Source organism: Rhinoraja longicauda, chromosome 14, assembly GCF_053455715.1.
Source record: "Rhinoraja longicauda isolate Sanriku21f chromosome 14, sRhiLon1.1, whole genome shotgun sequence".
Classification (NCBI taxonomy): domain Eukaryota; kingdom Metazoa; phylum Chordata; class Chondrichthyes; order Rajiformes; family Arhynchobatidae; genus Rhinoraja; species Rhinoraja longicauda.
The window spans coordinates 9,863,236-9,924,183 of NC_135966.1; the positions used below are offsets into that span (position 1 = coordinate 9,863,236).

At 41.9% G+C, this 60,948-nt stretch overlaps 1 protein-coding gene across 2 annotated transcripts; it reads left to right on the forward strand.

Annotated features, from left to right (window-relative positions):
• The first annotated feature begins 15,538 nt into the window (after positions 1 to 15,538).
• Positions 15,539 to 60,536, forward strand: ddx46 (DEAD (Asp-Glu-Ala-Asp) box polypeptide 46). Of its 2 annotated transcripts, none has more exons than XM_078411394.1 (24): positions 15,539 to 15,673; positions 20,208 to 20,399; positions 22,749 to 22,787; positions 24,276 to 24,404; positions 27,347 to 27,434; positions 29,743 to 29,908; positions 30,941 to 31,083; positions 32,032 to 32,145; positions 32,272 to 32,437; positions 36,462 to 36,582; positions 36,674 to 36,849; positions 38,288 to 38,409; positions 40,241 to 40,319; positions 43,139 to 43,221; positions 45,489 to 45,653; positions 48,117 to 48,279; positions 48,746 to 48,939; positions 49,050 to 49,187; positions 49,613 to 49,762; positions 51,635 to 51,808; positions 56,105 to 56,323; positions 57,675 to 57,819; positions 58,995 to 59,068; positions 60,156 to 60,536. In XM_078411394.1, exons 1-24 carry the CDS (start codon positions 15,657 to 15,659, stop codon positions 60,201 to 60,203), a joined length of 3,105 nt encoding a protein of 1,034 aa, XP_078267520.1. In that variant the 5' UTR covers positions 15,539 to 15,656; the 3' UTR covers positions 60,204 to 60,536. The 2 variants fall into 2 exon arrangements, with proteins under 2 accessions (XP_078267520.1, XP_078267521.1); XM_078411395.1 differs by having other exon boundaries at positions 48,117 to 48,135.
• Positions 60,537 to 60,948: the final 412 nt, after the last annotated feature.

The following is a 60,948-nucleotide window of genomic DNA, read 5'->3' on the forward strand; positions in this document are numbered from 1 at the left end:
GGTACACGTGACAATAATAAGTTAAATTAAACTTAAATGAATTATCTGAAACAAAGTATAAGACTCCATTTGCAATGCGTAGAACATTACAGAAAACAAAATCATTATATTGATTTGTCTTTTAATGCGCAGGATTTGAAATGCAAGAAGAGATTATCCAATCATTTATTTCATTGTTGTTTGAATGATCCTGCCACAGAGAAATTGGTTTCCATGGTACCTATCAGACTCTTTGCTGTCGCTTCCCTCATTATAATCTCCAACGTTCTGTTTGCAGGCTCATCTCCCAATAACATGGAAAAGCAGGCAACTATGATCATAAAACATAGAACAGTATAGCATAGGGGTGGGCCCTTCATACGTTCATTAGTGATAGGTGCAGAATTAGGCCATTCAGCCCATCAGTCTACTCTGCCATTCATTCAAACAAGGGGCCACAGTTTAAGAATAAGGGGGTAGGCCATTTTGAACTGAGATGAGGAAAAACTTTTTCAGTCAGAGAGTTGTGAATCTGTGGAATTCTCTGGCTCAGAAGGCAGTGGAGGCCAATCCTCTGAATGCATTCAAGAGAGAGCTAGATAGAGCTCTTAAGGATAGCAGAGTCAGGGGGTATGGGGAGAAGGCAGGAACGGGGTACTGATTGAGAATGATCAGCCATGATCACATTGAATGGCGGTGCTGGCTCGAAGGGCCGAATGGCCTCCTCCTGCACCTATTGTCTATTGTCACCCCATTCTCTTGCCATCTCCCCGTAACCCCTGACACCCATACTCATCTATCTACTGCACTGTATCTCTGCCTTAAAAATATCCATTGACTTGACCTCCACAGCCTTCTGCAGCAATGAATTAAACAGATTCACCACCCTCTGACTAAAGAAATTCATCCTCATCTCCTTCCTAAAGAAACGTCCTTTAATTCTGAGGCTGTGCCCTCTAGTCCTAGACTCTCCCATGAGCGGAAACATCCTCTCCATCCAAACACTCTATCCAAGCCTTCCACTACAATACAATATATCTTTATTGTCATTGTACCCAGGGGTACAACGAGATTGGGAATGCGCCTCCCATACGATGCAATAATTTAAGTAATTAACAGCAACCCAACGAAACGAAACAATTGTAACAGTTTTTAGACAGGGTAAAGTGCAAGTTGATCTATGCGTTGTGGCCATCCGGCTCAGCAGGACCGGTTCATAGCAGCTATGGCCCTGGGGATGAAGCTGTTCCTGAGTCTGGAGCTTTATTTCGGTAAGTTTCAATGAGGTCCCCCCCTCATCCTTCTAAAGTCCAGCGAGTAGAGGCCCAGTGCCATCAAATGCTCATCATATGTTAACCCACTCATTCGCACAATGTTTCTGCCGAACATGATGCATAGCTGAATTGGTATCATCTGTCTCCATATGATCCATATCCTTCTATTACCTGCATATCCATGTGCCTATCCAAAAGCCTCTTAAACGCCACTGTCGTAGCAGCTCTACCGCTGTGCCACCGTGCCGCCCTTGTTGCCACCATGCTGACCGGTGTTGAAAGATGTGTGCGACTTGCGTCTCCATCCTGTGTACAGCGCCAGAGGCCCGGGTACAATCCTGACTACAGGGTGTTGTCTGCACAGAGTTTTGGGGCGGCACGGTAGCGCAGCGGTAGAGTTGCTGCTTTACAGCGAATGCAGCGCCGGAGACTCAGGTTCGATCCTGACTACGGGTGCTGCACTGTAAGGAATTTGTACGTTCTCCCCGTGACCTGCGTGGGTTTTCTCCGAGATCTTCGGTTTCCTCCCACACTCCAAAGACGTACAGGTATGTAGGTTAATTGGCTGGGTAAATGTAAAAATTGTCCCTAGTGGGTGTAGGATAGTGTTAATGTACGGGGATCACTGGGCGGCACGGACTTGGAGGGCCGAAAAAGGCCTGTTTCCGGCTGTATATATATGATATGATATGATATACGTTCTCCCCATGACCTGCATGAGTTTTCTCCGGGGTCTCCGGTTTCCTCACACACTCCCAAGACGTATAGGTTTGCAGGTTAATTGGGTAAAAAATAAATTATAAAGTGTGTGTAAGATAGTGTTAGTGTGTGGGGATTGCTGGCCGGCACAGACTCGGTGGGCTGAATGGCCTGTTTCTGCACTATATCTCTAAACTAATCTCTAAACTAAACCTCATTTTGGCGAAGTTCCAAAGGGAAAGAAGCTATGATGGTTGAGGGCCGACATTATGGCTTATCAAACATTCATGTATCATACTGAAAGCTGATTAAAAGTTCTTTGAAAGAACCAGTTGTCAAGTGTAGTGTTTCTATGGCCTTGCTATTATTGCTTAAAGGGAAATATTAGACATAGATCTATCAACATTCTTATCAGTGATGTAAACTCTCAACTAATGATATAACCTTATACAATAACGTGATAAAAGTCAACTCATATGATACCTTCAGGGCTTTGAACTTTTAAACAAAGGTATTATGCATAAGAATCAGTGAATTACATTGCAGATTAGTTTATTGTCATACAGTAAACTCCATGGAACAGTGAAACATGCAAGACTCTCAGAGTAAACGGTACGCAAACAGTACAGATAAATTCAATAATAAATACAATGATGAGGGAAAAACAGCAGAGTGGCTGGTGCAGAGACTGTAGCGCCAAAACTGGAGTAGAGAAAAAAAAATTAAAGTACAATAAAAAAGACACAAAGTGTTGGAGTAACTCAGCGGGTCAGGCAGCATCTCTGGAGAACATGGATAGATGACGTTTCAGGTCAGGACCCTTCTTCAGACCGAATTGTCTTGTTTTCTTCTGAAGAAGGGCCCTGACCCAAAACATCGCCTATCCATATTTTCCAGAGGTGCTGCCTGACCCACTGCGTTACTCCAGCATTTTTGCAAACCGATATCTGCAGTTCACAGAGGCGGCACCAGAGGTCAGGATCGAGCCCGGCTCTCTGACACCATGAGGCAGCACTCTACCAGCTGTGCCACTGCGCCGCCCTAGTTGTAGAATTTGTAACTGAGTCCAGACAGTTGCGAAATGAGGAACTGCTCCACATGCTTAGTGTTAGAACGGAGTGTTAAAGAAGGGAAAGATTCCCTCTTAGTGTTAGAGAGGGGAAGTATTTAATCGGAACCTAAGGGGTAACTTTTTTACACAAAGGGTGGTGAGCATATGGAACGAGCTGCCGGAGGGAGTAGTTGAGGCAGGTACAATCGCAACGTTTAAGAATACAATACAATACAATACAATATTTCTTTATTGTCATTGTACAGGGGTACAACGAGATTGGGAATGCGCCTCCTATACGATGCAATAAATTAATTAGCTAGTCAGTATTAATTTAAACAACCCAATGAAACAAATTAGAACAGTTTTTAAACAGAATAAAGTGCAAGTAGGTCTGTGCCGGTTCACTGTGCGATGTGACAATCCGGCTCAGCTGGACCGGTTCATAGCAGCTATGGCCCTGGGGATGAAGCTGTTCCTGAGTCTGGAGGTGCGGGCGTAGAAGGCCTTGTATCGTCTGCCCGATGGTAGAAGTTCGAACAGACTGTTGCAGGGGTGTGAAGAGTCATTGTGGATGCTGGTGGCTTTTCTGAGGCATCGTGTGTTGTAGATGCCCTCCAAGGCTGGTAGCTGTGCTCCGATAGACAGGTACATGGTTAGGACAGGTTTAGAGGGATAAAGGCCAAATGCAGGCAGGTGGCACAAGTGTAGATGGGACATGTTGGACGGTGTGGGCAAGTTGGGTCGAAGGGCTTGTTTCCACGCTATATCACTATAAAGGGCCTTAGGCGATTTTTTAGGCGACTGTCAAAGGCATAGCAGATCGCCGAAATTTTCTTTTACCCTACGACAATGACCACGACAATGCCGAGTCTAAGAGAATACACCCTCTTCGGAAACATCGCAAAGTTCCCACGCTTATCAATGCTTCTCCGACGTCCTAATTTTCGTTGAAATCACCGACGTCCTAATTTTCGTTGAAATCACTGGGTTACTTGAAAACCAAGCTTCACGATAACAAGGCATAAACTGGATTGACTTCCAGTTTACTAATAGCAGTATTAAGAAATTTAATTTTAAACGTGGTTAAATGGATTTTTGTGCGGAGTGTGGGCATTCTTTGAAAATGTACGGGAGACGCATATCTGGTTTCTGGGTTGCATATCTGGGTTGGGAGCCTACTTTAAAAGTAATCGCTGATGGCCATAAACATCGCGAAATTCCCACAATTACCTGACCGCCAAACTGTCGCCTCCAATCTACTTGTCAAATGTCCTGACGGTAAATAAATTGGTTAAACACAAGTATTTTATGATATCTTCAAATGACTTTACTTAATTTAATATTACGTGTTTCTAAAGGCATCTGTGACAAACCTGGGGACAGCATGCGACAGCGCCCGCAATAAGCTACCATACCTGGCGACAAGCCAGCTGTCGCCGAGAAATTTCTATCTGGAAAATTTTTCAGCGACACGCCAAGATCCGCTACGATTCTTTGAAGACTCCTCACGATCACGCCCGCGACACCCTGGCGAGCGTTTGGCGACAGCCGAGTCGTCGGCAGTCACCTTAAAATCGCCTAAGTGGGGCAGGCCCTTAACTCTACAACTCACAAGAGCCCACAAACAAAGGCAAGAATTGGGAGGAGAATGGAGAACTGAAGTGGAAGATAACAGGAAATTTAGGTTCACCCTGTGGTTGAATGGCAGGTGCTTAGAAGCGCAGTCATCCAAACATTACAGCTCTATTATTATTGTAATGCTGCACAAAGGCAAGTTCCATGGGTGAATGAGACGTGTAATAATTACTTTCCAATTCCTCCTTGCTGTTTAATAAAACATTTCCTTTTCAAGTACAGTAATGCAAATGCATCCAAATTAATGGCACTCGTGTAGCAACAATGGGTGTGAACATTTGCTATAATGTCAATGCATTTTTAATTCTCCCAGGTCAATAGTTTCAAATATCCATTTAAAATACAATACTTACCTGTAGATACTCAGGTCCCTTGAATTTAGCCACTTGACATCAAGCTGTAGTGTAAAACGCAGGAAAATGCTCTCTTGCCTACATCTCTTCAGTGGAGAGTAGATTAACATGTACAAAGACATGACGGAGTCTCTAACCTTCTTTCCAACATGAATAGACTCCAAAAAAATGAAATCATAACTTAGGCAAGCAGCTTGCATAATAAATAGGTAATCAAATTTTCATTGTTGTGAAAAGCCTTTGGAAAATAGAGTCTTACACTTTAGGATAGTCAAGTCAAGTCAAGTCAATTTTATTTGTATAGCACATTTAAAAACAACCCACGTTGACCAAAGTGCTGTACATTTGATTAGGTTCCAATAGAAAAAAAATGAAAACATACAGTAGCACGCAAACAGTTCACAGCGCCTCCTCAATGAGCCTCAAACGCTAGGGAGTAGAAATATGTTTTGGGCCTGGACTTAAAGGAGTCGATGGAGGGGGCAGTTCTGATGGGGAGAGGGATGCTGTTCCACAGTCTAGGAGCTGCAACCGCAAAAGCGCGGTCACCCCTGAGTTTAAGCCTAGACCGCGGGATAGTGAATAGCCCCAAGTCGGCCGATCTGAGGGACCTGGAGTTAGAGAGGGGGGTTAGAAGATTTTTGATGTAGGGGGGAGAGTGTCCATTTAGGGCTTTATACGTGAATAGGAGGAGCTTGAAGTTGATTCTGTACCGTACAGGGAGCCAGTGGAGAGAGGCCAGAATCGGGGTGATGTGGTCCCTTTTACGGGTACCCGTCAGGAGTCTCGCTGCGGCGTTTTGGACCAGTTGCAGGCGGGACAGGGAAGATTGGCTGATCCCAGTGTATAGGGAGTTGCAGTAGTCTAGGCGGGAGGAAATGAAAGCGTGAATGATTTTTTCTGTGTCGTCGAATTGGAGGAAAGGTTTGATTTTAGCTATGGTTCGAAGTTGGAAGAAGCTGGCTTTTACCACAGCGTTGACTTGCTTATCAAATTTTAATGCAGAGTCAAATATCATGCCGAGGTTTTTGACATGCGGTTTGACTAGGCAGGATAGGCTTCCAAGACTGCCTGTTATCAATTTGATGGAGTCGGGGGGGCCGAATAGGATGACCTCAGACTTGCTCTCATTTAATTGGAGGAAGTTCTGTGCCATCCAACATTTTATGTCCTCAAGGCAGTGTGAGAGGCTGTTTAAATTTGACTGGTTGTTGGGTTTCAGGGGGAGGTAAAGATAGGAACAGAGAACGATGGGTTGCTTTGAATAATTGACATTAATTCCGCCGACCGTATAAATAAAAGATCCCTGTCAGAATGAATCTAGCCATAAATATTAATTTCCTTAAAAAAATAATATTTCGTTCAATTAAACTGAAAGCAGAATAAATATTTCAACAATCCTTTCTCCATATCGGCATATAAAACATTTAATTTCAAATGAGCATATGAATAAAAGTCATTAAACAAATAAATATTTCTACGTTACATGAAAACCAGTAATAATAGGTAACACTGGTGTAATACGTTAACCCCAGCGTGTCTGGAAGATGTAGTGGAATGTTATAATAATAAAGCTAAATAAGCAACTAATTTGTAAAATACACACATTAAAGAGCAAAGATAAATAATTGATTCTACTTATAGCATTACTAAAAGAATTGTGTTTTCTTAGGAGTTAAAATGGAATTTAACATATATTTCTCAGTAAGAACTTTTAACCCTCCTCATTTAGATCGCCTCTCATTTTCCTAAATTAGAATAAGTCACAAGTTCACAAGTTAAAAGAGTAGAATTAGGAGGAGGGGAGTTCAACGAGATCTGGGTGTCCTAGTGCATCAGTCAATGAAAGGAAGCATGCAGGTACAGCAGGCAGTGAAGAAAGCCAATGGAATGTTGGCCTTCGTAACAAGAGGAGTTGAGTATAGGAGCAAAGAGGTCCTTCTACAGTTGTACCGGGCCCTGGTGAGACCGCACCTGGAGTACTGTGTGCAGTTTTGGTCTCCAAATTTGAGGAAGGATATTCTTGCTATGGAGGGCGTGCAGCGTAGGTTCACTAGGTTAATTCCCGGAATGGCGGGACTGTCGTATGTTGAAAGGCTGGAGCGATTAGGCTTGTATACACTGGAATTTAGAAGGATGAGGGGGGATCTTATTGAAACATATAAGATAATTGGGGGATTGGACACATTAGAGGCAGGAAACATGTTCCCAATGTTGGGGGAGTCCAGAACAAGGGGCCACAGTTTAAGAATTTGGGGGCGTGGCTGTGTTCTGCAGCTGCGGCTCACCGGCAGTCTCTCAGTTTTTTTGTTGTTTTTTTTGTCATTGTCGTTGTTAAATGTACGTTTTGTTTTATTTTTAATTCTGTGTATGTAGGGGGGTGGTGGGGGGGTTGGGGGAAACCTTTTTTTCAAATCTCCTCCTCAACGGAGATGCGACCTTTACCGTGTCGTATCTCCATTCGCGCTACGGCCTAACATCGTGGAGTCGGCGGCCTCCAGCTGGGATCGACCTCAAAGACTCCGGTCGCACGGCCTGGACTTACCATCTCGGAGGCTTCGGCCGTGGGCCCTGCAGACCGCAACATCGGGAGCTCGCAGGTTCCTGGCTGGCGACCGGCTTTTGGGAGCTCCAGCCGTAGCAGCTTCGACCGCCCCGAAGCGCGAGGTACGATCAACCCGCCCGCAGGCCCTTCATCGCCCTGCGTGGCCCGGCCGCAGCACTTTCCATCGCCCGGTGGGGGCTCAGGACTTTCATCGCCCTGCGTGGCTCGGCCCTGGGACTTTCCATCGCCCAGTGGGGGCTCAGGACTTTCATCACCCTGCGTGGCTCGGCCGCAGCACTTTCCATCGCCCGGTGGGGGCTCAGGACTTTCATCGCCCTGCGTGGCTCGGCCGCAGCACTTTCCATCGCCCGGTGGGGGCTCAGGACTTTCATCGGCCTGCTCGGCTCGGCCCTGGGACTTTCCATCGCCCGGTGGGGGCTTCAAAAAGTTGGGAGCCTCGATCACCTCGTGGCACCACGGGAGAAGAATGAGGAGGAGATAGGACTTTGCCTTCCATCACAGTGAGGGTATGCCTAGAGCAATCACTGTGATGGCTGTTTTGTGTAAAAAATTATATCTGTGTGTCTTGTGCTTTTTAATGTCTACTGCCGGACCCTGACGTGAGAGGACGCTGGCGTTGAGTATTCGCCGCTTTTCCGTCAGGATAGTTTGTCTGTTTGTTTCTATGTTAATTGTTTTTGTAAAGCGCTTTGAGCATGTGATAAGGCGCTATATAAAATAAATGGATTATTATTATTATTATTATAAGAATAAGGGGTAGGCCATTTAGAACGGAGATGAGGAAGAACTTTTTCAGTCAGAGAGTGGTGAAGGTGTGGAATTCTCTGCCTCAGAAGGCAGTGGAGGCCAGTTCGTTGGATGCTTTCAAGAGAGAGCTGGATAGAGCTCTTAAGGATAGCGGAGTGAGGGGGTATGGGGAGAAGGCAGGAACAGGGTACTGATTGAGAGTGATCAGCCATGATCGCATTGAATGGCGGTGCTGGCTCGAAGGGCTGAATGGCCTACTCCTGCACCTATTGTCTATTGTCTATTGTCTATTGTCTATTCGGCCCATCGAGTCTACTCCGCCATTCAATCATGGCTGATCTCTACCTCCTAATCCCATTCTCCTGCCTAATCCCCATAACCCTTGACACCCGTTCTAATCAAGAATTTGTCTGTCTCTGCCATAAAAATATCCACTGACCTCCACAGCCCTCTGTGGCAATGTGTTCCACACATTAACTACCCTCTGACTAAATCTAAGCCAGGTCTTAATTTTCCCTTATACAACCTGATTGTCCAGCCTATCTCTTTGCTGACATTGGACTTTTTCTCTGGAACTATCATGCTACAATGCTGCAAGTTCCTCCAACACTGTTTTTACTCACGACTCCAGCATCTGCAATCTCCTGAGTGTCTTTCCTTGTCTGCCTTTCTTTACTTTTCCTTGATCAGCTTGCCTTTTGCATCTTTTGCATCTTTCCCCCTGATCTCTCCAAGGGTTTCTCACTGTCCACCTTTCTACTCATTCGTCCTTACTAATTCCACCAATGTGCTGTTTGCTGAAAAGCACCTGACTTCTATGAACTGTCTTTGAATTGAATTGAATTTAATACATTATTGTCACATGGGACAAGTCATAGAAACATAGAAACATAGGAGCAGGAGTAGGCCATTCAGCCCTTTGAGCCAGCACCACCATTCAATATGATTATGGCTGATCATCTAAAATCAGTACCCCATTCCGGCATTTTCGCCATATCCCTAGATTCCTTTAGCCCAAAGAGCTAAATCTAACTCTCTCTTGAAAACATCCACTGCCTTCTGCACAGAATTCCACAGATTCACAACTCTCTGGGTGAAAACATTTTTCCTCATCTCAGTCCTACCCCTTATTCTTAAACTGTGACTCCTGGTTCTGGACTCCCCCAACATCAGGACCATTTTTCCTGCATCTAGCCTGTCCAATCCTTTAAGAATGTTCTATGTTTCTATAAGATACCCTCTCATCCTTCTAAATTCCAGTGAATACAAACCCAGTCGACCCATTCTTTCATCATATGTCAGTCCCGCCATCCCGGGAATTTACCTGGTGAACCTACACTGCACTCCCTCAATAGCAATAATGTCCTTCCTCAAATTAGGAGACCAAAATTGCACACAATACTCCAGGTGTGGTCTCACCAGGGCCCTGTACAACTGCAGTAGGACCTCTTTGCTCCTAAACTCAAATCCTTTCGCAATAAAGACCAACATGCCATTAGCTTTCTGCACTACGTTATGCACCTGCATGCTTACTTTCAGTGACTGATGTACAAGCACACCCAGGTCTCATTGCACCTCCCCTTTTCCTAATCTGACAGCATTCAGATAATAATCTGCCTTCATGTTCTTGCCACCAAAGTGGATAACATCACATTTGTCCACATTATACAGCATCTGCCATCTGTACCCCCAATACCATGTGTTCTAATTTTGCACATTAATTTCTTGTGTGGGACCTTGTCAATGGTTTTTTGAAAGTCCAGATACACCACATCCACTGGCTCTCCCTTATCCATTCTACTTGTTACATCCTCAAAACATTCCAGAAGATTAGTCAAGCATGATTTCCCCTTCAGACATCCATGCTGACTTTGACCGATCCTGTCAATGCTTTCCAAATGTGCTGCTATAACATCGTTAATAATTGACTCAAGCATCTTCCCCACTACCAATGTAAGGTTAACTGGTCTATAATTCCCCGTTTTCCCTCTCCCTCCTTTCTTAAAAAGTGGAGTTACATCGACTACCCTCCAGTCCACAGGAACTGATTCAGAGTTGAGACAACATTCGAAAATGATCACCAATGCATCCACGATTTCTATGGCAACCTCATTGAGTTCTCTGGGATGCAGACCAGCAGGTCCTGAGGACTTATCTTCCTTCAGTCCCAACAGTTTATCTAACACCATTTCCTGACTAATGTGGATTCCCTTAAGTTCCTCGCTCGATCCTCGGTCCCCTAGTATTTCTGGGAGATTGTTTGTGTCTTCCTTAGTGAAGACAGAACCAAAGTACTCGTTTAACTGTTCTGCCATTTCCTTGTCTTCCATTATAAATTCACCTGTCTCTGATTGTAGGGGACCTACATTTGTCTTCACTAATCTTTTCCTTTTTACATTTCTAAAGAAGCTTTTAGAGTCAGTTTTTATATTCCCCACAAGCTTTCTTTCATGCTCTTTTCCCCCTCTCTTAATTAACCCCTTTGTCCTCTGAATTTCTTCCAGTCCGGTTTAATAATAATATATTCCTTTATTTGTCCCACACCGGGGAAATTTGCTGCTTCCTCTGGCCAATTTATAAGCCTTTTCCGTGGATTTAACATATCCTTGATTTCCCTGGTTGAGCCGCCTTCCCCGTTTTATTTTTTCGCCAGACAGGGATCAACAATTTTTGGAGTTCATCCATGCGGTCTTTAAATCTTTGCCATTGCATATCCACAGTCAACCCTTTAAGTATAATTTGCCAGTCTATCATAGCCAATTCCCGTCTCATACCTTCAAAGTCTCCTTTCTTTAAGTTCAGGACCCTAGTCTCTGAATTAACCGTGTCACTCTCCATCCTAATGCAGAATTTCACCATATTATGATCACTGTTGCCCAAGGGGCTCTGCACAACAAGATCGCAAACTGGTCCTTCCTCATACACAATACCCAGTCAAGGATGGCCTGCCCTCTAGTCGGTTCTTCTACCTATTGGTTTAAAAAACCATCCCATAAACATTCCGGGAAATCCTCCTCCTCAGCGCTGCTACCAATTTGGTTGACCCAATCTATATGTAGATTAAAGTCACCCATGATGACTGCTGTACCTTTGCAACACGCATCCCTATTTTCCTGCTTGATGCTATCCCCAACCTCCCTACTGCTGTTTGGTGGTCTGTGTACAACTCCAACAAGCGTTTTCTGCCCTTGGCTATTTCGCAGTTCTACCCATACCGATTCTACAGCATCCAAGCTAATGTCTCTCCTTGCTATTGAATTAATCTCGTCTTTAACCAGCAATGCCTCCCCACCTCCTCTTCCTTTCTGTCTATCCTTCCTGAATATTGGATACCCCTGCATGTTTAGCTCCCAGCCTTGATCACCCTGGAGCCATGTCTCCGTAATTCCAACTATATCATATTCCTTAACTACTAGCTGCACATTCAATTCATCCACATTATTACGAAAGCTCCTTGCATTAAGGCACAAAGCTTTTAGGTTTGTTATTCTTATCTCTCTCACAGTGATATTCTTTGCTTGCATCCCCAAGGTATGCAATAGTCTCTCTTACAGGGCGCTTACGAAGTTACAAATTGGTATTGGTTGCAGGGTATGGGTTGCAGGGTATGAGTTCAGAAAGGGAACGAGCAGTGGCCATTTGTTACTATAGAGCTCTGACAGGTAATCAGTCCATCTCGAAGGTAGACACAAAATGCTGCCGTAACTCAGCGGTTCAGGCAGCATCTCTGGAGAGAAGGAATGGGTGACGTTTCGGGTCGAGACCCTTCTTCACACTGATGTCAGGGGATGGGGCGGAACAAAGCTAGGATGTAATAGGAGACAGGAAGACTGGTGGATAGGCTGCATCCCAGAGTGCTTAAGGAAGTAGCCTCAGAAATAGTGGATGCATTAGTGATAATTTTTCAAAACTCTTTAGATTCTGGAGTAGTTCCTGAGGACTGGAGGGTAGCTAATGTAATCCCACTTTTTAAAAAGGGAGGGAGAGAGAAAACGGGGAATTATAGACCAGTTAGCCTAACATCGGTAGTGGGGAAAATGCTAGAGTCAGTTATTAAAGATGTGATAGCATTACATTTGGAAAGTGGAGAAATCATCGGACAAAGTCAGCATGGATTTACCAAAGGCAAATCATGTCTGACGAATCTTATAGAATTTTTCGAGGATGTAACTAGTAGAGTGGATAAGGGAGAACCAGTCGATATCATATCATATCATATCATATATATACAGCCGGAAACAGGCCTTTTCGGCCCTCCAAGTCCGTGCCGCCCAGCGATCCCTGTACATTAACACTATCCTACACCCACTAGGGACAATTTTTACATTTACCCAGCCAATTAACCTACATACCTGTACGTCTTTGGAGTGTGGGAGGAAACCGAAGATCTCGGAGAAAACCCACGCAGGTCACGGGGAGAACGTACAAACTCCTTACAGTGCAGCACCCGTAGTCAGGATCGAACCTGAGTCTCCGGCGCTGCATTCGCTGTAAAGCAGCAACTCTACCGCTGCGCTACCGTGCCCGATGTGTTATATCTGGACTTTCAGAAGGCCTTCGACAAGGTCCCACATAGGAGATTGGTGTACAAACTTAAAGCACACGGTATTGAGGGTTCAGTGTTGAGGTGGATAGAAAATTGGTTGGCGGACAGGAAGCAAAGAGTAGGAATAAACGGGTCCTTTTCGGAATTGCAGGCAGTGACTAGTGGGGTACCGCAAGGCTCAGTGCTGGGACCCCAGTTATTTACAGTGTATATTAATGATTTGGACGAGGGAATTGAATGCAACATCTCTAAGTTTGCGGATGACACGAAGCTGGGTGGCAGTGTTAGCTGCGAGGAGGATGCTAGGAGGCTGCAGAGTGACTTGGATAGATTAGGCGAGTGGGCAAATGCATGGCAGATGCAATATAATGTGGATAAATGTGAGGTTATCCACTTTGGCGGCAAGAACAGGAAAGCAGAGTATTACCTGAATGGTGACCGATTGGGAGAAGGGGAGATGCAACGTGACCTGGGTGTCATGGTGCACCAGTCATTGAAAGCAAGCATGCAGGTGCAGCAGGCAGTGAAGAAAGCGAATGGTATGTTGGCATTCATAGCAAGAGGATTTGAGTTTAGGAGCAGGGAGGTTCTGCTGCAGTTGTACAGGGCCTTGGCGAGACCGCACCTGGAGTATTGTGTGCAGTTTTGGTCTCCTAACCTGAGGAAAGACGTTCTTGCCTTAGAGGGAGTACAGAGAAGGTTCACCAGATTGATCCCTGGGATGGCGGGACTTACATATGAGGAAAGACTAGATAGACTGGGCTTGTACTCGCTGGAATTTAGAAGACTGAGGGGGGATCTTATAGAAACATATAAAATTCTTAAGGGGTTGGAGAGGCTAGATGCGGGAAAATTGTTCCCGATGTTGGGGGAGTCCAGAACCAGGGGTCACAGCTTAAGGATAAGGGGGAAGTCTTTTAGGACCGAGATGAGAAAACATTTCTTCACACAGAGAGTGGTGAGTCTGTGGAATTCTCTGCCACAGAAGGTAGTTGAGGCCAGTTCATTGGCTATATTTAAGAGGGAGTTAGATGTGGCCCTTTTTGCTAAAGGGATCAGGGGGTATGGAGAGAAGGCAGGTACAGGCTACTGAGCTGAATGATCAGCCATGATCATACCGGGGCGGCACGGTAGCGCAGCGGTAGAGTTGCTGCTTTACAGCGAATGCAGCGCCGGAGACTCAGGTTCGATCCTGACTACAGGTGCTGCACTGTAAGGAGTTTGTACGTTCTCCCCGTGACCTGCGTGGGTTTTCTCCGAGATCTTCGGTTTCCTCCCACACTCCAAAGACGTACAGGTATGTAGGTTAATTGGCTGGGTAAATGTAAAAATTGTCCCTAGTGGGTGTAGGATAGTGTTAATGTACGGGGATCACTGGGCGGCACGGACTTGGAGGGCCGAAAAGGCCTGTTTCCGGCTGTAGATATATGATATGATATGATATGATATGATGATATGAATGGCGGTGCAGGCCCGAAGGGCCGAATGGCCTACTCCTGCACCTATTTTCTATGTTTCTATGTTTCTATGTGGGAGAACTGGGAAAGGGGAGGGGATAGAGAGGGAAAGCAGGGACTACCTGAAGTTAGAGAAGTCAATGTTGATACCGCTGGGGTTCATCAGACCTTCCAAATCAGTCCATCTACTCACTTGCTATCCACTTTGTGCCTCAGAAGGCTGTGGAGGCCAAGTCAATGGATTTTTTTAAGACAGATACATTATTGATTAGTGGTATCAGAGGTTATGGGGAGAACGCAAGAGAATGGGGTTAGGAGGGAGAGATAGATCGGCCATGATTGAATGGTGGAGTAGACTTGATGGGCTGAATGACCTAATTCTACTCCTATTCCTTATGACTTATGACAGGTTTGGAGGGATATGGACCAAACCCGGGCAGGTGCGACAAGTGTAGATGGGACATGTTGGCCGGTGTGGGCTTGAGCCGAAGGGCCTGTTTCCACACTATATTCCACACTTTTCACCCAGAGAGTTGTGAATCTGTGGAATTCTCTGCCACAGAAGGCAGTGGAGGCCAATTCACTGGATGTTTTCAAGAGTTAGATTTAGCTCTTAGGGCTGAAGGACTCAAGGGATATGGGGAAAAATCAGGGACGGGTACTGATTTAGGACGATCAGCCATGATCACATTGAATGGCGGTGCTGGCTCGAAGGGCCGGATGGCCTACTCCTGCACCTATTTTTCTACGTTTCTATGACTCTATGGTACCCACTTCATCAGACCTCCTTTCAAATTGGAGCCATTCCACCCAAAGATACTAGAGGAGCAAGATAGACCACTCCGTTGAAATCGCCTATACTCAAGTGTACTACGCAAAGAAGCGCAACGGCCGCCATTTTAGTAGGCAAACCCCGCCGTTCGCTATGCCTCTCGCAGTGTAATCAGCGTTGTGGGGGAACAGTATGTGTGATGATACCATTAAAATGCAGAATATATCTCATCTATGAATTCACAGATTTTTGTTATTTTTCTTTTTAAATGTCTCTGCAAGTTTCTGCCTACTAAAATGGCGCCGTGACGTACTACGCTCCGGTTTTGAGGGTCGAGTGGTCTATCTTGTTCCTCTAGTATCTTTGATTCCACCTCTCCAGTGTGTGAGGTGGGAGGAGCAGCGTTGCGGTTCTGACCTCCGGCCGTGAGGGGGGGTGGTGGGTGGGAGGCCCGGGCACTGGGAGTCGAGCGACCCCGGCCCTCACTTCCTGCCTCCCGCGGTGGAGGCGGAGATCGGTTGGTTGTTCGGCGGCAGCGGTGGCACCGGGACCTGGGCCACGGCGACTCTCCGACATGGGGCGGGAATCCAGGTACGGAGACGGGCGGCGCTGCCCCCGCCACCGTCGTCGCGTAGTAGGGATTGGCCCCGTCGAGGAGAACGGTTAACGGTTGGCCGGCGCGCGGGCGGGCCGGCGGTGTAGGCCCCGAGTCACATACGGAGCCCCTGTGCTGGGTAACGGTGTCTCCTCGGGACACCGAGCTCCGGCCCCCCCGGGATACGGAGCTCCGGCCCCTGGGCCCCTGAGATACGGCGCCTCACGACCCCGAGATACGATACTCCGTAACGCCGGGATACGGAGCACCCCCCGCCCGCCCCCGAGATACGGAACTGCAAAATCTAACAGGGCAATAATGGGCTAAGTTATTTGAAATGGGTTCAAAACACCAAGTGTGGGTGAAACTCAGTGGATCGGGTAGCATCTGTGGACGGAATGGATGGATAGATGACGAAGGATATTCCTTTGAGGAAGGATATTCCTACTATTGCTATTTACTATGTTAATTCCCGGAATGGCGGGACTGTCATATGTTAAAAGACTGGAGCGACTAGGCTTGTATACACTGGAATTTAGAAGGATGAGAGGAGATCTTATCGAAACGTGTAAGATTATTAAGGGGTTGGACACGTTAGAGGCAGGAAACATGTTCCCAATGTTGGGGTAGTCCAGAACAAGTTTAAGAATAAGGGGTAGGCCATTTAGAACTGAGATGAGGAAAAACTTTTTCAGTCAGAGAGTTGTGAATCTGTGGAATTCTCTGCCTCAGAAGGCAGTGGAGGCCAATTCTCTGAATGTATTCAAGAGAGAGCTCTTAAGGATAGCGGAGTTAGGGGGTAAGGGGAGAAGGCAGGAACGGGGTACTGATTGAGAATGATCAGCCATGTTCACATTGAATGGTGATGCTGGCTCGAAGGGCCGAATGGCCTCCTCCTGCACCTATTGTCTATGACATTTTGGGTCGGGACCCTTCTTCAGACTGATTGTAGTGCGGTCTCAATAAATGGGTCTTAATAAGGAATTATTAAATAGAATAATAATAAACGTGCAATAGAAACTCAACAGATCTGAAGATGGGCCCCGACCTGAAAAGTGTGGTAGGGAACTGCGGATGCTGATTTATTCTGAAATTATATGCAAAATGATGGAGCAGGACAGGCAGATTCTCCTCTCCAGAGATGCGGCCTGTTCCGCTGTGTTACTCCAGCATTTTGTGTGTATTCCTGACCTGAAACATCGCCTGTCCGTTCCTTCCACAGATGCTGACTGACCCATTGAGTTCCTCCAGCACTTTGTCTTTTTGCACAGTTTCAGCTTCTGCAGTCCCGCGTGTCTTAACGAAATTGGTTCCTTTGACTTCTGTGCTGTTGAAAAATTAGATATAGATTTTGTATCCACTAAAACATGCACATGTTGGTGCCAGATGATAACAGTAATTGTTATTTTAGAATCAGAATTTTTTGCTTTGTTAGTTGTGATTCATTTCTTTGTTTGTGTATTAAACTACTTTATAGCTGTATGCCACAGAGTGTGCCAAATGTCAGAAAAATCAATGTGTTCATTGGTGCAGATGTTCAGTTGTCTCGTGTACCGAGGTACAGTAAAAAGCTTTTGTCGCGTGCTAACCAGTCAGTGGAAAGACAATACATGATTACAATCGAGCCATTCACAGTGCACAAAGAATAGATGCTGTGGATAGACACTGGAAATCTGTGAGATTAAAGTAAAGTGTTTAAATACTCAGCAAGTCAGGCAGCATCTTTGGGAAGAGAAATGCTTCATGTCTCAGGTCAGGATCCTTTGCGAAGAATGGAGAAGTTAGAAAGCAGACATATTTTAGTTAGAAGTATAGGCACAGTTTAGTTTAGAGATACAACATGGAAAAGGACCTTTCTGCCCACTAAGTCCAGCGATTCCCGATGTTTGTCGACGCCCTTTACTCTTACATACTTGTACAGTATGTAAACAAAGAATTCATACCAAGTACATGTGACAATAAAGAATCAATCAATCACTAATGCCATCCTACACACTAGGGGCAATTGACAATTTTTACCGAAGCCAATTAACCTACAAACCTGTACGTCTTTGGAGTGTGGAAGGCACCCGGGGAAAATCCTCGCGGTTACGGGGAGAACATGAAAACTCTGTACAGACAGCAACCGTAGTCGGGATCAAACCTGCGTCTCTGGCGCTGTAAGGCGGCAGCTGTGCCACCGCGCCGCCTTTCAGGTCTTCACCAGCATGCAACACAATCGTGGGTGAACATTCACTTCAGTACCCTGTCCTTGCAAAACTCTCTGTTCCCTGTGAATGACCCCACATGCTTGAAATGATTTGCCCTACGATGCAAGGTCCCACATGGTAGGCTAGTCTGCGATTAATTCCCATAGCTTGCCATCAAGTAGAGTTTAAGTTCGATAAAAGGAATATCTGTCCTAAGGTAAAGACTTAAGAAATTGAATGTTGCAAGTAATGGTGATCCTAGCTTTGAAAGAGCTGTGAAGTTTTGTTATTTACATTTGATCTGTTTGGAGGAATTGTGACTAGGAAATGAATGAAAAGAGGAGAGAGCAGCGGAATGCCAAAACATTCTGAAGTTCAAAACCCTTCAAATGCTGGATATCTGAAATAAATCAATGTGTTGCAAATACTTGTCTTTGTGTGTTCAACTTCAGACAGCTTTTCTAGAGAGGAAAAAATCGAACTAACAATTAGAAATGTTTGAGTTTGAAGAAGGGTCTGAAATGTCACCCAGCCATTTTCTCCACAGATGCTGTCTGTCCCGATGAGTTACTCCAGCATTTTGTGTCTATCGGCAGAATTACCACTAAGTTGATGACCTGTCCTTATGACTGCCGACTTCTGAAATACATTGGAAAATTTGATATTGCTAGAATTCAGTGTGAACTCCCGAGGGCTGTTGAAAGTCGTTGCTATTTGAGATTACTTTTGGTTTCCTTGGAATTGTATGAGGTCAAAGACCTGTCGCAGTGGGATACAGAATTAAATTGAAACTCGGCATTCTGGAAAATGGAAGTTGTGATTCATGACCTGTGATCTGCGAATTGATAGATTTAATTTAACAAGTTGGTGATTTAATGAATGGTTTTAATTTGAATTGAATATAATTAACAAGTTATTACTTGTTATATTTAATTATATTAAATATATTAATAGCACAAGGAAAAATAAATGTAAACAGTTAAATGGAGACATAGTTACAAAGTAATCAAGGTCGGCAACTAAATGTCATGAGGAATATGAGTAGAATAAGGGCATTCGGCCCATCAAGTCTACTCTGCCATTCAATCATGGCTGATCTATCTCTCCTCCATTCTGCTGCCTTCTCCCCATAACCTCTGACACCTGTACTAATCAAGAATCTATTTATCTTTGCCGTAAAAATATCCACTGAATATAGATGAGATTAGGTAAATTCGAAGAGATGGCAAAATGGGAAAGGGCATGGGTGACATTGATTTTAATGAATGGGATATAGACAGTAAATCTTAGCTAAAAAAATCAGGAAATAGAATCTGTGTTGATAGAGACCAATACCTGGAATAGGCAGATTGTCTTTGGAAAGATTGAATTGAATAAATGTTTTGAATTGAATACATTTTATTAGCCAAGTATGTATACATACAAGGAATTTGCCTTGGTGTATTGTTCGCAAGGATAACAACATGAGATACAGTAGACAATTAAAAATAAAACGCTATAATTTAAACATGAAGAATAAAATAAAATACCAGAGCAAAAGGAGGCTACAGACTTTTGGCCGTTGAGTCAAGCTACTGCTCGTGGGGAAAAAACTGTTTTTATGAATGGTTAACGACATGGTTAGGACTGGTAAGGCTTATTCTCTGGAGTTTGAAGCAATATGTGACTTGTTTGAAGCATATAAGATCCTAAGGGATCTCAACGGGGTGAATGTGGAGTGGATTTAAACTTTGGAGAAACAGGCAACTGTTTGGCCCACCGAGTCCAAGCTGACCAGTGATCACCCTGTACACTTGCACTATCCCTCACATTAGGGACAATTTACAATTTTCTTTACCAAAGGCAATTAACTTACAAACCTGTGTAAGATGGAATTGCAGATGCTGGTTTACACTGAAGATAGACACAAAATGCTGGAGTAACTCAGCGGGTCAGGCAGCATCTCTGGAGAAAAGGAATAGGTGACGTTTTGGGTGGAGAACCTTCATCAGACCCTACAAAGTTGTATGTTTTTTGGAGTGTTGGAGGAAACCAGAACACCCTGAGAAAACCCATGCGGTCACAGGGAGAGCGTACAGACTCCATACCAGCAGCACCCATAGTCAGGATCGAACCCAGGTCTTTGACGCTGTAAGGCTGCAACTCCGCTGATGCAACACTGCTTCCCTGTGAGATGTTTCCTCCTGTAAGAGAATCTAATAACCGGAAGTTTCTGATTTAAAAAAAATGATGTAGGAGAAGAAAGTTGACTTTCCTATAAGAAATATATAAGCTGATGCGACTCTTTTCCTATTCATGGATCAAGATGTCCTACTGAAATTGAAAATGTATAATTCCCCAGGCATTACAGGAAGCGATCTGCATCCAGAGGCCGTTCTGGAAGCCGGTCCAGGAGCCGTTCGCCTGCTGAGAAACGGTCTAAGCTTGGGGACACCCGAGGTCGTTCGCGGAGCAGGGAGCGCGATCGGAGAAGGGATCGCTCTCGCAGCCGAGATAGGAGACGGTCACGGTCACGGGAACGGAAAAGGCTCAGGTGAGGATCTGACCCTTTGTGTAGCAACAATGTCTCAGTTTATTGTAAGAGAGGTAACGAGGTGGCACAGACAACTCTTTGAAAGCATTGCAGCTTATTGCAAATACTTATTAGAAATGAGCAACTATTCGTAATTAGATGAGAATGATTAGGTTGCAAATTGATTTGAAACTAGAAGAATTAGATTAATGTTGTGGCAATAATTTCATTAAAAAATAAGCATCCTATTGGTGAATTGTGAATTCGGTAAGAAACTTGCTGATACTTGGATTTTTTAAAAGATGCCAAAGCAAATTTTCCATTTTAATTGCCACAATTTTTAGTTGCTCCTTTGGAGATTTTATCTGTTCATAATTTGAATGTTAAAATAAAATATATAAAACCACATCGACCTTTTAGTTTAATTTACAGATTATACATTTTTACTCGCTCCCAGAAATTGATTGCTTAGCAGTTTGAGCGGGAACAGCTTTAATATTTACAGTAATATTCACTCACAGGGCATTGTGCTAGTATTATTTATAATGAAGTCATCCAGATTTTGTGAAACAATTATTAAATCATTTATCCTTAATCAAATTTCTCTAAGGTGAATCGCTTAAGTAATTAAGTTATTGGCCATAGGTAGTATTTTTCATTTTTTTCACTATTGTGCTGAGCTATCTTAACTACTAATTTAATTTGATGCTGTTAGGTCAGCGATAACTAGTAATGATGAGATTAGAAGAATGCACATTCAAAAAAGATGTTGATTCAAATAGCTGTTGCTTTATCTTATCATATCATATATATATACAGCCGGAAACAGGCCTTTTCGGCCCACCAAGTCCGTGCCGCCCAGCGATCCCCGTACATTAACACTATCCTACACCCACTAGGGACAATTTTTACATTTACCCAGCCAATTATAATGTTGAGTTTTTTAATGTAATGCAGGAATGTTGTTCAGCTGGAAATACCTTGTAGTTCTATAATTTGCTTTAATTATAATTAATTAAATTTATTATTAAATTTAATTTATTACGTTTATTATTACATTTAATTTTTTTACAGCGTAAACTATTGTAATATGGTTAAAATTTGAGCCATTTAATCTTTTAAAATATGCAAGAAAAATAGTACATTGGAGTGGTGAAGTTATATGTTTCTTAAGAATATGATGCTTTTACCCAGCCAAATTATTCTGATAATGCTGTTAATATTAGAATGAATAGAAATATTGTATTGTATTGTAAAGAGAAGCTTCTGAGAATGGCGACATCCATTCAGAATATAATGAATACTAGACAAAGTGGACCCGTTGGGCCCAAACCTTTCCTGCATTGGTGCAGCACCCTGTCCTCCTCCCCTCTCTCCTGAACCCCGCTCTCCCTTCTCCCCCACTCCCTCCTCCCCTCCCCCTCCCCTTCTTTTAAACTTAAAATGTGAACAACTTTAAAAATATAATACCGATTTCAATAAAACTACTTGCATTATCACTAAAGTGACAATGGTGAGTGAGGTGGGCCTAAAATTATCGCGCTATCGTGTACCGTTTTGGCTGAAGTTCAGTCACAAACAAGATAACAAACGAGAGTTTTAGTATATAGATTCCAATGCATGTTCTGGTAGATTGTGACATTGATGACTGATTAATTTGTGCATTTTCTGTTCAGCTCTCTCTCCTTATGTCGGCATGTCCTGAAGTGTTCATCATATTTATTTTGATATTTACTACAATAAACTGCATGAATTTAGATTTTGTATTATCTCTTGAGGCATCTCTTTCTGTCCAGGATTACATGATATCCTCTAACTAGTTTTCTTACATGCACCTCCCATCTGTAATCTATTCATCGTAGAATGTGACAGATTAACATTAATAATGATTATAATTGGACTGAATGCATGAGACTTTATGGTAAGGGTACTTTGGCATGATCCTTTCTTTCCAGCAGTGGTTTTCTTTTGAGGGTCAACATATCCCATTTTCCCACCCCTGACTAAGTTTTGGTTGGGCAGCCAAACCCATGCCTTATGTTGCTGTGATGTTAGCACTCACCATATCATTAGCTGGTGAATGTTCTTGTGTTTCTTTTTTCCATTTGCATTGGAATGTGTTTTGTACAAATAGGAAAATTTCAAAGCCTGTGAAACCTGGCTAATATTGCAGAGCCTCTTAGAGCTCTTGTATGATTATAAATGTGAATATTGTCCCTAATCTGTTGTACAAATAGCAGCAGCACTGTGGAAGCCAGAAAACTAACCATTTTATATATCCACTGCAAAATGTAAAGCTGAATATAATTTACTCTTGACTGTGATTTATTTTCCACTTTCTTTCCAATTGTTTAATTTTATCTTGCACAGAACACCACAGAGATGCAGAATGTCAGTGGTCATTTCAAAGTGAGTAGCTAGTAATTTAACCTTTAAGCAAACTTTCCCGAGTCAGAAAATTGTGGATTCTGTTCCCATGCCAGAATCATAACAATTTAAAGAATACTGAAATTTCAATATTAAGACAGTGTTGTTGTTAGAGGTTCGGTCTAATGTAATCATAACGTAATCAGCCAAAACATTATGACCACCCGCCTAATATGCTGTTGGTCCTCCGTGTGCAGCCCCATACGCAGCAAGGTGCGATGCACTGTGTATTGTGACACATTTCTCCCATGACCACCATTACAATTTTCTGTGATTTGTGCCACAGGAGACCTGTCGGTTCAGAACAGACAGGATAGCCATCGTAGCCCTCGCGCATCAATGAGCCTTGGGCGCCCAACACCCTGTCGCCGGTTTGTACCTCCTCGGACCACTGTCGGTAGGCACTCACCACTGCTAACCGGGAGCACCCCACAAGTCTTGCCATTTCAGAGATGCCCTCACCCAGTCATCTAACCATAACAACTTGGCCCTTGTCAACGTCACTCAGGTCTTTACTCCTGCCCATTTCTCCTGCATCCAACACATCAACTTCAAGAACTGACTGTTCACTTGCTGCCTAATATATCCCACCCCTTGACAGGTGCCATTGTAACAAGATAATCATGTCATGTTATGCCACTTCGCCTGTCAGTGGTCATAATGTTTTGGCTGATCGGTGTATGGTAATAAATCAGTCTGAAGAAGGATGTCGACCCGAAACGTCACCCATTCCTTCTCTCCTGAGATGCTGCCTGACCTGCTGAGTTACTCCAGCATTTTGTGGTAATAAATCACGGTCCTGTCAGCAACCTCTGATAGATACATGGATAAAGCTATTTTCAAAGAATATTAAATTCATTTCATGGTGGTTTGGCCAACATTTATTGTTCACCCAACACTAAAAAGATGATTTAGCAATTTATTTCATTAGAGTTTGCAAAACATTTCTAAGTGCAATTTGCCTAATTACAGCATTAAATATACTGGAACTATAATTTGTTGCCTGTGAAGTGCATTAGGAAATTCAAAGAATGAAAATGTCGTGTAAATATGTTTTTTCATCTTTATGCATTTTTAGCACTTTTAGTGTTAAATTTAGATTTTTGTTGCTAATAACCTTTTTTTCGACTGAATACAAAACTGAAAAAGTACATTGATTTAATATGTTCCCACACCAAGGTCTTATTACGTGCAGTTAGTTGGTTGAGAATGTCATGAGAAAGTCAGAAAAGGGCACCCATGCACAGATTTGCATGTGATGCAAATAGTTAATGGACTGCTAAATTCAAAGCCATCTGAGATATGGGGAAGACTGATGTGTGTTTACATTTGGATTTGATTGTACAAGATAAGATTACATATTTTCAGATTGCAACTGTTAAGGATTAACCATCTGGTACTAAACTACTGAAGATTTGAATAAAGGTTTGAATTTTCCTAGTCGTTAAAGTATAAACACTTCCATTGTAGGCGATCTCGTAGCCGAGAGAGGAGAAGGTCTCGCAGTCGAGAGAAACGCCGCTCGCTGAGCAGAGGTCGAAACCGTCGCTCACACTCTCAGCCACACTCCCGGAGCCGGAGTAAGAGCAAAGAGAGAAGGTAATAAACGGGCAGGATTCATTCGTTCCAAACATCAGATGAACAAGAAATTAAGAATCAAATGTGCAGCAAGGTACTGCATATAAGAAAATAACTGCAGATGCTGGTACAAATCGATTTATTCCAGCATTTTGTGTTTATTTTCATTACAAACCAGTATACTGCATATATAAGAAAATAACTGCAGATGCTGGTACAAATCGATTTATTCACAAAATGCTGGAGTAACTCAGCAGGTCAGGCAGCATCTCGGGAGAGAAGGAATGGGTGACGTTTCGGGTCGAGACCCTTCTTCAGACTGATGTCGGGGGTGGGACAAAGGAAGGATATAGGTGGAGACAGGAAGATAGAGGGAGATCTGGGAAGGAGGAGGGGAAGGGAGGGACAGAGGAGCTATCTGAAGTTGGAGAAGTCGACGTTCATACCACCGGGCCGCAAACTGCCCAAACTGCATATACTGGTTTGTAATGAAAATAAACACAAAATGCTGGAGTAACTCAGTGGGTCAGACATCACCTCTGGAGAAAAAGAATACACAGCTTAAACTACACAGTTTAAGAATAAGGGGTAGGCCATTTAGAACAGAGATGAGGAAAAACATTTTTAGTCAGAGAGTTGTGAATCTGGAATTCTCTGCCTCAGAGGGCAGTGGAGGCCAATTCTCTGAATACATTCAAGAGAGAGCTAGATAGAGCTCTTAAGGATAGCGGAGTCAGGGGGTATGGGGAGAAAGCAGGAACGGGGTACTGATTGAGAATGATCAGCCATGATCACATTGAATGGCGGTGCTGCCTCGAAGGGCCGAATGGCCTACTCCTGCACCTATTGTCTATTGTCTATTAATAGATGACGTTTCGGGAAGAAGGGGTTCCACCCTAAAGATCAGATTTGTTCTTTAATAGTAGTCGTTAAAGGACGTTGCATAAAGGGAGGTTATTTTTCTCCATATGGGATTAACCTTTGAACCTGTTAAAAGGTTTTAAATCTTTAAATAATTGTGTGCAAATTCAATAACTTGACCAATTGTTTAGCAACTGGTTGATTTCATTTTTATTCTGCCATGTATACAAGGGACCTGCATACTGGTGCTAGGCTACAATCACTGTTATGTGTAGAATAAATTGAGTAGTGCATGTTGTATTACCTATGATGTGAATGTGGGACATAGTGAAGCACAGGAACAGTCCTTCAGCCCGCAAGGTCTGTGCCAAACATGATGCCAAGAGAGAGGATAGAGTTAATATGGGGAGGGAGTGGGAGAGTCTATGACTACAGGTCATAGTCTCAGATTTAAAGGACTTTTCTTTTGGAGGAAGATAAGAAATTTATTTAGTCAGAGGGTGGTGAATCCGTGGAATTATTTGCCACAGAAGGCTGTGGAGGCCAAGTCAGTGGATATTTTTAAGGCAGAGATAGATGTCAGAGGTTATGGGGAGAAGGCAGGTGAATGGGGTTAGGAGGGAGAGATAGATCAGCCACGATCGAATGACGGACTAGACTTGATGGGCCGAATGGCTTAATTCTACTCCTATTCTTTATGAGTTAATGATAAACTAATCTCTTCTGCCTGCATTTGGTCCATATACCTCAATTTCTTACAGATCAACGTGCCTATGCGCACGCCTCTTAAACACCATATCGTGTCTGCCTCCACCACCATCCTTGGTCGAACTTTCCAGGCTCTCACCATCCTCTGTGTAAAACAAAAATTGCCCCGCATATCTCCTTTAAACATTGCCCCTCTCACCTTAAAGCTAAGCCTCAGGTTTTTGACATTTCCATCCTAAGAAAAAAGTTCTGACGGTCTGCTGTCTGACTGATAAATCTTTCCATCAACGTTCTCTGCTTTCAACAGGATGTTGGTTTGGGGAAATTGTGTGCTCGCGTTACCTTTCCTCAGGATCCATACCATGAGTGTAGAAACTAGTAGACCTGTATTTCAACTGTTAACATGTTTAATCAGTCCGTTTTGTTGATTATAACTGGTTTTTCCACTATTCCATCAGCCTATTTTTACTATTATACTGCACTCTTAATCACATATTGGGAATGGTTCAAATTAATTTGGCTGAATAAAGGGCTATAGAATATGTATACAACTATGTGGGGAGGTAGAGATAATGATTGGAAGAAAACTAGCACTGTACAGTAGGTAAGCAGGCATGGAATGCAAGGGTACTTTGCTTCTATTTAATTATAAAATTTACACAATCACAAAATTTCATTGCTTTGTTATGAGAGCACCTCACCCATGCAGCTGATAAATAATCCTGCTAGAGAGGACTTTTGATCCAGTAGGAAGGAAGTAATCCAATTGCTTCACTAATTTCCTGTATCATGGAATGGTGCACATCAGGAAATAGTCCATTGTGCATTTATCAGGTTTAAAAAAGGCATTGTTATTTGGTCTGACCTGTAGGTTTACAGCTGCTCATGCTTGATTGCCTTCTGAAGCAGCCTAGCAAGCCGCCTTGTCCTGTCCAGAATAAAAATAATAATATTTAGTCGATAATCTTGCCTGGGTATAGGACAGCTATATTTTGCATTATTGGTTGATGTTTTTCCTCCTGTACAATTTCGTAAATGTATATTGGGTGGTTTTTGAGCTACTTCAGATGATGTAAAACTGTCCTGAGTATCCATTTACATTTAGGATAGTAATGGTCCATTATAGTTGACCTGAACATTTCTGATTAATAGTGAAGGTTATTGTGTGGGGGAATCGGGTGGTATTCTTGTTTCTATAAGGCCGCATGAAAGTGGGTTGATGAATATCTTTTTCCTAAAAGAAAAACCCACAAAACTTTGGAATCTAAACTATGAACAGAGAGTCAATAGTTCGGCAGCATCTGTGGCCAGAAAAGCAAATTAGCATTCAAGGCAATTACGTTTCATCAGTTAACCCAGTGTGCCTTGGAGTAATTATCTTTTATGTTTTCTAGATCAAAATCCAAAGACCGTGTAGAAGCTAACAATGAGGCTGTGAAAGAAAAGAAAAAGGAGGAGAAAGATGATGACAAAGACGTCAGTGTAAGTGAAAGTAGAAATAAAGACGCTATTGTTTTGCGGTGACCTTTCATCGCCCTGGAGCATCTCAAAGACCTTGCATCCAACTCAAGTACCTGGAATGTGGTCATGTTCATGTTATAGGAGCAGAATTAGGCTATTTGGCCCATCAAGTTTACTCCGCCATTCAATCATGATCTATCGTTCCCTCCCAACCCCATTCTCCTGCCTTCTCCTCATAACCCCTGTACTAATCAAGAATCTATCCATCTCTGCCTTAATAAATATCTATTGACTTGGCCTCCACAGCCTTCTGTGGGTCACAGTTATAATGTTGAGAAATCCAGTAACTAATTTGCACAAAGCAACACACCAAAGGCAGCAAAGTAGTAAATGACTGAATTATCAGTTTACACTAATAGGGACGAAAAAATTACAGATGCTGGAATTCTGAAATGAAAAGAAAATGCTGCAAATGACAGATCGGGCAATATCCATGGGAAACAATTATAGACTTAACTGCAAGTGCTGAAGGACCTCAGCATGTCAGGCAGCAACTGTGGAGAGAATGGACAGATGTAGTTTCAGATCAGGACCTTTCTTCAGATTGTCCATTCCCTCCACGGATGCTGACTGACCTGCTGAGTTCTTCCATCGTTTTGTGTTTTTGCCAAGATTCCAGCATCTGCAGTCCCTTGTGCCTCGAAAAAATATCACAATTTGTTTCCACAGGCAACCCAAACAGCCTTAACATATTCAGGACAATTACTTACAGCAAACCTATTTCTGATGAAAGCTTGCCAATCTGAAATGTTAACTTTTTTTCCTCTCCCCCTCCCGCCTAACTGCTGAGGGTGTCTAGTATTTTCCATTCATATTTCAGTTCATGCTCTTGGTTGAGAGCTTGCTATAGTCAAAACACCAGAAATTTTCAATACAAAACAGAATATTGCAGGTAACAGAAAGGTCCAATAAGTACAAATCAGACAGAATCTGTGGAGAGTGTCAACTCATGGCCCACATTGTTTCTTTCTCTGCCGGCTTGCAACATTTACTCAGTTGGCTAATACTGGCCTGATAATAGCTCTCCACAGCCATGTCTTTAGTTTCTGTGGTTCTGGTTTCTTGCCTTTATATAACGTGGCAAATGTGGTCAGAAGCAGGTTATTAGTGCGGTGCCAATAAGTAAGATGTGTGCTGATTTTATTTTTTGGCCTCGCCCCTGTTTTCCCATCCAATTCCCATAACTATTGATTTCCTGTGCAGTATTGAAATATCTCTCTCAGCCTTTAATATACTTGTTATGTATTAAGCAGCCTTTGGACTGATTCTAAGGAGAAATTCCTCTTCATTTCAATCTTGGTTTAGAGAAACAGCGCGGAAACAGGCACTTTGGCTCACCAAGTCTGTGCCGACCAGCGATCCCTGCACATTAACACTATCCTACACACACTAGGGACAATTTACACATGGCTGTGGCTGAACCCTCATTCCCAGTCTATGCCCCCAAGCACTGAACTCCTTTACGTGGCATAACATTTTAGCAAGTAAGAATAATCTGCACAAACAATCATAAATCTAAAGTTAGAAGCACAGGTACTCCACTGATTTTCCAGCACCCTTGGTGCAAGAGCCTTGCCAGATTATCCATTTTGCCGCACCAACAAAGGTAAAATAATAATAATAATTAAACAATACACCTCTGACCCACTAATTATACCCCCCCTGTGTCACTAAAGCACCATGGACTGATAGAAACTTAAATAAAACAAATATATGTAAATTAAATCTGAATTAACTCATTGATAAAATACATTAGTGCAGATCTAAGTGACACAGGTTTGATACAGAAGCCATAGCTATGGTTAAATGTTAGCAAAATAAGCTAAGAATCACACAATTTTGGGGACCACCACCAAATGTGAACAATTAACTATTTCGGGATGGATGGACACATCCCGAAAGAGCGCTCGCCACATGCAATCCCATCTGTGGCCGCCCAGTGAACTAGTCTGGTGGTCGCGGGTATTTCAAATGCACTCTCATAATTTTGTCCAGGTTAAAGAAAACGCCAGACCATCAGATGCGGGAAAATTGGTGGTGTACCAATGTGTACACATTTGATTTGTGAATATTATGGTTTCATACCCAGTAAAAATGCCTATTACATTATAGTTTACATTTAAATAATGCAACAACTTGTATCTGGATTTCTAAGTATCCATCTGTGCGCTGATTGTATAGCAATAAAACGAAAAGGCCTGATGATTACATTGACCACAGCAGAGAAATTTCCCAGCTGTAACATTAATAAAATCTCTTAATTTCTCAGAATTTTGAACAGAGCAAATTAGAGGAAGAAATGAGAAAACGGAAAGAACGCGTTGAAAAATGGAGGGAAGAACAACGCAAAAAGGTTGTGGAGAACATTGGTGAAATAAAGAGAGAACTTGAGGAGATGAAGCAGGGCAAAAAATGGAGTCTCGAGGATGATGAAGGTAAGATTGTTTATGTTGTTCAAGCTTCACGTGAATTTATGCATAAGATGATCCCTCAGTCATTAATTGGGCGTTTCCTGAGTTAATCTGGTTTAGCAAGGTGGTTGAGGAAGGATATATTTACCATTTTGCTGATGTTGGATTTTGGGACACACGTTGACCCGCATATTGGGAGAAGACCTTTTTCATCATCTTGATAATAAACTAATGCCTGGGAATCTTTTTATGTCCGCCTGAGAGGATAGACATTGAACATCTAATCTCAAATGTGGTTCTATTATTCTTGATTGAAGCAGGAACTTGATCAACATTCAAGATTAGATTAGGCATGTGAATAAAATCGAAGAGGATGAGAAATGGAAGCAGTCCAATTGCAAGAGTGTAATGGATTCCAGTAAGGATAATATCTGGTTATTCTGTAGTGAGTGTCACGTATCATCCTGAAGCCTATCAATATCTAAAAGGTACTGACTAAGAGTGTAGAAACCAGGAGTTGCAGATGCTGGTTTACAACAACAAAAAAACTGTCTTAAGTGATGGAGTAACTCAGCCGGTCAGGAAGCATCCCTGGAGAACAAGGATAGGTGACGTTTTGGGTTGGAATCTTTCCTCAGACTGATTATGGGGGTGGGGGTGAGAAAGCTGGAAGAGAGGAGGTGCAGGACAAAGCACGGCAACTAATAGGTGAACATCGGTGGGGGGAGATTCCAGGCAGATGGTTGGACAAAGACCAGAGATGGAAAAAAACAGGTGGTGTGAGACAAAAGGATTGAAGAGTTGCAAATTCCGACACCTGAGGAAGGAATTTAGGGAGGGTAAAAAATAGGTAGACACAAAATGCTGGGGCAACTCAGCGGATCAGGCAGCATCTCTGGGGGAAAGGAATAGGTGACTGCATTTATTTTCCATGGCTTTAACCTAACTCTATTTTGAACTTTTGTGATTTAAACCGTCATAACACTTGGAAAATTTTGAGTAAACATTGACCTTGTACGTAACTTGGATGTCAGATTCTACTGTTTATTTGAACAGATGATGAAGATGAAATCGCTGAAGGTGAAAAAGAAGAAGTTGAGGACAATGAGGAATTGGACCCATTAGATGCTTACATGGAAGATATAAAGGAGGAAGTGAAGAAATTTAACATGGGAAGTGTAAAAGGAGGAAGTGAAAAGGTAATTGTTATCTTTTTTCCCCTCTCTACAAATTCCTAATGCTAAACCTGCTGTTTTTATTCCTTAGCAACGTGCAGGCTATTTTCAACTGAAAACACTTGCTTCTTAGATTAACAATGCAAGTCGCAGAATGTGTTTGTATAGTTGGACCTTGCACAGAATTCTACATGAAATCTGATCCCAATTTTTGTGCAGAAAGCCTAAAATGGCATCTTTATTCATTCACTGTTCAAGATGCATTGCTAAGGGAAGGTGGGAATTTATTACTCACTGCTCTTGCAAAAGTGGTGGTGAGCAACTTCTGTGAGGCGTTGCCACCCATTAGAGGAAGGCCTTCCTTCAATACTGTGGTTAGGGATTTCTGGGATTTAGATCCAGTGATGCTGAAGAAACAGTCTTAGGGAGAGACCGGTGAAAGGGACTGATCCTTGACTATGCTGGTGGCCGAGGCAGTGTGAAGTGTAGATGGAGGAATGGTTAGTCTACGTGATGGTCTGGGCTACGAACACAACTACCAAAGCATTCAGTAAAGCATCACGATAAAATGCGTTCTACAGTGCTTCTGTAGAAGTTGGTGAGGGTTGCTGGGGATATGCTGAACTTCCTAGGCCTTCTGAGGAAGCAGAGGCGTTGGTGTGCTTTCTTGGCCTTAGCTACGATGTCGCTGGTGCTGGATAAGTTGCTGGTGATATTTATTCCTAAGAACTTGGGAAGGAACTTGCAAGTTGTAGAGTTAAGCCTTGCTTATTTTGGTGGGAGAGCTTGTACATTTTTGGTCAGCCTGTTACAGGAAAAATGTTGTCGAGCTGGAAAGGGTTCAGAGGAAAATCGAATTTTAATGTTTTGGCTCATAAACATTTGCATGTCAGTTGCATGAGCCATGTTGTGCTGAGCAAACCTGAGGTGTATTTGTATAATTATGTTTTTTTTTTATTGTTTCTGTGGCAGAAGTCAGGTTCGACTGTAATGAAAGTCATGACTGTAGTAACCACCAAAAAGCCACATTCCGAAATGGAGAAAAAGAAAGGAGAGCTGATGGAGAATGACCAGGATGCAATGGAGGTACGAGGAAGAATGCTTAAGTTTTCTATTAGCATCATTAAATGATCATCCCATTAACTCTTTTAAAGATTAATTCAAACCCATCTTGTTGTAAACAAATTTGTTTTTCTTTTTTCAACTGAGCAGTATTCTTCAGAAGAAGAGGAAGTTGATCTTCAGACTGCACTAACAGGATATCAGACTAAACAGAGGAAACTACTGGAACCTGTGGATCATGGGAAAATAGAGTATGACCCCTTTCGAAAGAACTTTTACGTTGAGGTTCCTGAACTTGCGAAGATGTCTGCCGAAGGTTGGTACTTGCAATCTTGGTGGGTGAACTTTATGGCGAGATGAGTATGGTGCTGTATTTTCCATTGTAATTCTTGGAATGCAATCATGAACTGTATTTTTTTTTGTGAAGAAGATTAGCTGCAATAAAACATCAAGATACTTGCATAATAAGGTTACATATGTTGTTTCTATAGACAATAGGTGCAGGAGGAAGCCATTCGGCCCTTCGAGCCAGCACCGCCATTCAATGTGATCATGGCTGATCATTCTCAATCAGTACCCCGTTCCTGCCTTCTCCCCATACTCCCTGACTCCGCTATCCTTAAGAGCTCTATCCAGCTCTCTCTTGAATGCATTCAGAGAATTGGCCTCCACTGCCTTCTGAGGCAGAGAATTCCACAGATTCACAACTCGCTGACTGAAAAGGTTTTTCCTCATCTCAGTTCTAAATGGCCCACCCCTTATTCTTAAACTGTGGCCCCTTGTTCTGGACTCCCCCAACATTGGGAACATGTTTCCTGCCTCTAATGTGTCCGACCCCTTAATAATCTTATACGTTTCGATAAGATCTCCTCTCATCCTTCTAAATTCCAGTCCAGTGTTCTATCCACAATGTGGAGTGAAAATACATGCTTCTTTGATGATTTGCATGTTTAAAATCTTTACCTACTGATCCTGAAGTTGTTATATTCTACCCGTAAATTTTGGTAATGGTTGAAATCTTCATATAAACCATGGAAACTTTGGGCCACACACTAATTTGTTCTTTTGAACTTCAACTTCTTTTCCTTTTGATTACTTTGCCATCTTTACATTTTTTGGTAAACGGGTCATGTCCACCTAGAGTTAATATGTTAAGTTGCACGAGGCTAATGCTAGGTTGGTTGATAGGGGGTTCTTTTTGCAGAGTGAGGTAACCCTCATGAGATGATTACTGACTCTGCATACCTTCAAAAGAGAGCTGGGCTATTTCTTGTCTAGACAGAAATCATGTCTTCTCAAAGGTAGGTGAAACAGCAGGTTATATAAGCGATCATGCTGGGGAAAATGCTGGAGTCAATTATAAAAGACGAAATTGCTGAGCATTTGGATAGCAGTAACGGGATCGTTCCGAGTCAGCATGGATTTACGAAGGGGAAATCATGCTTGACAAATCTACTGGAATTTTTTGAGGATGTAACTAGGAAAATTGACAAGGGAGAGTCAGTGGATGTGGTGTACCTCGACTTTCAGAAAGCCTTCGACAAGGTCCCACATAGGAGATTAGTGGGCAAAATTAGGGCACATGGTATTGGGGGTAGGGTACTGACATGGATAGAAAATTGGTTAACAGACAGAAAGCAAAGAGTGGGGATAAATGGGTCCCTTTCGGAATGGCAGGCAGTGACCAGTGGGGTACCGCAAGGTTCGGTGCTGGGACCCCAGCTATTTACGATATACATTAATGACTTAGACGGAGGGATTAAAAGTACCATTAGCAAATTTGCAGATGATACTAAGTTGGGGGGTAGTGTGAATTGTGAGGAAGATGCAATAAGGCTGCAGGGTGACCTGGACAGGTTGTGTGAGTGGGCGGATACATGGCAGATGCAGTTTAATGTAGATAAGTGTGAGGTTATTCACTTTGGAAGTAAGAATAGAAAGGCAGATTATTATCTGAATGGTGTCAAGTTAGGAGGAGGGGGAGTTCAACGAGATCTGGGTGTCCTAGTGCATCAGTCAATGAAAGGAAGCATGCAGGTTCAGCAGGCAGTGAAGAAAGCCAATGGAATGTTGGCCTTCGTAACAAGAGGAGTTGAGTATAGGAGCAAAGAGGTCCTTCTACAGTTGTACCGGGCCCTGGTGAGACCGCACCTGGAGTACTGTGTGCAGTTTTGGTCTCCAAATTTGAGGAAGGATATTCTTGCTATGGAGGGCGTGCAGCGTAGGTTCACTAGATTAATTCCCGGAATGGCGGGACTGTCGTATGTTGAAAGGCTGGAGCGATTGGGCTTGTATACACTGGAATTTAGAAGGATGAGGGGGGATCTTATTGAAACATATAAGATAATTAGGGGATTGGACACATTAGAGGCAGATAACATGTTCCCAATGTTGGGGGAGTCCAGAACAAGGGGCCACAGTTTGAGAATAAGGGGTAGGCCATTTAGAACGGAGATGAGGAAGAACTTTTTCAGTCAGAGGGTGGTGAAGGTGTGGAATTCTCTGCCTCAGAAGGCAGTGGAGGCCAGTTCGTTGGATGCTTTCAAGAGAGAGCTGGATAGAGCTCTTAAGGATAGCGGAGTGAGGGGGTATGGGGAGAAGGCAGGAACGGGGTACTGATTGATAGTGATCAGCCATGATCGCATTGAATGGCGGTGCTGGCTCGAAGGGCTGAATGGCCTACTCCTGCACCTATTGTCTATTGTCTATTGTCTATTATCAATAACAAATCCAGAACAAATTTTAGTTGCCTGAGGCAGTAGGAAATATTTCATGTTTTTCACCCTTATGAGACGTGGCCTTTGTCTAACCCTTTGCCTTTCTCCGAAAATGATGTAGTTGATGGTGATGTTTCTAGTGTCAGCATTTCGAGGAGCAAATATTATGAATCAGAAAGCTTTTCTTGCCTGCCATTTTCATATATTGGAAATTGTCTATAATAAATTATATCTATAATAACCACGTTCAGGTGCTTGTAGAGAATTAATGTTTTTAAAAACTTTGAGGTCAAGTCAGGATTAGGATGATATACTTGGCAGGAGATTTATATGTTAGTCTGGGGAAATCAAGGAGAGGTTTTAGATTGCAACTTTCCAGTAGATCTTGCAACGACCAAGGGATTAAGTTTAAGAAGTGTAAGAAAATAACTGCAGATGCTGGTACAAATCGAAGGCATTTATTCACAAAATGCTGGAGTAACTCAGCAGGTCAGGCAGCATCTCAGGAGAGCAGGAATGGGTGACGTTTTGGGTCGAGACCCTTCTTCAGACTGATGTCGGGGGCAGGACAAAGGAAGGATATAGGTGGAGACAGGAAGATAGAGGAAGAACTGGGAAGGGGGAGGGGAAGAGAGGGACAGAGGAACCATCTAAAGTTGGAGAAGTCAATGTTCATACCGCTGGGCTGCAAGCTGCCCAAGCGAAATTTGAGGTGCAGTTCCTCCAATTTCCAGTGGGCCTCTGGAGGAGACCCATGACAGAAAGCTCAGACTGGGAGTGGGAGGGGGAGTTGAAGTGCTCAGCCACCGGGAGATCAGGTTAGTTAAGGCGGACTGAGCGAAGGTGTTGAGCGAAGCGATCGCCGAGCCTGCGTTTGGTTTCGCCGATGTAAATAAGTTGACATCTGGAGCAGCGGATGCAATAGATGAGGTTGGAGGAGGTGCAGGTGAACCTCTGTCTCACCTGGAAAGACTGTTTGGGTCCTTGGATGGAGTTGAGGGTGGAGGTGAAGGGACAGGTGTTGCATCTCCTGCGATTGCAGGGGAAAGTGCCCGGGGATGGGGTGGTTTGGGTAGGAAGGGACGAGTGGACCAGGGAGTTACGGAGGGAGCGGTCTCTGCGGAACACAGAAAGGGGAGGGGATGGGAAGATGTGGCCAGTGGTGGGGTGTTGTAGGTGACGGAAATGTTGGCGGATGATTTGATGCGCTGGCTGGTGGGGTGGAAGGTGAGAACGAGGGGGATTCTGTCCTTGTTACGAATGGTGGGGGGGGAAGCAAGAGCAGAGCTGCGGGATGTAGAAGAGACCCTAGTGAGAGCCTCATCTATAATGGAAGAGGGGAAACCCCGTTTTCTGAAGAATGAGGACATCTCTGATGCCCTATTGTGAAACACCTCATCCCGGGCGTAGATGCGGCGTAGACGGAGGATTAAGTTTTATGCATTATGACAATGAAGTATAACATTTTTGGCATTAAAAATTATGAGCTAGTTAGTTGCTACAATTTGTCGACTACACGAGGGTTTAGAGAACCCTAATTACTATCTGACCAAACTGAACAAAACGAATTGTTTATGCATTGGTTGAACACTTATTGTTTCAAGCTTTTATGTTGCTTTGCAGATGTAAGTGCCTACAGATTGGAGTTGGAGGGAATTGCCGTCCGTGGCAAAGGTTGTCCAAAACCTATTAAATCATGGGTACAGTGTGGAATCTCCATGAAAATATTAGGCTCCTTGAAAAAGTGAGTGCTTCTTAAAACGTTATTGTTAAAAGTGATTTTATTTGCATTTCTTTGCTTCTTCCCGATTCTCAATAATACTTTTGTATATCAGACAAGCATATGAGAAGCCAACACCAATCCAAGCACAAGCAATCCCTGCCATTATGTGTGGACGTGATTTAATTGGAATTGCCAAAACTGGAAGTGGAAAGACTATTGCTTTTCTTTTACCTATGTTCCGACACATCATGGATCAGAGGCCACTTGATGAAGCGGAAGGTCCTGTTGGTAAATATTTAATTTTACATGTTTGCAGCAAATAGCACTGTAATTATGGACCACAAACTATAAAACTCATAAACTGATTCAATTTGTTATTCAGTTATAGAGGTGTACAAAATCATGAGAGGAATAGATCGGTAAACGCACAGAGTCTCTTGCCCAGAGTTGGGTAATTGAGAAGCAGAGCATACAGGTTTAAGGTGAGAGGGAAAAGATTTAATAGGAACCTGAGGGGTAACTTTTTCCACACAAAGGGTGGTACTTGTATGGAACAAGCTGCCTGAGGTGGTAGCTGAAGCAGGTACAATCCCAACGGGCCTGTTTCCGCACTGCAAGTCTCCACGACCCTCTACGACTAATGACATGGTCGTAATTGGAAGCAACTACAGTACTATCAAGGAATGCATGCAGTACCTAAATGGTTAAAGTGGTAAAACCATTGCAAAGTATAAATGTGTCCATACATAAATGTAAGCTTAGGATAAAAGGAATAAATGAAAGTAATACTGTTTCGGGAAAAAAACCGCCATGTAATGCTAACCTCATTGACTACTCTAATTTATGTAGTCCACCTTTTTTAAAAACAAAACATACCAATTGAACAGAATGTAATGAAAGTATAAACTAATCTAATGGCAGTAATTTATTCGAGAATGCCTATCTCAAGGCTTTCACTACACCATTTATTATTCAATGATTTGAATTTGTTCTTTACTAAAACAGTGAAGGCCTTCAAATCTAATGTGCAAAAGTGTTCATCAAAAGCTAATAACCAGTTTGCTGTTTTGTGATTTTAAAATACCCCTATCATGCAATGCAAGATCAGTGTATTTGCCTTAGAAATTCAAATTGCATGGAATAGCAAAAATTCCTAATTGGGTAGGGGATATTTTCAAAACAAAAGGCAAAGCTGCTTAGTTACAAACCATCTAGTCTCATGGTGGTTGCAAATAGCTGACAATAAATGGGAGGGAATGTATTAACACTTTGATAGATGTGCGACAGAATTCATCACCCTTAATTACCAAGTATCGGCCTACCACCGATTTTCCGGCAACTGATGGCCCGGCACCTCCATTAAACTGGACAAAATTACGAGAGTGCACTTGAAATCCTCCCCTGATCTGATCGGCGGGTCGAAATTGCCCCCTATTGCCGGAGCTCTGGAACACCAGCCTGGCCGGCGGATCTGTTCCCATAGCTCACTTCCAAGGCTAACTTTGCGGGCCGGCATCGGCCCCCTGGTGGCCTCGGCGGACCGTTTTGGTACCGTTCAACTCCTCTTGGAGGCCATGACTTCTATTGGTCCAGCAAACTGGATAATCCAGCATGGCTCTGAAACCAAAGGTGCTGGAAAATCAGTGGTGGGCCTGTACTTCATTTATTTCATGAAACAAAGTTTTTTATGTATTTTTGAAATCATGCAATGTTTGTTTTTATTCAGCACTGATCTCAACTCCAACCCGTGAGTTAGCCCTTCAGATTACCAAAGAGTGCAAGAAGTTCTCAAAAGCTCTCGGTCTAAGGGCAGTGTGCGTTTACGGTGGGACCGGAATAAGTGAACAGGTGATGCTTCTCCATCAATCTTTTCTCTTGAAAACAATAAATCATTTGAGTACTTTTGTAGCAACTGGTATATCGAAAATACAATGTGTACATTTCTGAATTACACTAAAATGGGAGCAGGATAGCAAATAGCAGGATAGCGTGTAGCGTAGGTTTACTAGGTTAATTCCCGGAATGGCGGGACTGTCATATGTTGAAAGACTGGAGCGACTAGGCTTGTATACACTGGAATTTAGAAGGATGAGAGGGAATCTTATCGAAACATATAAGATTATTAAGGGGTTGGACACGTTAGAGGCAGGAAACAACAAGGGGCCACAGTTTATGAATAGGCCATTTAGAACGGGGATGAGGAAAAACTTTTTCAGTCAGAGAGTTGTGAATCCGTGGAATTCTCTGCCTCAGAAGGCAGTGGAGGCCAATTCTCTGAATGCATTCAAGAGAGAGCCAGATAGAGTTCTTAAGGATAGCGGAGTCGGGGGGGTATGGGGAGAAGGCAGGAACGGGGTACTGATTGAGAATGATCAGCCATGATCATTGAATGGCGGTGCTGGCTCGAAAGGCCGAATGGCCTACTCCTGCACCTATTGCCTATTGTCAAATACTCAAAACGCTCTCAGTTATTTATTCTTGTCACGCGTATCGAGATAAAGTGAAAATTTTGTTTTGCATGCTATCCAAACAGATCAGATATACCAAACATAAATACAATCCAGTCATCTCAAGTACTGTAGGTAGAGCTAAGGGGAAGATACAGAGTGTAGAATACAGTTCTCAGTATTGTACGCATTGTGGTTCATCCGTTCCATAGACAAAGTCCAATGTCCACAAATGTAGGGGGATATTAATAAACATGCAGAATGGTCAAATAATTTCAAAATGAATTTTAGTACAGGAAAATAATGTCATATATGTGGATAGGAAGTGCAGCAATGTTACTTCCAAAGTGCAAGTTTCGGAAGTCTAGATCAACAAAGGGATTGTAGATATTAGATTAGACTACTCACTAATGTTTATGCCATAGTAAGACAATTTAAAAATATAAACCGGGCTCTAAAGTTATTTCTGGAGGAATAGAACTAAATAAAAGGGAGTTATGCTCTATCGCACTTGGATAAAAGTGTTTGGCATGCCGTATGTATTTCTGATCACTTTTTAAAATAATAGAGATAGAGGCACGGAAGAAGCTGAAAAAACCCATTACAATGATGATACCAGAAATGTGAGGCTACACATATCAGGAAAGGTTGAACGGAATGGAGTTTTTTCACTTGAAAAAAAGAAGGTTGAAGGGATCGCCTGATCGAGGATTTTATAATCTTGAAAGGTTCTGAGAATGCAGTGAGAATGTTCCCAAGATATAACCAGAGGCAATCAATAAAAGATACCAATAGGAAATTCAAAAGAAACCTTTTATACCCTAAAAGTGTTGAGAGCATGGTTGAAACAAATAGTGAAATACATTTAAAAGGAGGCAGGACAAGCATATGAAGGAGAATATCGAACTGCATAAGCCCAGGCCTTTCAGCCCACAATGCCTGTGCCGACCATGATGCCAATTTAAATACATCCCATCTGCCTACCCTTGGTCTATATCCCTTCATTACCTGCCTGCTCATGGCTGTTACTGATATTGCTTCATGAATTTCTTCATCTCCCACGGGGAGGATAATAGATGTCTCTAATAATATTTTTGGAAATAGAGGGTGGGCTGATTAGTTTCCACTAAAAAACATTGTCTTGAATGATTGAGTTCTAATTCTTCGTGATTAATTTAAAATTACACGTTTATCCTTCTGCATTTTGACAATTGTGTTATTTCATAACCCAGATCGCAGAATTAAAACGAGGAGCGGAAATTATAGTCTGTACACCGGGCCGCATGATAGACATGCTGGCAGCCAATAACGGTAAGTAAAGGAAACTATCAAGAGTTGAGCACTTGCTTTACTTTTTATTTAATGTTTAAGTTTATATAAAAGCCACTTAAAGCAGAATGCAGGGGGAATTAGGTCAAAACATGAGAGTACATGTTCACCACACACCATTTTGAGATCGGCAACAAAGTTTGGCGTCAGATTTTCTCTGGCAATTGCTTCGTGAATTCATAAAAGGGAATTTTATTGCTGACAGTTGTTGTTTCAAGCTCAGTGGAATGCATAAGCTAGTGTTTGTCTATATATAGGCAGCTCCTCTTACTGATGCATGCCTGTACCTAAAATAACATATGCAGATCATAATGATTCTGGATTGAACAACAAACACATTTCTAAGTCACAATTTTACTTGGGTTCTTGTTAGTCAGCATGGACATGATAAGCTGAAGGGCTTCTTTCTGTGCTCTATGGTGCTAACTTTATTGGGAATTTGCCATTTAAAAAAGAATAGCTTTATTATTTGCATTCTTAAGTAGTTTTTCACTTATGACAATTTTATTACTTATACTTGTGAGAGTAATTTCACAATTAGTGTGCTAAATTTAGTTGCGATGCAAATTTCAAAACTGTAAGACCACACCCCAAGTCCATTAATAATATGAAAGATTTGTGGATCTGGCTGCCATAAAATGAACCTATCATATTGCTGAACATTCTAATTGTGACTTGATCCTCAAAAATAATTTGCCTAATTGCACTACATCGATCCATTCCCACATCACCTCTATTCAGTCCTGCAGAGGTGCCTTTCACATTAAAACTCCTATGTTCTACTTCAGTCTCCATTGAACATACGTTAACTCCTATGTTCTACTTCAGTCTCCATTGAACATACGTGTGCAGCACAGGGGGAGACCCTCCGGCCCCCAATGTTCATACCGAACATGGTGCCATCTCCTCTGCCTGTAAATGATTCATATTCCTCCATTCCCAGCTTATCCATCTGTCAATATAAAAGCCTCTTAAATGCCTCCCATTGTATCTGTCTCTACTACACCTGGCAGGGGTTCCAGGCACCCACCATTCTCTGTACAAAAAACAACTTACCTCAGCACATTTCCTTCAAACTTTGTCCCCTCACCTTAACTCTCTAACGTTACATCTCTGTACATTGAGGAATTATTAAACGATATCCTCAATCTTGCTTTCCATTCTAAAATGCAAATTAATTGAATCTGCACTCATTGACTGTTCAGCAAAAAATTAAAGATAAAAGTGCCTCAGAATTCCAGATCATTTTGTATAGGTTTTCATCAAAGAATTATAGATATGGAAGAACTTTTGACAGAGTATGCCCCTGAGATACATTCTAGCTCAAAGGGCCGAATGGCCTACTCCTGCACCTATTGTCTATTGTCTAGTATTAGATTATTAGCTTTATTGATAGACTTTTTTGCCAATACAAAACTCATTGGATGGTAAAAACAATTATCCTCCAATCCTTGTAGGTTAATTGGCTGCTATACTTTATCCGTTGTGTTTAGGGAGTGGATGCAAAAGTCAGATAACAGAACAAGGTGTGAATGGGTGATTGATAGTCAGCATGGACTCGGTGGGTCGAAGGGCCTGTTTCGATGCTGTATCTTTCAAACAATCAATCCAATCAGAAGAAGGATCTCGACCCGAAATGTCACCCATTCCTTCTTCCAGAGATGCATGCTGCCTGTCCTGCTGAGTTACTCTAGCATTTTGTGTCTATAATCCATTTCCTTCTCTGTCTTGCTGTGTGAGACTGACCACATTCAGCATGGCAAAAGAAGCTTTTCTGTAATACCGAAACTATTTACAAACTGACAGTACTAAAAAACCAAATTAATTAAATCTCACAATGGTGTCAAAAATATTGCTGGTGATATTGATAGATTCGATGATAGTTCATTATAGCTTCACATGACACTTAAGTGTGTTTTATATCATACATAATTGCTGATTTGAATGCATGAAAAAAATACATTTACTATTAGACTGTATGATATTGAATCTCATTTTACTAAACTGTCAACATTATTTGACCCATATGGAGAAAGTTTCCTCGAGATTTGATTTTGGCATGCAAGACATAACCCATCAGAGGTAGGTTTTTATCAAGTTGTGCAGTCTCCTGTTACTAACGTGGCTCCTTGGGAATATGTCGTATTCATTACGGAATATAAACTTCCGTTGGATCATTTTCTTTTTTTTTTTTCCCCCACTCTTTCTATGGAGGTTTAATTTTCTTGCATTCAGAATCTTAGAAAGTTGAGTAAGATCCAGCATATACTCCTGTGCAACACTATTTCACTGGTTAAGTCTCCAGAGGAAGTAGGCAGTTGCTTAATATAAAACGCACCGATAATAGCAATTAAAGGCCAGTAGCAAGAACCTTGTCTTCCACACATGCGGAGTAACCTCTAATATGTTCTTTTTTGTAGGTGACTGCTGAGGCTTGTCAAATAATGGCCCTTGGGCTCCTTGCTTCATCTCATTCTAAAATTGTGTGATGGGTGTTTGTTTTGGAGAGGGCTGTTATGTGACTTTTGCAGGTTCTGCTTACCCTGATGGTATGCAAGAGTTAACAAACATGGGGAACCTTTTACACTTAGTTTATACCCAATGTAAAATCTTTATGTAATTTCTGTATGAAGCAAGACAAAATATAAAACAGAATTCTAGTCTCGAAAAATGGGACCAATTTGATGCTTAATTGTGGACTTTTTAGTTTTGTAGCATTATAAAATGGTTTACTGGTTCTGATTTAAGTATTGATAATGTTTGCATGTGACACTCATTAAAATTGTTCTTGCTGTTTCCAGGCCGTGTGACAAATTTTCGGAGAGTTACCTATGTTGTACTTGATGAAGCAGATAGAATGTTTGATATGGGGTTTGAGCCACAGGTAGGCAGTTTGAATTGTTTTTCTTTGAATATGTTGTATGATGGCTTTGACTATTATATAGTTATATTGAAATTGTTGGGATGCGTGTGTGAATAACTGATTAATTCTGAACTGCAATAAACAAAGTTACATAATAGTACCTTGAAGTAATTCTGTGGCTGGTCCCGCTGAAAGGTCATTTGAATCATTTAACAAACCAATTACCTTCTTTTGTGCAGATTATGAATTGAAAGTTTATAAAGCATGCAAAGCGCTTAATTTACATGTAAAGGAGCTTGTTTGAGCAGACATTTATCAACGAGCTGTGCCAAGAAACTACATTTTGATTCCAATCCATCTGAATAATGAACATTTTGAAATACATGGCATAATATACTGTCATGGCATGCATTGGCTGCCCCAATCATTTATCTGTGTCGGAGTGCATACATTGCACCTTTTAGATACAACTTGTTAATTAAAAACCACCACTTGTCTTTCTGTAAACAAACTCAAATTATCTAATTTCATTATTTTCCCAGAATTTGGCTTTCATTTGTATATTGTGGTAAAATTCTAGATTGGATCACAATATCAGCAGAAATGAATCTTTAAAATATATTGTATAGTGTAGTTGGCTGTGTTTTAATGTTCCCTGATTGTTCCTTCCCTACCTTGATGGGCTGAGATAAGTAATTCATTTAAAAGTAATGCCAACAGACATTTTGTTTTAATTGCTGGCTACATTCATTATTGTTTTCATTTCTAACTTTGTTAGTTACATGAGAGAAGCAGATCATTAATATAATCTGATCTGTATTTGTGCTCCACATAGAGTCATACAGTATAGAAATAGGTCATTCAGCTCAACTTGCCCATACCGAACAAGATGCCCCATCTACACAAGTCCCACCAGCCTGCATTTGGCCCATATCCCTCTAAACCTTTCCTGTCCATTCACTTGTTCAAATGTCTTTTAAATGTCGTAGTAGTACCTGCCTCAACTACCTCCACTGGCAGCTCGTTCCATAGACCCACCACCCACTGTGTGGGGAAAAAGGTGCCCCACGGGTACCTATTAAATCATTTCCCTCTCACCGTAAACCTATGCCCTCTGGTTCTTGATACATGAGCATCTTCCCTATTTCAATTAATTTCAATCTTTATTTTCCTCCTTCGTAAACTTGCCTAACTTTACTTTGAATCATTGTTTATTTTTACCCAATGCATTCCATTTCTTAGAAAATTTCAGGCCCCTCTTTGGCTAAAAAATAGCTTCTCTTCAATTCCTATTTGTTTTTATCGACAACTGTCCCATTTACAGCTTCTAATATTGAACTGAAACTGCAGTTGTGTCCCTTGCATATTAAGATCAGGGCCCAAGCATATCAGGATGTAGAAACAAAGAACAGCGGGTGCTGGTTTAAACCAAAGATAGACACAAAGGGCTGGCACGCTCTGGAGAAAAGGGATAGGTGACGTTTGGGGATGGCACCCTTCAGTCTGAAGAAGGGTCCCATCCCGAACCGTCGCCCATCCTTATTCGCCAGAGATGCTGCCTGCCTGCTGAGTTACGCCAGCACTGTGCCTGTCACCCATATCAGGAGTCTTTTCCAAATTGCACTGAAAAAAATTCACGCTTATGTTGTGCAAGCTCCAATTATTTGCTTCAGATATTTGATAGCGAAACCAGCAGTACACTGAGGCTGTTGGAGTCTGCCATCTGAAAGGTATTTTAGATGCTTATATTAATTTGTCCCATTACAGAGCCATCACGTATTAAATGGAATTACATTCTGCTGCTAGCCACTATTTCAGCTACTTGCCCCACCAGTCTTATCCCTCCCACCCCATGCATGAAGCTTTTTTCTTGAGAATGTCAGGGGAAAAATCCTGACATAGTTTTTCAGGAAATTTATTCAGGACATAAATAATGAAATATTTAGTTATATATGAATATAAATATTATAAATAAATAATATTGACTGAAGAAGGGTCTCGGCCTGAAATGTCACCCATTCCTTCTCTCCAGAGATGCTGCCTGTCCCGCTGAGTTACTCCAGCATTTTGTGTCTATAATATTCAATACCCTGGGCTGAGTATGAATGCATCCACAGCTCACCTGTAATTTCCTTTTGTAACCAAAGATCCAATTTATCTTGTGTCCTCCTGCTGACTCATTAGTTGGCTTGTATAGTATCCCACTTCTGAACCACAGATTAGCTCTGATATTTGTCCCAGAGGCTGAACAAAGCTGATGTTAACAATTTCTATTTGCACATTAATAGGTAATGCGGCTCGTGGAAAACATTCGACCAGACCGACAAACAGTTATGTTTTCTGCTACATTTCCCAGGGCTATGGAGGCCCTGGCACGACGAATACTAACAAAACCCATTGAAGTGCAAGTGGGTAGTAGAAGTGTGGTTTGTTCAGATGTTGAGCAACATGTGGTAAGTTTTTCATAATGGTGCAAACCAATCATTATGACCGGCAATTTATTTCTACTGATTATTGTTTTTATGTTGGGTGCTACAGCCTACAGTGCTAGTTAGAAATTATGGCTCAAAATTGCTACCATCTATACTGCTCGGGGTGGCACAGTGGTAGAGTTGCTGCCTTTCAGCGCCAGAGACTTGGGTTTGATCCCGACCATCAGTGCTGTCTGTACGTAGTTTGTACATTCTCCCTGTGACTGTGTGGGGTTTCCCCGGGTGCTCCAGTTTCCTCCCATATTCCAATGACGTAAAGGTTTGTAGATTAATTGGTTTTGGTAAAAATTGTAAATTGGCGCTAATGTGTAGGATCGTGCTAGTGTACGGGGATGGCTGGTTGGCACGGACTCGGTGGACCAAAGGGCCTGTTTCTGCGCTGTATCTCTAAACTAAACTGAAATCTCTTGTTCAGATGAACCACTATCTTTTTGCGAGGTGGGGTGGGGGGGAAGGTGAGAGGGGTGCTGTGCTACTACTTATTGGGGATGTTCAAACTAGTTGGCAGGAGAATGAAATCGGGAAGGAGAGAAGCAATTCAGGGTGAGGTTGGGAAGGAGTAAAATTCTATATTATAGCCACTACTTCCAGTGGCCACTGGGAAACAGTGGCTATAATATAGAATTTTACACTGGGCTTGAAAATGACATGGTTCAATACAAAATGTAAGCATTTAAATCTCAAGGATAAATAAGGTATGAAAGGAGAGTTGGAAATAGTTGACTGGTGAATACATTGAAAGGTTTGATGATGGATAAAGCAATGGTTAGCTTGAAAACACCGGACCTTAAAGTACGAAAATAAGAAAGTGCATATCTTGTTGGGCCAAGATCGAACTTTTCAGAGATTTGGAAGATGCAAGTTGGAGCCAGAACATGATGACTCTCTGCATGCTGTTCCAGAAGAGGATCTATTGTACTCATGAATAGTATGATACCAGATAGCACAAACAAACATTTCATGGGTCTTTGTTCACATGACAATAAATGAACTAAATTAAACTGATAAAGAAATATTACATCGGCTGAGTTACCTAAAATATCTATTCCTTAAAGGAACAGAATTGCTAAAGAAGAAATTATTCATATCATGGCTGACAAGAGAAAGTAAGGATTTAATTGACCAATGCTGTTAGTCGAGACATCTGAGATGCCTTCATTCTTTAGGGAACCGGAGATCCCCTCATCTATCATAGATGAGGGCCTCGCCTGTGTATCCTCGGTACACCTCAGCTTCACTTTTGCTCCCCCTCCTCCTAGTCTCAACAGGGACAGAGTCCCCCTAGTCCTCACCTTGCACCCCAACAGCTGTTGCATACAACATATCATCCCCCGACACCTCTCACGGGATCCCACCATTCGTCACATCTTCCCATCTCCATCCTTTTCTGCTTTCCTCAGAGTCTGTTCCGTCTGCAACTCCCTGGTTCACTCATCCCTTTCCGTCTAAACCTCCCCCTCCCCAGGAACGTTCCCCTGCCACAGCAGGAAATTCAACACGTGTCCCCATACCTCCTCCCGCAACTCTGTCCAGGGAGTTCAGTCCTTTCAGGTTGGTCAGAGGTTCACTTGCACCTCCTCCAACCTCATCTACAATATCCATTGTTCTCGGTATGAGCTTCTTCATATTGGTGAGACCAAGCGCAGACTGGGCAATTGTTTCACTGAACACATGCTCAATCTGCCGTGACCTACGAGATCTCCCAGTTGCAAAACATTTTAACTTCCCATTCCCATATTGCCCTTTCTGTCCTGGGCCTCCTCCACTGTCAGTCTGAGCCCACACACAAATTGGAAGAACAGCACCTTATATCTCACTTGGGCAGCTTACAACCCAGCGGTAATTCCAAGTAACCCCTTCATTCCCCTTCTCTCCCCTTCCCCCACCCGAGGCTTCCTCCTAGTTCCACTGTTTGCATCCTTGTATCCCTTCATTGCCATCTCTTCCCCAGCCAACAAAGGGCCATTTCCTTGGTCATCTGTTGCTGGCCCTGATTCCAGTTCCCTCCCCTTTACTTTCAGTCTGAAGAAGGGGTCCCAACCGAAACGTCACCCATCCTTTTTCTCCAGAGACGCTGCCTGACCCGCTGAGTTGCTCCAGCACTGTCTATCTTCAGTATAAACCCGCATCTGCTGTTTCTCGTTACCCAAATGTTAATGATGAGTCTGACACATAACCACTGGAAGATGAACTAATTGAGACAGGTAGTAGGGGGAAGGTAGAGCTAAGATAACTTATCATATCTCTGTCTATGTCCAGGACTGCTACATAGACGAGAAAATGTCAGCTATGATAATTCCATGGGTGCATTACCATTAAGTAGGATAATGGAAAAAGTAGGGCGTAGTCAATTACTGCATTTTGTCATTCTAGGTCGTAAATAATAAAAATAATTCTTTAACCAAAGTTATTCCTTTTTTTCAGGTTGTCATAGAGGAAGACAGTAAGTTTTTGAAGTTGTTGGAACTTTTGGGCCGTTATCAAGAAACTGGTTCTGTAATAGTGTTTGTGGACAAGCAGGAGCATGCTGATGGTTTATTGAGGGATTTGTTGAGAGCAGCCTACTCTTGCCTGTCCTTGCATGGCGGTACGTATGTTCAGTTACCACATCATTTAACCTGTTATTTATTTTTCTTGTGGTTTTATTCCTGTTTTCCTTTACTTAAATGGATGGTTTCGGTGGGGTTTGTTTCTTGTTAGTGGGGAACTTCAAGCCTCATTTAAGTTCAGAAGCATGAGGTGACAATAGGACATGCTGCCGAGAACAAAGAGGGATCCAATGGGGAGTGGGGGGCGGGGAGAGAACAAAGAGGGGCGCGGTGTGGGGGTCTGTGCTGTTGGCTGCCCCTACACTTCACTGAGCTCGTGGCGTCCAGTGAGGCAGCACCCACTTCCATGGGTTTCCCAGCTACCAGCAGGAACCTTAGAATCTTTCTGTGTTTACCTTGAGTTTATGTGTGGTCAGTTTTCAGAGTTTAAGGTCCTTGAACATTTTAACTCATTCCTCAATTGATTAAACCGACGTATAATCTTTAGTTTATGTTGTTTTGAAGGTATCGATCAATATGATCGCGACAGTGTAATCAACGATTTCAAGACTGGGGTATGCCGCTTGCTTGTGGCCACTTCAGTGGCAGCACGAGGATTAGATGTGAAACAAATGATTCTTGTTATTAACTACAGTTGCCCTAATCACTATGAGGATTACGTACATCGAGTTGGGCGCACTGGAAGAGCTGGTAACAAAGTGGGTATACAAAGTTGAAAGATCTTGCTTCATTGAATTGCTGTGTGTTACATTTGATTAAATGGCATTCTGTTGCTTTTTTACCAGTAGAACTTTTTTTTCTTTTGTAGGGGTTTGCATATACATTTATCACTGAGGAACAAGCTCGATATGCAGGTGATATCATTAAAGCTTTAGAATTATCAGGAAATTCTATTCCACCCGAGCTGGAAAAGCTATGGACTGATTTCAAAGAACAACAAAAGGCAGTAAGTGTAATTATGATAAGTCGTATAAATGGGTTCAAGAATTGTCATTTTGTCTATTGGTAGGAAAATGCTGCAGGGTATTTATATTCAAATATAGGTACACGGAAAAGAGACACAAAATGCTGGGGAAACTCAGTGGGTCAGGCAGCATCTCTGGAGAAAAAGAGTAGGTGACGTTTTGGGTCAGACTTCCTTGAGTCTGAAGAAGGATATAGACCGAAACGTCATCTACTCCTTTTCTTCAGAGATGCTGCCTGACCCACTGAGTTACTCCAGTATTTGTGTCGCTCTTCGGTGTAAACCAGCATCTGCAGTTCCTTCCTCTACATAGACGAAAGGTCTGTTTGAAAAGGACCCAAGTTTTAAAGACATGAAATAAGAAGCAACAATGATCTGGTTAACCATTTCTTTTATGTTTTCTTAAGGAAGGAAAGACTATAAAGAAGTCTAGTGGCTTCTCTGGGAAGGGGTTTAAATTTGATGAGACCGAACAGGTCCTGGCGAATGAAAGAAAGAAACTACAGAAAGCAGCTCTCGGCTTGCAGGATTCTGATGATGAGGACACTGCGGTTGATGTAAGTGCTTAAGGCAAAATGTGGAAGTACTGATGAAGGATATTATGTACAGTGCCCTCCATAATGTTTGGGACAAAGACCCATCATTTATTTATTTACCTTTGTACTCCACGATTTGAGATTTGTAATAGAAAAAAATCACATGCGGTTAAAGTGCACATTGTCAGATTTTAATAAAAGCCATTTTTATGCATTTTGATTTGTCCCAAACATTATGGTGCCCTGAAATGGGGGGGGGGGGGGGAACTATGTATAAACACTGCTGTCATTTCTACATGGTGAACACAGCAATGTCATGTAATTGAAAGTACAGGTGTTCCTCAACTTACAATGGGGTTACGTTCCGATAAGCCCATAGCGAACCGAAAACATCGTAAGTCGAAATGCATTTAATACACCTGATCATGTGGCCGAAAGCGAGCTATGGGTTGCTGCCGTTGCCCAGCGTTTGCACCATCGTAAAGTCGAAATATCATGTCAAAGCATCGTTAGTCGGGGAGCATCCGTAGTCATGTTTGGTATTTTGTTGCATATCCTTTGCATGCAATGACTGCTTGAAGTCTGCGATTCATGGACATCACCAGTTGCTGGGTGTCTTCTCTGGTGATGCTCTGCCAGGCCTATAGTGCAGCCATCTTTAACTTATGCTTGTTTTGGGGGCTAGTCCCCTTCCGTTTTCTCTTCAGTATATAAAAGGCATGCTCAATTGGGTTCAGATCGGGTGATTGACTTGGCCACTCAAGAATTGACCATTTTTTAGCTTTGAAAAACTCCTTTGCTTTAGCAGTATGTTTGGGATCATTGTTTTGCTGTAGAATGAACTGCCAGCCAATGAGTTTTGAGGCATTTGTTTGAACTTGAGCAGATAGGATGTGTCTGTACACTTCAGAATTCGTTACGCTACTACCATCAGCAGTTGTATCATCAATGAAGATAAGTGAGCCAGTACCTTCAGCAGCCATACATGCCCAGGCCATAACACCCCCACCACCGTGTTTCACAGATGAGGTGGTATGCTTTGGATCTTCAGCAGTTCCTTCTCTCCTCCATACTTTCTCTTGCCATCACTCTGATATAAGTTAATCTTCGTCTCATCTGTCTACAAGACCTTTTTCCAGAACTGTGGTTGCTCTTTTAAGTACTTCTTGGTGTTTGTTTTTTTTTCTTTATTATAGACAGAATTCTTCTGTCATCAGCTGTGGAGGTCTTCCCTGGCCTGCCAGCCCCTTTGCGATTAGTAAGCTCACCAGTGCTCTCTTTCTACTTAATGATGTTCCAAACAGTTGATTTTGGTAAGCCTAAGGTTTTGGCTGATGTTTCTAACAGTTTTATTCTTGTTTCTCAGCCTCATAGTGGCTTCTTTGACTTTCATTGGCATAACTTTGGTCCTCATGTTGATAAACAGCAATAAAAGTTTCCAAAAGTGATGGTAAGGCTCGAGGAAAGGCTAAGTGCAGAGAGCTCTCATATCTGCATTAAGGAGACAATTGCAAACGCCTGTGAAGCCATGTGTCCCAAGCATTATGGTGCCCTGAAATGGGGGAGACAATGTATAAACACAGCTGTAATTTCTACATGGTGAAACCAAAATGTATTAAAATACCCTTTAATAAAATCTGACAATGTGCACTTTAACCACATGTGATTTTTTTTCTATTACAAATCTCAAATTATGGAGTACGGCGGCAAATAAATAAACGATGGGTCTTTGTCCCAAACATTATGGAGGGCACTGTGCATTGCCAAGTTTCCTTCCTATCAACTTTGAATTTAGTCTGTTCAGATCACCTACAGTTGCAAACGCATTTGAATTGCTTGTTCAATTGAAACTTCACTGCATTTTGATGTGCTGTAACTTTTGGTTCTTTGCAGATTGATGAGCAAATTGAGAGCATGTTCAATTCCAAGAAGCGTGTAAAAGATATGGCCATGCCAGGATCTTCTAACACCCCAGTGCCATCTGCTGGCAATGCAGAGAAGCTGGAGATTGCCAAGAGGTTGGCATTGAAGATCAATGCCCAGAAGAACCTTGGTGCAGAAGCACAGGTAATAGATGTTTAATGTAAATCGGTGAAATATTAACTGGTTAGAAACCATTTTAATATAATCTTCAATTTATTTAAAATACGGTTAACTGAAATTGAGATGTGGAAAATACGAGAAATTGGAAGAAAAACATGAAAACAGCATTACGTTTGCCAGTTCCAAAAATGAACACATTGATGGAAATGTTTCCATGTAGTAAATCCTGATCTGTATTTAACGTGTTAAACCACAGAACCCAAAATATAACCTGTTGACCTCAAGTGTAACCTGATGAAGTTATACCTCCTTCGCTCAACTAATTCATTCAAAACTATCCAATTCTATAGAAAGAATATAAACTATAAAGATGTTTGGTGGTGTTCTACTATTTGAAATTGTGTATTACTTGGATATCCCTGTCAATGACTGAACATAGTTGACAGCATTTTATTAATATTAGGATATCATCCTAGGAATCGCTGTAAACTGTTCCCTGCATTCAGATAATCCATGATATAATGTGTTTTTCACATTCTTATAATGTGGGAAACTGATTATTTGGTGAAAACCTGTCAAATGATTCTTGTCAGTAAATTGCGATTATTGGATACATCGTCCAAGCGAGCCGGACCATACTGCTTTGCTCCTTTTACCGTTACATTTGACACAAGAACAGCTGACGTGGATAGACATTTGAACAGATACATAAAACACTTGATAAGGTGGACTTTACTTTAGAGATACAGCGTGGAAACAGGGCCTTTGGTCCACGCCGACCTGCAATCACCCCATACACCAGCACAATACTACACAATAGGGACAATTGACAATTTACAGAAGCCAATTAACCTCCAAACCTGTATGCCTTTGGAGTGTGGGAGGAAACCGGAGCACCCTGGAAAACCCACACGGTTACAAGGAGAACGTATAGACTCCATCACATTAAAAATACTGATGTGCATTCTCTGGAAATATCATCAATTAATTTTAATTAAATCCTGTATATACCATAAATTAGCCTCAGAAATAGACAGTGTTGTACATGAAAAAGGCAAATATACCCAGAGGAAAATTAGTAAAATTAATAGTTCTCCGTTGCTTTAACAGTGTATTAATATGTGATAGCTCTTTCATTCATATTCTGCTTCTAGTTACTGTGTGAAACAGTGTCCGCTGCACGTTTATTTACTTCACTTGGTTGCCCGCTGTGTACCAGCAGGTCGGAAATGTGCTTCAGCTAACATATAATTGCTAACCGGACCTTGTTCACAGCTTCATAAAAGTACCTAGCAGCAGCTGCAAGTACTTAGTACTAATAAACAAGGCTGCCAATTGATGTTTCAGGTGGTAATAATTGCATGCAACTAAAGCACGAGTTTGAAAATCCCAAAACAATGGATGTTAGAAAGAAGAAAAAGATCTGAATGGAATATGACCCTGAAATTGTGAAACCGGGAACTGCAGATGCTGCATTATGCATCTGTAGGGCCACACTAGGGATAATTTACAGAAGCCAATTGATCTACAAACCTGTACATCTTTGGAGTGTGGGAGGTAACCTGCAGCACCCGAAGAAATCCCACTTGGGGAGAACGTACAAACTCTATACAGACAGTACCTGTAGTCAGGATTGAACCAGGGACACAAAGTACTGGAGTAACTCAGCGGGTCAGGCAGCATCTCTGGAGAACATGGATGGGTAACATTTTGGGTCAGGATCCTTCTTCAGATTGATCTCAGAAGGGTCCTGACCTGAAACATCACCTATTCATGTTCTCCAGAGATGCTGCCTGACCCGCTGAGTTACTCCAGCACTTTGCAATCTTGTGGCCTAGAAATTCATTATCTCAATGTTTTTTGTGTACAATGCAAAGATATGTAATCTTCCTCCATTTGGTAAACGTTTATTTTACCCCGCAGCTGGTTCAACACTCATTGCAAAACAGGCCTCCGTAAGACTGGCTCGGTCTGCTTTGGCACTAGTATGCCTGCCTGATCCAGTGCAGAGACTTGGTGCTTGGATCCTGTTACAATCCTTTCTTCTCTTATTACTGGCATCTTATTATTTATGTTCTTTAGGTGTCACCCTGGCCCATATCATTGCCTGCCACATATCCCATCCTTCTCAACTAATCAAGTTCTCAAGTCCTGATGTTACCACAACCCTTCCTTTTACTTTTCGCCACCATAGTCCCCCTTTGTTGACTATACTAGTCCATCCCATGTCTTGTCCCTGAACTCTGGCCTTCAACTTAATGTCTGACCTTCCTTTAACTTCCCTCCCACTTCAATGACCTACAATTATAACTTATCTTGGGCCTTCTGTGTAGTAGAATACCACGGGATCCTGTGCATAAAACACATAGGCTCCCCCTCCCCTCATCAACATTATCACGTGCCTTTTGAAGGAGAGAACTATTTCTAGGCTCGCAAGTCTTGATTCAAGACAGGTCTGAGCACTGTCCAAATGTTTTGTGTCTGTAAGAAAATACTGTACAAGATGTACCATTACAGGAAGTAAATTGAGCAAAGCAGATTTATTTTTGTTACCTTATGTCCTGGTTGATAAGGACTTCGGGCGGCACAGTGGCGCAGAGGTAGAGTTGCTGCCTTACAGAGACCCGAGCTCGATCCTGACTAAGGGTGCTGTCTACAGAGTTTGTACATTCTCCTTGTGGCTGCCTAGATTTTTCCCGGTGCTCTGGATTCCTCCCACACCTCCAAAGACTTACAGGTTTGTAAGTTAATTTGGCCTGGAAATTGTCCCTAGTGAGTAGGATAGTGCTCGTCATGAAATTAGAAGTGTACGGAGATTGCTGGTCGGCACAGACTCGGTGGGCTGAAGGACCTGTTTCCATGCTGTATCTAAGAAAAACGGCTTAAATTGTCGATTCACAATGTGGGTGACAGTTTCATTTATTTCAGAGTGAAGTATGTGAATGGAAACATCTAATGGATAAATCTTGGTTGTGGTATCTATCATTAATTTGATTCTGAGTCTGAAGGACGGTCCCAAACTGAAATGTCACTTTTCTATGTCCTCCAGAGATACTGAGTTACTCCAGCACTTTGAGGTTTATTTCGTAAGCCTCCATCTGTAGTTCCTCTTGTGCCCATGAATTTGATTCTTATGGATAGGAGTAATAATTAAATTTAAAACTCCCGCAATATTTCTTTACACAGAGTTATGGAATTGGCCGTCTGACGTTAATACGGAACGAATGGTGTGCATGAAATAAAAATGGAAAATGCTGGAAATGTGGAAAGAAAAACAGAGTTGATATTTTTGGTCTGAGTTCCCTCTGTTTCTCTTTCCAAACCTGCTGCCAGACCTGTTGAGTTTTCCAGCAAATTCTGTTGCAATTGCCAACTTCCGGCATCTGGATTCTTTTCAGTTTTCGCAATGTTTGAGAGTCTCATTCATCGAGGCAGAGTATGAAAGGAGACTATAAAGAGGACTACTGGGGTGAATTGACACCTGTTCTTGTTGCTGTTCATGAGCCTGGAGGTTCAGATGTTCTGACATCAAGTTTTCAAAAAAAATCATGAAACGTCCATTTATGCAGTGGAGCTGAACCTAAAGTACTTCTAGAAAATTAAAGTACTTTTGAGGTTATGTTACTTGACATGATGTAGATCATGTATTTGCACAAGCAACCAAAGCTTTTCACTGTACCTTGGTACAGGTGACGATAAACTAAACTCAGAAACTCAGGATACGTTTCCACTGTGTGCATTGGAGCTGTGAAAATTGGTTCTACTCTTAAAGGAAAGAAGGGGGGGGATGGAGTAGAATCTGTCAATCTGTATTATTGGATTCTTCTGGCAACATTGACAAAAGTCATTTTCTGATTCATCTTAAATGGAGTGTAGAGAAGAGCAGAAAAGTGCTTCGTTTTATGTTTGTTAAATTGTGTAATAATGCGTATAACATTGCACAATGTGGCACAACTCAGCTTGAGAATTTGAAAAGGCAAGATTGTGAACGTGTACTATGGGTTCTGATAAGTGTCATTGAATCTTATGAATCTGAAACGTTCCCAAATTGAGTGCAGGAAAAAAAACTGGAGATGCTGGTATAAATTAAAAGTAGACAGAAAATGCTGGAGTAACTCAGCGGGTCAGGCGGCATCTCTGGAGAGAAGGAATAGGTGACGTTTCGTGTCCAGACCCGAAACGTCACCCATTCCTTCTCTCCAGAGATGCCGCCTGACCCGCTGAGTTACTCCAGCATTTTTTGTCTATCCAAATAATGTGCTGTACTTTTAATGTTACAGTTTAATACATTGCCCCCCCCCCCCCCCCTTTTAAATCCAGGATGTGATGCAACAGGCCACAAACGCTATAATGAGGGGGCGGACTCTCCAGGCTCCGACCGTCTCTGCAAAAACAATTGCCGAGCAGAAAGCAGAAAAGATCAACGCCAAGCTCAACTACGTGCCAGCAGAAAAACAAGAAGACGAGAAACCAGAAAATGCGCAAACGGAATCATTCAAAAGATACGAGGAAGAGCTTGAGATAAATGACTTTCCGCAGGTACGTGGTTCTTGGGTAAATGGGGATTAAAATTACAAGTTGACTGGAGTTGTTACTGACGAAAGCTTGGATGCCTCAATAATACCCATCAGCGTAATTTATAGGAAGTTATTCAGATCTTCAATTAATGCATGAAAACTATTACATTCATGTGATGGACTAAATGCCCATCAGTTAATCACATCCAAAACTATTATCAAAATCTGCCAATTGACCTCAGCTGTAGTGGCCAAGAGCACAGTCATCTCTGACTGCTTGCTTGTATCTTTCCTCATCCGACCTTGCGTTCTCTTTCAGTCTTACTGTCTTCGATATTCATAAGGTCATAAGATCATAAGTGAAATAAGTATTACATAGATCATAGAAAGAAATAGCACATAGCAGGATTAGATTTAATGTGGGGTTGCATTTTTCAAGAGTAAACTTTTTATATAGAGACACAAAATAATAAAGAAGTTGGTAACTTTTCTGCAAGATGATCAAGGTCAATGGTTGATTTTGAGATTAATTGTTTTTTGTAATCTAAAATTATTAAAGCATATATAAAGTTGAATTGCAACTTAGTCGAAGATGAATGGCAGAAGAGGTTGTGTTCCTGATAATCTTTTCCAACTGCATTATCTTTGTGCAATGTTTGGGATGTTGCCCACTAGCTAACTAACATCCCAGTTTACAAAAGCAACTCAAATTCCTTTCATTCTGACCATCAAATGCCATTTAAAACTCTCCTCTTAACCCTTTAATCTTTGCCTCTAACATGAACAACATTGACCATAATGGATTGTTACTTCCAGCATTTTTGCTCACCTTTCTCATAATTTGTTCACTTGGTGTTCTACCTCCCCAGAATATTAAAATAGCTCTAAACAATATTCCCTAAGATTGATGGGTTTTTGATCTTTGACCACTCTGCCATTTTTGGGATATTCGAGTTGCCTCATCCTGCGTTTCTCCATTTAAGTGGAATTTCCGTTATTTAGTTCCATTGTTAACAGGTTAGTTTAGTTTAATATTGAGATAGAGCATGGAAATAGACCAATGATCACCCGTTCATACACTGGTTCTATGTTATCCCATTTTCGCATCCTACACATTCGACAATTTACAGAAGCCGATTATCCTACAAACATGCACGTCTTTGGAATGTGGGAGGAAACCGAAGAACCTTGAAAAACACATGCGGTCACGGGAAGAACATACTAACACCATACAGAAGGCACCCGTAGTCGGGATCGAACCCAGGTCTCTGGCGCTGTGAAGCAGCAACTCTACCGCTGCGTCACTGTGCCGCCCTCTTTAATTGTTTAAGATTATTTAAATAGCTTCTCATTTTGAGCTGAATCTTTTGCAGACGGCCAGGTGGAAGGTCACCTCCAAAGAAGCTCTGCAGAGGATCAGTGAATATTCAGAAGCTGCCATCACTATTAGAGGCACTTACTTCCCTCCAGGAAAAGAGCCAAAAGAAGGAGAACGGAAAATATACCTTGCGATTGAAAGTAAGCAAAGATGATTATATTTGCAAAAATCATTGTTTTGGGCAATGATTTCAAAGACTGCACTAGTTTCCTTTGACTTTGGAGATACAGCATGGAAACTGACCATTTGGCCCACCGAATCCACGCTGACCAGAGATCGCCCTATACACTAGCATTATCCTACACACTAGAGATGATTTACTATTTTACCTAAGCCAATTAACCTACAAACCTGCACTTCTTTGAAGTGTGGGAGACTTCAAAGCACCCGGAGAAAACCCACACAGTCACAGGGTGAATATACAAATTCCGTACAGACAGCACCCGCAGTCAGGATCGTACCTGGGTCTCTGGCGCTGTGAGGCAGCAACTTTACCGCTGCCCGACTGTGCCACCCCAAACCCTGTTTCAGTTTCCAACAGGTGTGGGATAAATGCACATAATCCTCCAGGCGTTTCAGCAAAATCTCACTTCCATATTTTAAAAAAAGCAAAATACTTCAGGTGCTGGTTATCTGAAATAAAGCAGAGTTTGTTGGAAATACTCAGCAGGTCAGGCAGGATCTGGAGAGAAAAACAGTTAACATTTCAGGCCGTGACATTTTGTCAGTTTTTTGTCAGTTTTTCAGTAGGGCTGTATCCAGTTTTAATCTGTTTGACTACTTTGGTAAAAAGACAGCAGAGCACAATGCAAGTAGAATTCTGTGTGGGAAATTGAAGTGAGGCAAATTCAAAGAACCTGTTGAAATGTGAGGACCAGCGTAACCTCAGCTGCATTCCTGTCTGTTGTCCACAGACCGACCAACCCCACCCAGCCAACACCAGCAACCTTTCAGCATTGGTAACCGAGGTCATGAAATAATCAGATTAATCATTAAAACAAATCTCCGTCCATTGTGGAAGGAGATTTGGCACCCTATTCAGTCTGGTCTCTATGCAATCCCGAAGCTGCCTTGGTCCAAATGACTGAAGAAGGGTCTCGACTCGTAACATCGCCTATTCCTTTTCTCCAGAGATGCTGCCTGACCCACTGAGTTACTCCAGCTTATTGTGTCTATCTTTGATTCAGATGACAATCACTTTTGAATGATGGTTTACGCTTCTCCTCCTCTTTTATTTGTAATGTATTATTTGATTGCCCACTTGACGACCCTCTTACTAATTAATTTACATTTTTTTCAATCCTCTATTTGTCAGGTGCTAGTGAATTGGCTGTTCAGAAAGCTAAAGCTGAGATTACAAGACTTATTAAAGAAGAACTCATCAGACTGGTAAGAGCCTTAATGGAACTTTTATTTTTAATGTATCCCAATCTTCCAAATACTTTTAACAAAAACACAAGATAAAATTATCATTTGATCGGTTAAAAGCTCAGTCTTCCAACATGTATCATATGTGAAAAAATAAGGTTTATGTGAATTAATATTATGTTTCAGTTTCTGTAACATGGAAAATATTACCATTCTGTGATTAAAGGGACACGAAGATAGAGAAGTAGCATGCTGCAAAGTCACTTCATGTTGATATTTATTCTCCACAAAACCAAATACTTCTTGATTACATATACCCTGGTCTCACGTTGTTCGAATTCCTTTTCCATCACTGAATTGTACATCTGGCTCAGTCATTTTTCTGCTGGAAGTGAATTTCACAGCTTCTGGTAAACGAAGTTTCTTCTGCCATCATCTAAATGTCCTGAAAGTAGTACCTTATTCTTGACCATTAATAATGCTTCACTTCTATTTACCCTGATGGTATTAAACATCCCTATCGACACTTTGTTCTGAATGTATTCCCTATAATCTTCAAATAAAATTTCCCGACTTTTCAAATCCTCTCAGATTTACATTTTTCTTGCTGGGAAGCATAATGAATTTGCACTCAACACTTACAGTAAGCTGAATTGTGTCGGCTTTTTAATTTGTTCACGGGACGTGGACCTGACTTCTATGGCGAACATTTATTCCAAATGAGTATCCCATTTTCTCAAAAGTTTCAATAAACCATTACCAATTTTAATTGTTTTCTGACCTATTTATCGGTGGCTTTTGTTTTTTGATCCAAAATGGATGGCTTTTTTATGACTTTCTTTACTATGAAGAAAATATACTCCAGCATTGTGTATTTACTTTTTGGAGAAAAACACACAGTGCTGGAGTAGCTCAGCGGGTCAGGCAGCATCAGGGGAGGAAATGGATAGGCGACATTTTGGGTCAGGACTCTTCTTCATTCAACACACCCACAAATAAGGGATTTTAAATTTATTTTGATGGGGTATCGAATTTTAGTAACGTTAAAATAATATTCTGAAAAATCCACATGTAACTTAAATTTTTAACATTTGTTTTTTTGTTGCAGCAAAATTCATACCAGCCAACGAACCGTGGCCGATACAAGGTTTTGTAGGAATCCTGTAAAATGTATGTTACACGTATACAAATTGATTTTAACGTCGTTTATTATTGTGCTTTCATTGATTTATTCTCTCCATAATGTTAAAATTACAATACATTTGAATTTTTATTTAGCTATTCTACAGAATCTGTAGAATTTGTGAATTTCTGGACACTGTGGTTCTACAGTAATAGGTTTCTGATGTTAGATTTTCCCTAAAACCAACTTATTGTAAGTGAACAAAAAGTACTTATGCTTTTGAAGTGTAAAAAAATGTTGCATTTTGTATCCTTGGATTACAGAAATGTCAAGAAAGTCAAATAAAACGAATATTATGTTTAATTTCAGTGCTTCTTCAATCAGTGAACTTGTAATATTTGTTTGAAATAATACCGATGATAATCATCGTGTGCCATCTGTTGGATGTTACATTTCTCATCCCCTTGTCAATGGTTCAACCTGAGTTTTAAGATGTCCATAAACCAGGAATATATTTTTTTTGGGGGGGGGGAGTAGTTTATGATGGGGTTGGAGTCTTTTTTAATCTTAAAAATAAGAAGTATTTTTTTTAAATAGTCAAAGACTTACTCTGAATCGCTTTTTACATTTTAATTTCTGCATGAAGAATTCATTTTTTTCTTGGAGAAAATCCACATTATTTTGATGATGAAGAAAATCTTGCACATTCTTGGGTATTCCGTAGATGTAATAATTGTTCGCTGCATCCCAAATGACGTGGGCTCAGGCTAGTGATTGA

Coding starts and splice junctions, on each gene's coding strand:
- ddx46 (XM_078411394.1), top strand. Junction 24,405..27,346: donor AGTAAGAGCAAAGAGAGAAG/GTAATAAACGGG, acceptor TATGTTTTCTAG/ATCAAAATCCAAAGACCGTG. Junction 59,069..60,155: donor AAGAAGAACTCATCAGACTG/GTAAGAGCCTTA, acceptor TTTTTGTTGCAG/CAAAATTCATACCAGCCAAC.